This window comes from Rhinatrema bivittatum, chromosome 8, assembly GCF_901001135.1.
Source record: "Rhinatrema bivittatum chromosome 8, aRhiBiv1.1, whole genome shotgun sequence".
NCBI lineage: Eukaryota > Metazoa > Chordata > Amphibia > Gymnophiona > Rhinatrematidae > Rhinatrema > Rhinatrema bivittatum.
In genome coordinates, this window is record NC_042622.1 from 8,250,478 (window position 1) to 8,312,108 (window position 61,631).

Below are 61,631 nucleotides of genomic sequence, written 5' to 3' on the forward strand. Positions count from 1 at the left end.
CTCACAAATTAAGAAAGGTGGAAGGAAGGCAAAACGATTACCGTCATGGTTAAAAGGGGAGGTGAAAGAAGCTATTTTAGCCAAAAGATCTTCATTCAAAAATTGGAAGAAGGATCCAACAGAAGAAAATAGGATAATGCATAAACGTTGGCAAGTTAAATGTAAGACATTGATAAGACAGGCTAAGAGAGAATTTGAAAAGAAGTTGGCCGTAGAGGAAAAAACTCACATTAAAAGGTTTTAAAAATATAACCAAAGCAGAAAGCCTGTGAGGGAGTCAGTTGGACCGTTAGATGATCGAGGAGTTAAAGGGGCACTTAGAGAAGAAAGGCCATCGTGGAAAGATTAAATGATTTCTTTGCCTCACGCATATCCAGCATAGCCCTCTGCTTCAACAGCAGGGGAGCAAGTCTGATATTTCACTTCAATGCAATGCCAGCATACCCTCTGCTTCAACGGCAGGGAGGAAGTTTGACACTTCACGCATATCCAGCACAGTCCTCTGCTTCAACGGCAGGGAAGCAAGACTGATACTTCACTTTCAATACATAGCCAGCATGGCTCTCTGCTTCAACAACAGGGGAGAATGAAGAAAGGTTGATCTATATTCAGGCAACAATCAACAAGGACTGAATTACACAGTCTGAATAAACAGATAAGAATGGGTGTAGCTTGCTTATTGCGGTGGTTAATACCCCTAACTAAATTAAGCTATTTCACTTAGATGCAGTTCCAACACTGCTCTCTACATTAATGGTGGGGGTGGAAGGGAAATAGAATAAAAAAGGTTACTAAGAGCCAAGAGAAACAGATAAGTATGTGTGAGAAAAAAAAAAGTGCGAAAGCTTGCTGGGCAGACTGGATGGGCCGTTTGGTCTTCTTCTGCCGTCATTTCTATTTTTCTATGTTTCTATGTTTACTGAAGAGGATGTTGGGGAGGTACCGTACTGGAGAAGGTTTTCATGGGTAATGATTCAGATGGACTGAAGCAAATCACGGGGAACCTAGAAGATGTGGTAGACCTGATTGACAAACTGAAGAGTAGTAAATCACCTGGACTGGATGGTATACATCCCAGAGTTCTGAAGGAACTAAAAAATGAAATTTCAGACCTATTAATAAAAATTTGTAAACTATCATTAAAATCATACATTGTACCTGAAGACTGGAGGGTGGCTAATGTAACCCCAATATTTAAAAAGGGCTCCAGGGGCGATCCGGGAAACTACAGACCGGTTAGCCTGACTTCAGTGCCAGGAAAAACAGTGGAAAGTGTTCTAAACATCAAAATCACAGAACATATAGAAAGACATGGTTTAAAGGAACAAAGTCAGCATGGATTTACCCAAGGCAAGTCTTGCCTCACAAATCTGCTTCACTTTTTTGAAGGAGTTAATAAACATGTGGATAAAGGTGAACCGGTAGATGTAGTGTACTTGGATTTTCAGAAGGCGTTTGACAAAGTTCCTCATGAGAGGCTTCTAGGAAAAGTAAAAAGTCATGGGATAGGTGGCGATGTCCTTTCGTGGATTACAAACTGGCTAAAAGCAGGAAACAGAGAGTAGGATTAAATGGACAATTTTCTCAGTGGAAGGGAGTGGGCAGTGGAGTGCCTCAGGGATCTGTATTGGGACCCTTACTTTTCAATATATTTATAAATGATCTGGAAAGAAATACAACGAGTGAGATAATCAAACTTGCAGATGACACAAAATTGTTCAGAGTAGTTAAATCACAAGCAGATTGTGATAAATTGCAGGAAAACCTTGTGAGACTGGAAAATTGGGCATCAAAATGGCAGATGAAATTTAATGTGGATAAGTGCAAGGTGATGCATATAGGGAAAAATAACCCATGCTAGAGTTACACAATCTTAGGTTCCATATTAGGTGCTACCACCCAAGAAAGAGATCTAGGCGTCACAGTGGATAATACATTGAAATCGTCGGTTGAGTGTGCTGCGGCAGTCAAAAAAGCAAACAGAATATTGGGAATTATTAGAAAGGGAATGGTGAATAAAACGGAAAATGTCATAATGCCTCTATATCGCTCCATGGTGAGACCGCACCTTGAATACTGTGTACAATTCTGGTCGCCGCATCTCAAAAAAGATATAGTTGCGATGGAGAAGGTACAGAGAAGGGCAACCAAAATGATAAAGGGGATGGAACAGCTTCCCTATGAGGAAAGGCTGAAGAGGTTAGGGTTGTTCAGCTTGGAGAAAAGATGGCTGAAGGGGGATATGATAGAGGTCTTTAAGATCATGAGAGGTCTTGAACGAGTAGATGTGAATCGGTTATTTACACTTTTGAATAATAAAAGCACTAGGGGGCATTCCATGAAGTTAGCAAGTAGCACATTTAAGACTAATCGGAGAAAATTCTTTTTCACTCAACGCACAATAAAGCTCTGGAATTTGTTGCCAGAGGATGTGGTTAGTGCAGTTAGTGTAACTTGGTTCAAAAAAGGTTTGGATAAGTTCTTGGAGGAGAAGTCCATTAACGGCTATTAATCAAGTTTACTTAGGGGTAGATTTTCAGAGCCCTGCTCGCCTAAATCCGCCCAAAACCGGGCGGATTTAGGCGAGCAGGGCCCTGCGCGCCGGGAAGCCTATTTTACATAGGCCTCCCGGCGCGCGCAGAGCCCCGGAACTCGCGTAAGTCCCAGGGTTCTCGGAGGGGGGCGTGTCGGGGGCGGGCCCGGTCGTCGCGGCGTTCCGGGGGCGTGTCGGCAGCGTTTTGGGGGCGGGTACGGGGCGTGGCTACGGCCCGGGGGCGTGGCCGCGCCCTCCGTACCCGCCCCCAGGACGCGGCCCGGCGCGCAGCAGGCCCGCTGGCGCGCGGGGATTTACGTCTCCCTCCGGGAGGCGTAAATCCCCCGACAAAGGTAAGGGGGGGGGTGTAGACAGGGCCGGGCGGGTGGGTTAGGTAGGGGAAGGGAGGGGAAAGTGATGGGAGGGCAAAGGAAAGTTCCCTCCAAGGCCGCTCCGATTTCGGAGCGGCCTTGGAGGGAACGGGGGGAGGCAGCGCGGCTCGGCGCGCGCAGGCTATACAAAATCGATAGCCTTGCGCGCGCCGATCCAGGATTTTAGTGGATACGCGCGGCTCCGCGCGTATCTACTAAAATCCAGCGTACTTTTGCTTGAGTCTGATGCGCAAGCAAAAGTAGGCTGTTCGCGCGCCTCTTAAAATCTACCCCTTAGGGAATAGCCACTGCTATTAATTGCATCAGTAGCATGGGCTCTTCTTAGTGTTTGGGTAATTGCCAGGTTCTTGTGGCCTGGTTTGGCCTCTGTTGGAAACAGGATGCTGGGCTTGATGGACCCTTGGTCTGACCCAGCATGGCAATTTCTTATGTTCTTAAGCTGGCCTTTGAGGAGTGGCGTCCCTGGCTTGAGGGAGCCTAGCATCAGATCACGATGTATACAGACCATAAAAACCTCGAGTATTTACATCGAGCTCAATATCTGAATCATCACCAGGCCCGCTGGGCCCTCTACTTTACCCGTCCAGCCAACAAGAATTGCCAAGCAGATGCCCACTCCAGATCCTTTGTCCCGGAGGATGCTCCAGACTTTCCCCGGCATATAATAGACCCTGCTAAGGTCATTTTAACAGCCACCTTCCCGGTCCCGCCTGGGAAGATGGTGGTCCCACATCAGCTTCGCCAGAGTGTTCTTCGCTGGGCTCATGACTCCCTTACCGCAGGACACCCAGGTCAGTCCAGGACCTTAACCACTCCTCAACGGTTCTATTGGTGGCCTACCATGAAGAAAGATACACAGGCATACGTGGAGTCAAGTCCCACTTGTGCACACCATAAGCTTCCTGTGGGATGCCCGAGGGGCCTCTTGCAACCTCTGCCTGTTCCAAGTGAGCCATGGACACAGATCGCGTCGGATTTTCTTGTGGACCTCCCTCCTTCTGGAGGCAACAACACCATTTGGGTCTTCATTGACCGCTTCTCTAAAATGGCTCACTTTGTGGCCCTGCCTGGCCTCCCATCGGCTCCTCAGCTCGCACAACTATTCATTTGTCATGTGTTCCAACTCCACGGACTGCCCAAACACAAACTTTCGGACTGAGGAGTCCAATTCACTGCCCGATTCTGGAGATCCCTTTGCAAGAAGTTCATTGTCTCTCTAGATTTCACCTCCACTTATCACCCCCAAGCCAATGGGCAAACAGAGAGAACTAAAAGGACTCTTAAAACAGTTTCTTCGGGCCTATTTTAATCTTTGGCAAAATGATTGGTCTGTTCTACTTCCCTGGGCCGAGTTTGCCTTGAACTCTCATCCATCTTCTTCTACGGGCTCATCACCGTTTCAAATAGTCTATGGATGTCAGCCTCTTTCTCCTCTACCACTTCCGTTATCTGTTCCTTCACCAATGGCCCAGTCAACCACACAGGAATTGCACCAATTATGGAACAACACGAAGCAGTTGCTACAGAAAGCGGCCCACACAGCCAAAAGGTTCTTTGACACTCGTCACCATGAAGCTCCTCAGTTTAATCCACATGAAAAGATGTGGCTCAGTACTCTGTTCATCCGTCTCAAACTCCCTTCTTCCCGCTTCGTTCCCAGGTTCATCGGTCCTTTCCCGGTGGTCCGCTGTTTGGGTCCAGTCACTTACAAACTACGGCTCCCAGCCTCTCTTAAGATCCACAACGCCTTTCATGTATCTTTGCTAAAACCTTTGGTACTGTCAGGATTCTCGAAGAAGGCTCCGGACCCTCAACCTGTGTCCTCCGAAGTGGATGTGATTTACCAAGTTCAAGATGTTCTTGATGTACGTAACATGGAAAGAAATGGGAGTACCTCCTGTCTTAGGAGGGCTTCGGTCCAGAAGAAAATAGTTGGGAGCCTGCCACCAATATCCTGGATAAGGATCTCATCAAGCAATTTCATGCTACACAGCCTTTAAAACCCAAACCCCCGGGGGGGGGGTGTCTTAGAAGGGGGGGTACTGTTATGACTGTCGGCCACGGCCACCCCAACTCACATCCTGCCATGCCTGGCCCTCCAATCCAGGGGAACTCGCGGCTCTGGCCAGCCATTGTTGCTGCACTGTTCCTGGTCCTCCTTGCTCCACATGGCGGCTGGGATGCCGCCGGCCCACGATCCGACTCTTGGCCTTCCTAGGCGTGGCCACGTGCGCCATCGGTTCTCTATTTAAAGGACCATTGGCGGGAATCTCTGGGCCATCCCCAACTGAAGACATCATTACCTTGGGATATTTAAGCACCTCACTTGGCCCATGCAAACTGACTTGGCAACGAGTTTTCTTCGCCTCACTGGTGCTTTTTCCTGTCTCTTCGGACCCCTGGTTCCTGCTTAGGATCTCTACCAGCTGATCTGGACTCTGGCTCGGGTACCCGCTCCTCGGGGGCCTGCTTGCACTTCCTTCGGGAGACCTGGTCTCCATGCTTCCCTGCTCCTCAGGTTAGCTCCTGCGCTCCTCACCAGAGATCCTGCTGACTCATTTCTCTGCTCCTCGGGGTTGCCTCAGCACTGCCTTTCAGAGATCTCTTCTCTACACCTCCCCACTCCTCGGGGCAGTCTCTACCTTACTACACCGGAGACTTTGACACTACACTTCCCTGCTCCTCGGGGCAGCCTCTACGTCACTTCATCGGAGACTTTGACTCTCCACTTCCCCGCTCCTCGGGGCAGTTTCTACGTCATTATACCAGTGGCTTTACTCTATGCTTCCTGCTCCTCGGGGCAGCCGACGTCGTTACATCAGAGACTTGACTCTGCGCTGTCCCGTCCCTCAGGACAGTCTCCGTATTACTCCTTCAGAGATCCCGTCTCCGCTCCCCACTCCTTGGGGCCTGCCAGTGCACCTCTGCCTTGGAGCTTCCTTCTCTGATACATCATATCTTCAGTCCTGCCTAATTACTGTGACTCCTTTGAACTGTACCTCTACGTCCCGCTCCTCGGGGTGCCTCACAGTATATCTCAGTGCAGGTACCTGCGATCACATGGCAGTGATGCAGGACGTTCTCACTTTACTGAACTATAGTCGTGTCCCTGCTGCAGCTGACCTCGCCTCCCGAAGGTGAGGACCTGTGGGGCCTACCCCTCAGGTAGCATCAATCTCCACCTCAGGCCAAGGGTCCATGAAACCCACGAATCCTAACACTGTTGACATCCAAAAGCTTAAGCTCCCGCACATGAGGCGTGGAAGAATCCAAATCCGGAAAGGCCAGACGCTCAGAGAACTGAAAGCCAGAGCCTTGACCAAACATTCTTGAAGAAATTATAAAATCTGAGATACCGAAGACCATAAGGCCTGCACTCCTTTAGATATACACCAGACCTCAAAAACCTTCCATATGCAGACATACAACAGCGAAGTAGAAGTCTGTCTAGCCAGCAGAAGGGTAGCAATGCTCACCTCTGGTTACCCTCTGTGTCTGAAACGCCGCCACTCAAAAGCCAAACTGCTAGACAAAAGCGATCGGTCTGGTCTGAAAATATGGGGCCCCGACGAAGAAGGCTTGGAAGATGACTGAAGCGTAACAGCTCGTCCACTGCCATGTTGACCAGATCCGCGAACCATGGCCAACATGGCCACTCCGGGGCTATCAACACCACCTCGCCTGGGTGTCTCTCTATGTGACACAATGTCTTGTCTACCTGAGGCCAAGGAGGAAATACATAAAACAGAACCTCCTGAGGCCAGGGTAGAACCAGAGTGCCGACTCCCTCTGCCCTGTACTCTCGTCTTTGACTGTAAAATCGAGCCGCCTTCGCATAGAGACGAGTTGCCATTAGATCCACATGAGGACAGACCCACCTCTTTCAGATGAGCTGCATCGCTGTTTCGGACAACTTCCACTCCCCTGGATCTAGCAAATGGACTTAGAAAATCCGCTTAGATGTTTTCAACCCCTGCTATGTGTGACACCGCTATCTGGACCAAGTGCTGTTCCGCCCAAAGAATTAACTCCTGAGCCTCCTGGGCCACTGATTGACTCCTGGTTCCTCCCTGCTGATTTATGTATGCTACCATCGTCGCATTGTCCGAAAAGACCCTCACCGACCGGCTTCGAACTAAGGGCAGAAGAACAAATAATGCTAATCTCACTTCCCTGGTCTCTAAACGACTGATAGACCAAGAGGCTTCCTCCATGACCAAGTGCCCTGGGTCAACTTTCACTGACATACTGCTCCCCATCTAGAGAGACTGGCATCTGTAGTAAGAATTACCCAATCTGGGACCTTCAGATCAACACCATGAACTAGACTGGAAATTAGCAGCCACCAAGATGGACTGTCCCGCGCATAACCCTCAAGAGGCACGGGCAGATGAAACTCCTCTGATAAAGGAGTCCACTGTGCCAGCAGAGCCCTCTGCAGCGGTCTCATAGGCGCAAAGGCCCACGGTACCGACTCCAGCATTAAAGCCATCGAGCCCAGAACCTGCAAAAAATCCCAGGCTCCGGGCACTTGCAAAGTCAACAAGCGCTGGACCTGACCCTGTAACTTGCACACACTCTTTCCCACGTCAGAAACACCTTGCCTTTCAGTGTGTCGAACCGAGCCCCCAAACAGTCGAGAGTCTGAGAGGGAATCACCACCCAGCCTAGAGATTCCAGAGTATTTATCACCTTCTGCACCACAGTGCAACAATCATCCTCCGACTTTGCCCTGATTAGCCAGTCATCCAGGAACCAGTACTCCCTTGCACAGTAATGCCACCGCAACCACCACCATTACTTTGGTGAATGTGCGCGGCGCCGTGGCCAGCCCAAAAGGTAGAGCCTGAAACTGGGAATGCTGACCCAGCACCATAAATTTCAGGAAACGCAGGTGATCCGGGTGAATGGGGATATGTAGGTGCCTCCATCAGGTCCAAAGAAGCCAGAAACTGTCCCTTACACACCTCCACAATTACCGACTGCAGGGTCTTCATCCAGGACCTCGGGACCTTTAACACCACATTTACCCGCTTCAAGTCCAGAATCAGATGGAAAGTGTCTTCTATCTTTGGAACAATGAAGTAAATGGAATACCGACCTTTGCCCCTTTCGCCCTGAGGAACGGGAATCACTGCCCCTAACCTCCACAACCTGTCCAATGTCTCCGAACCGCTCAACATTTTTCCAACAACCTGCAGGGGGAAACTAGAAACAGGTCGCGAACGGGCCGAGCAAATTCTAACGCATAACCGTATCTTATTATGCTGAGGACTCACTGATCCTGAGTGATCTTGGCCCACGCCCTGTAAAATCGTGCTAGGACGGCCCCCTTTACAGGGAATGGCGGAGTGGACCGGTCTCGCCTCATCGTGAGGATTTAACTCCTGTAAAAGCCACCTCGAAAGGACTGCCCCCAGGACTGCCCTCGAGGAGTGAACTGCTTCTGCGAAGATGGGTCTCCTCTCGCAGGACGAGACCTCCAAACATCCTGGAAACGCGACCGAGACTGAAAGAACCCTCTGCCCTTAGCCTTCTCCTCCAGCAACTTGTGCACCTTATTCTCACCCAGATCCTTCATCAACTGCTCCAGGTCCTCACCAAACAAAAGGCGTCTCTTAAAAGGCAGAGACCCCAACCGGAACTCAGACGACACACCCGCCGACCACTTATGCAGCCATAACAACCTCCTAGCTGATACCGCAGAACCCATAACGTGAAACGAAGTCCTTACCAAGTCACACAAGACATCTGCAACGTAGGCCACCGCTGCCTCTAAGCGTTCAGCACTGTCTGCCTGTAAGCAGGTGCAGGGATGCAGGGATCTGTCTGCCTCAAGACACAATGCACACATACATAGGGAATCCAATAACATCAGTCTGTAAACTTTAATACATCACATAATCAATTTTACATCATTTTTCAAATAAATTTAAAACATGGATTAATGTAAGTACATACACATAACCTTCATGTATTAATATAAGCACATAACCTTGCATTATTAGTGCAAAGACACATTCCCACCCCACCATAGCACCACTAAACTAGCAACAATATCTTAAAACTCCCATTCCATACATACACATACATTCAACCACACACACACTCCCCACCCACTAAAACCACCAAAACTCTTAAAGTTGAAACTGTCTTCATCTGGGCTTAAAGAGCCCACTATTCATTTCACATGGGAGCTCTCCACCATGTCCCAACAAGGATCCTTGTTTCGCCGTAGCTACAAGACACTGCCAGCTGCCCTCTCACCTTACTTGCGATCCTGAGTCAGGAAAAAGATAATGTGTTCTCCTCAGAAATAGACGTATTTATCAGATTTGGCAGCACATAGCATTTAGAAAATAACAATTTCTTCCTCTAACATCCTGGCCACTGAGCACCAGTTTTTCCTATAGAAAATTCTGTATCATGCGTGGTAAGAAAACCGGCCATAAACCTTAGCCTGCTTCAGTCATTGTTACTCAGGGCTACCTTACTCATTCTGGGTTGCGGCTGGAGAGTGTGGGCAGGGGAGAGGCTTGGTGCTGGCAGAGCGAGCAGGCTGTCCAGGAAGGAGACTAGCTGCTGGCTCTCACCCTTCCTCCTCCATGAATCTGTGTCACTCTCCTCTCTCCGATCACCTGGCCACACCCGCTCTTCTCCCTTCTCAATAGCCGGGGAGGGCTGGGCTGCTTCTGGCTCCCCTTTGCTTTCAGGGATACCTCGGCACAGGCTCGCGCTCTCCGGGTTTTCTCCCAGAGTTTGTGCTCTCCTTCTCCCTCTTTTCTTCAGGGGGTCCCCCGCTTCAGCCTTCCTCCTTCTTCTTTCAGGGCTGCTCTCCCCCAGGGGGTCCGTTGCTTCTCTCTCTCCCAGGGTTTGCGCCTTTTTTCTTCTTCTTTGTCCCCGTCTTATTCTTTCCAGCTGATGAATATGCAGAGCCTCCTGGTGAATTGAGGGTCTTTTGCCGCTTTGCAGGTCTTTTTCCCCCCTCCCCATTACTTCGGGAGGGGTCCTGCCACGTTGTATGTCCTTTCCCCCCCTCTCATTCCTTCGGGGGGGAGGGGGAACTGCCACATCTGTGTGCCCGAATGTTTTCCTCAGTCTCAGGCTGCTCCCCCCCCCTCTAAGGGTGAGGGTCTTTCTGACCTTTGCTTGCCTGGCTGTCCCTGACACTTGCTTAGGATCTTAAGTCATTGCCTCTCTGCATTATATTTGCACAGGAACTGACAAACAGGCACATCTGATAAGGTAGCCTTCAGTGTATCAGGACACGACCTCTTCATCTTCCACAGAGACAAGGTTTTAAAGGTCACCTGGGCAAAGTTCCTTCTCTTGCTGTGACAGTGTCTGGGGCCTGTCAGAATTTGGCCTGTACATGGCTAATATAATTCATAATTCATATAATCCACGACTTATGGAAGGAGCTGGCGTCAGGAGCTTCCATCTCCTGATCCACCAGTTTCTTCACTGACTTGTGGTCGTAGGACCTCTAAGCCCATCCAGAAACGAGTCCATTCCTTCCATGTCCGAGCCTTCCTGAGGAATCTTCAGCCCAAGTTCCTCTACAGCCTGAGGAATCAAAGGCCCTAACTCCTCCCTCCGGAACAATCGGACCACCTTGGTGTCATCCCCCTCAGAACCCAGGGCTTCTTCCGGATCATCCCCCGGAACCAAGCCAGCTGCGTCCGGATCCCCATGGTCCTGTTCTAACAAAACCCCTGAATCTCCGGGAGCCCTCTCTGAAGTGACTGACTCATCCAAATCCTCTCCATCTGGTGTAGGACCCAGCAAGTGTTGAACCCCAGAAGGCCTCTGCTTCTGGGCCTGCCCTGGCCTAGGGCCTCCCCTCAGACCCACAGGAGGAGTGGGCTGAGGTCTCAGCCCTGACTGCTGAGCCAAATACACTTCGTCGAAGAGCAAAACAAAATCGGATGAAAAAGGCCTGGGAGTGGTAGGAACCTATTGTGAGGAGCCAGACACTGGTAGCTGAGGCAAAATCCTCATCTACCCTGCCTTGTTCCACCCCGGAGCTCACGAGGATTGGGGGAAGCCTTGGGGGAAATTCCCCCTCCTCTGTCTGCACGGGCAGCGCTGCATGGCAATCCAAAATGGCCACCGTTCCCGCACTGATGGAGGAGGCCTCGGCCTGCTCGGAACCCTGGCATGCGAGTAGAGAAGCCGCAGGAGAACCTGTACACTGTCGCAACCGTTTCACCTGCACTGACGGCCCTTCTCCACCCAACACACCGTGGGGCAGAGACCCAGGCGGTCGGCGCCGCGCACCATAACACTACGGCGGGAAACCCCCACTCTGACTGAAAAAAGGAACAGAGAGGCTAAGAAAGCCCTTCTCTTCTTACCGTCGCCTCCCTCAGCTCCTTGTTCCTTCACTGGTAAATTCTTTTTTTTTTTTTAAATTAACTTTATTAAACACCAAAAAACTGGAGAAGCATGGGAAACACCTGTCCAGCATGGCAAGAGATCAGCCAGATGTAAAAAGATGAGGCACACTGATAAAAACCAGCTACCCTGAGCCTAAAGCTGCTTGATAAGCCTCATGAGGGGAAGGATCTGGACCACCAGATTTACGGACCGAGCGTACAAAAGGATCACCGACCCCCAGCTCATCCACCTCCACCAGGACCCAAAAACCCCCCTGGGAGGAAGGCTCATAAAACTAGAAAACTCTCCAGACTGTAGAACTGCAGGTTTTGCACCTCCACCATCTGCTGGAGACAGAGAAATACTGAGGGACTGCAGGTGACACCAGGGATTATGAAGCGGTGTCCATGAAGCCAGGAGCCTGGACTGATCCTGTTCCGTACAGGAAAACTTAGATTGCAAGCCCTCTGGGGACAGGGAAATACCTGAGTGTAACTCACCTTCAGCTACAATGAAAAGGCCTGAGCTAAATATACTAAATAAATAATAAAGGGGATGGAACATTTCTACTATAATGAGGCTACATGGGCTAGGACTTGTCTGCTTGGAAAAAAAAAGCTGAGAGGGGAAATGATAGAAGTTTATAAGATCATGAGTTAAATAAAGAATGGTTATTTACCCTTTGAAATAATTGTAAAACAAGGGAACTAACAACCAGCAGATGGTAGAAAGTAATTTTTCACTCAGTGCACTGTATCAAGCTGTGGAATCTGTTGCCAGAAGACGTGGTGAAGGTGACGAACATAGCAGCGTTTAAAGGAGATTTGGGTAAGTTCCTGGAGGAAAAGTCCATAACACATTATTAGCCAGATAGCTTGCTTGGGCTCAATGGCCTTTGGTATGAGAAATAAAAACAGAAATGCGTTTTTTCCTGCACTATTATTATTTATTTGCTTTTCTATACCGACATTCGTTGGAACATCACATCGGTTTACAAGAAAGTATATAAAACACAATTATAAAAGAAAGTTAAAAATGTTACATCAAAAATATTAAAAAGCAGTTAATTAACATATACAATAAAAATCATAAAAGTGAGATTAAATGAAAGTAGATAAAACTGTAAGCTCTATAAAGGAGGCTCTGCTTTAAGGCTTAGAAATCAATATACGGGGCTGAGCGAAGTGCGAGTGGAAATTATGTGTAGGCTTGCTGGAACAGCCAAGTCTTTAAGTTTCTTTTAAAAATACGAGATACTAATATATCATAGATGCCCATTTCCCAAAACTAACAGAGAAAATCAAAGTCAACCCACACAAGAAGCAGGAAAAACTGTATAATCCCAGCAGAGAGGAGAAACAGCAACTGGAGCAGCAAAATATGTGGCACCCTGCCACAAGGCCAGACATACAATCTGACCAGGGCCAACAGGGCCCAGCACCACCCCTGGGAATTGTCCTGGTTACTGACTTTCCTATACCTTGCAACTTTATTTTCATGCTGTAATTGTTTCTGCCATGTTAATCACTTTGGGCCCGATGTTCAGATGCATTTGCATGCTTAAAAACTGGTTTTACATGAGTACATGCACTTCACCCATGTAAGCGGGCCTTTGAAAATTGCTACAATATATGTCATTGAATTGTCCATAGGATTTACCCGCATAAGGGCACTTTATGCGGATAAATGGCTTTCGAAAAACGGCCACAAGACTTGTAACTCCATTTGAAAATGATGCTTTACTTTGGCAACACGTGTGCCAGTGTCGTGCCAAGAAGGCCTTCTGAACCTGGCAGGAAGGCGGTGCGGAAGCTGCTGCCAGACGGGGCTCCAGGTGGCTTTACCCCAGGCATGGATGCAGCCGATCTCCTTAATGGCAGGACGTGTCGCCAAAGTGACAGCCAGAAAGATTGCAATAAAACGGCTGAAAGGTTCAAAATGGTAAGAAGCCAAAGAAAGCTGCAGGGACTTGGCCTCGTCAGCACCTCCTTGGCTGGGAGGCGTGGGCTGCATGCACGGGGTGGGGGCCCGGGTATTGCCGGAAGGGCGGTTTAGCAGAGACAAGCGGAGCCGGTCCTCCCCCCCCTCCATCACCTGCGTGCGCGCGGCTCTAACCGACCTCCGGACCCTGGAGGGTCCGCGACCGGGGCACGCCGGGACTTGTGGTCCGTGCCTGAAGTCCTGCGCCGGCCTACAGCTCCCAGAAGGTTCCGCGCGACGAGGCCCCGGCCCGAGCGAGCGGGCGCCGTGGAACTACAAATCCCGGCGTGCGCCGGGCGCCGTTGCCCTGGTGACGGAGCTTGGGCCGGTCGGCTGGGAGTCCCTGGCGAGCGGAGCGGGCGAGGCCGGGGCTGCAGAAACCGCCGCGCCGGAGGCAATGGCGAAGGAGGAGGAGGTGGTGCGCATCGCCAAGAAGCTCGACAAGATGGTGTCCAAGAAGAGCACCGTGAGTGGCGGCCGCCCCCCCCCCGTCCCGTTAGCCGGGGCCCCGGGGCAGTTGGGCCTTTTGCCCGGTGCTTGGGGCCCCTCGTGTAGCCCCTGAGCCTCCCCTCGCTGGGCAGTGGGCAGGCTGCATGCACCGCTCCGGTCTTCGCCGTGTCTCACGTTTCTCGGATGCATTTCTCCCAGCCCTCTAGCCCGTCCCATCCCATCCGTATGCACCGCGGGCACGGGGCACGTACCCTGGGACAGAACGGGTTTGGACACCTGCAAGCAGTTCTGTCAATTGCCGCCACTGCTCCAGGGGGATGAGGCTATCAAATCATCGCCGGTGCAAGTTCCGCTTCGCTCGAACGAGCCAAGCAGGGCTTGCTCCAGGAATGCAGCAGAGCTCTGCCCAGCACCTCATGGAATCACGGAAGAAATGTTCCCTCCCTCCCTCCTGGTCGGAAGCAAATTTATTGCAGAAGTTCAGCAAGAAGAGATGGGCCCAAAACACTGGCAAGGTCCACACTCTATAGCCTTGGTCCTTACAGTCTGTGCCGTGCAGCCCTCAGTGCCAGAGCATATCCCAGGACCCAGCAGTTCAGAGACGAATTTGTGACCCCAGGGCCCTCTGTATTCACAGAGGGCCCTGGGGTCGCTGACATAAAAGGCACACGCCAGCCCTCGTGGGATCAGGAGGAGACCTGGGGCAATCCCTGAAGACTAATGTGGAACCCATGTACCTGGACAATGTAGCCAACGATTCCAAGGCTGCCAGCAGCACGCAAGCATTTTCCAAACTTCTCAGTGGTTTGCTTATCCTGTGATGCAGAAGATGAACACAGCTGACCCAAGAATTTTGAAACTGCTTGCACAGTCTCTGGCCCTATTGTCCAGCAGAATGGGTGTTACTGGCCATCCTCACCTCATCCTCCTCTTTGGCAGTTGGACCTAGTCACACACTTCGTTTTCTTCTACATAAAAGGCACTGTGGTGTGATTCTGGAGTCTTCTCTCACATTTCTGGTCCCTACACTTGATGTGTATTCTGGGATTTATACTGCGTCATAACCTTTACAAATGTGCCATTTCATGGGGCTGTCAATCACATACTGCAGTCTGTCCCAGTACATATCCTGGGACTTGCCTCATAACCTAGTAAATGATGATAGAGAAGACCAAGTAACCCCCGCAGTCTGCCCAGTTGTCTTTCCCTGGTTCTCTCACCTTGGGTACATGAGCAGACTTAAACCATCACCAGTTTTCCCCATTCTCATGTCTTTTATCTGATCTTGCAGTCCTGTTCCTACCACGTCATATACTTGTCCCACACATGCTCATTGATGATAGGCTTCGAACTGTGGCTGCTCCTTTAAGTTACCTAAATCTTTTTGGAAGCCTGATGCAACTGTATTGCTGTTCTTGGAATTAGAGCCATGGCTGCTTTGTGGTGGTTACCCCATCCTCTTTGGAAGCCTAATGCAGTTGTACCGCTGATGTGAGAGTCATAACCTTTGGCTGCTTTGTACTGCTTTCCTCACCTTTTCTGGAAGCCTGATACAGTTATCCACCTTTCCCTGCCCATTGGCTTGTTTTCCCCCTTCATTGGCCGTCTAAACTTTCATATAATTACAAATATTCAAGCCCCTCCTTCATTTCTGTTATCTGTTACTCTCCCCACCTACCCTTACCACTCTGCTGCAAATCTGTTCCAAGCATGTTTACGTTCTTGTGAATTATATTAATCTTCCTCTAATATGGTGGACATCATCCAGAGCTGGAAATGTGAGGAAGGATGTTACATGGGTGAAACTGGCCAGAACTAAAGGCAAACATTAACATGCAAGACACACAATAACACACCTCCAAGAAGAAAGATATGTGGGAGAAGATTTTGGTAAACTGATCATTCTATTAGTTGCCTTATGGGGCGCTTCAAAACTGTCCAGCAGCATAAACATTTGAGCTTAGTGATCAGATACTTTGCCAGAATATTTTATTTTGATTTTTGCCCAAAAAAACCTAGTTGGAAACACTAACCTTAAGAGAGGCTCAGTATAGATGTTTGTGTTTTTTCACATTATCAGAGTTTTATTTATAAATGTTTATATTCTGCTTATTATTGGCATTAGTAGCATGGGATCTATTTTAATGTTTCGGATCCTGCCAAGTACTTGTGACCTAGATTGGCTACTGTTGGCTTGATGGACCCTTGGTCTGACCCAGTATGGCAAACCAATAAGTTTCAGAATTCTACACAAGTCCCTCACCATCATCCACAAAACCATCCACAACCAAGCTCCCCTTAACCTTCAATTCCCACTCGGACTACACACTTCGTCTAGACCTATCAGAGATGCCTGCAAAGGATCCCTGCACGCACCCCCAACCAAATCCACACATCATCTAGTCACCAGAAAACGGGCTTTCTGCACAGCAGGACCAACCATATGGAATACTATCCCCCCTGAACTCCGACAAGAACCTTGCCTGCTGACATTCAGAAAAAGGCTTAAGGCTTGGTTATTCAAACAAGCCTTTCCCCAAGTCCACTGATCCCCCATAGCTTTCATTACCGAACACTCAGCACACTGTAAATCATTGTTCTGCTCATTGAATCACCTTCTACTCTGTTTGCTTCCTCCCCCAGTTCTATCACCCCTGTTTCAATGTAACTTTTACTTCTCTTCACTATGTTAATGGTTAAGGTTGTTGTACCCCCGGTTCCTTGTAAACCGACATGATATGATTGTAAATGTTATTTACAATCATATCATGTAAATGTTATTTATTAACATTGTAAATGTTAATAAATAACATTAATAAATATAAATATAATTTAAAATATAAATTTATTTATATTTATAAATATAAATTAATAAATAACATTAATAAATAACATTAATAAATAAATGTTAATAAATAACATTAAATGTTAATAAATTAACATTGTAAATGTTATTTATTGCCTTTTTGTTCCCTATCTACTTGTTAATTGTAAACCGACATGATGCGATATTTATCGCGAATGCCGGCATAGAAAAACTTTAAATAAATAAATAAATAAATCATGAATGCCGGTATAAAAAAGCACTAAATAAATAAAATAAAATAAACTTATGTTCTTATGTCAAAAAAAATATTCTGAGTGAATTACAATTTAAAATCTTCCAACATCAAACTATAGAAAGGTACAAACAACTTTAAAGCATCTAACATAATGTTACAAGACTGATTTTCTTTATAATTGCAAAGTCGCCTTTATAATTCTTTATAATTGCAAAGTCGGGCGGCCATTAGGCACGTCAGGCCTTGTTTCATCCTTTCATTAAATATGTTCATGACTCACAATAAATGGATGGTACATATGTCCAATAATGTACTTCTGTATTCGGCTGCATGAAGAGATTCGAGCACTTAAAAGCTCGTCACAAATGACTGATTTAGAAGTGGTTTAGTGGCACTTTATTACATCAATGTATGATGCAACGGTTCACTGCCTTGTAGCACATGGCTGGTTGTTGCTCACATCCAGAGCCTTTGGGATTTACAACAGTGATCAGAGAGAAATAAAGGAGAGCGAGTCTAAATAACTTTATTTCGGCAATCACCGAGACCCCAGAAATCCAGTGGGGAAATAGAGCTGAGTGCTGCCTCCCACTGAGTCTGTTCTTCAAGCACTGTGCTTTCTCCACGTTTACTTTAGTTCTGGTTGATGCTGGTACCTTTCCACAAGCAAAGAACCAGTCAGCTCTGGTGCTCGTTCCTTGTGCTGTTTGTGCAGCCTCAGGCCCAGGGAGTGATGCTGGGATCTGGGTCTGTTCCAGCGACAGAATTGGAAACAGCAACATTGCAAGGAAGGGTGGAGGAGGAATCTAAAGCTTGAGTGTGTGTTGGTTCAGCAGGCGGCCTCCGTCCAGTTAGTACAGAGCCCAGAAAGGGAAGGGGCCTGGGTGGGTGGCCATTTACTGGGAATGTTGAAACTGTGCCCAGTTCATCTGCTTCTCTAAGAAAGGAGAATGAAAGCTCACTGGATGTCTTGGGAGTAGAGCTGGAACATTTCTATGGCTGAAGCCTTGAGGGATTGGTGCTACTGCTCATACGTTTCAAACTTGTACTGCTTCAACCCCTTTTTGTGTTTGGAAGTATTCCCAACATTTCCCATTTTTGCATGTTAGTGCATGGAAAAACCCATGCAATCCTTTATTTTTGGGTTTTTTCCCAGAGACTCATTTTGTCTCGGGAGGCAGGATTGTGTTCGGTTTGCTTGCTCTTTCTGTAAGAGCTCTGGAGACTGGAAGGAGATGGAACTTGTGCTCTAAAGAGCTTCCTGCTGTCTGTTTCTTTCATATTCAACAGTACAACAAATACAGGTCAAGGTTGAAAACAGTAAACTCAAACCAGGTGTGGCTGCACATCTCCTGCCTTTCCTGGAAGTAGCAGCTCATTCTCTTAAAGTTCCAGGAACGTTCGTACAGGCCAGAGCTGAACCATCTCCCTGTATGTACCTGGGTTTGTCTCCATCTGCTGGCAGGGAAGCAAAGCTTTACCAATGCTGCTATGTAACCTCGTTTGCCACCTGCAGTCCCTCAGTATTTCTCAGTCTCCAGCAGATGGTAGGTGGTATAAACCCTGCAGTCTGAAGAATAAAACAAACAAACAAAAGATTTCAATAAAAAGATTTCTGGATCCCCCCCCTCCCCTGTGTGAGTTGGATGTGCAAGGGATTGGTGACCCTTTTGTTTAGCTCGCTCCTAATTCATGGGGTGTTCATCTGGTGGTTCAGATCCCTCATCCCCTACGAGGTAGCCTTGGATTCTGCTGACAGCTCTCCAGCCTGGAGGAGCAGGGAAGTTCTCCTTTTTTTTTTTTTTACTTTAGCCGGGGCTGAATCTTTCAACTTTATGCTTAGTTTGTTGTTGACAAAAAGAAAAGTAAGATAGGAGAGTGCCTGGCGGTTCCGTGCGATCGGAGTGGGAGCAGTGCAGGACGCAGCTTAACTTTCTCCTTGTCAATGCGGTGTAGCGGTAACTTCCTCAAAGTGCGGCCCAGGAAGCCGCATGGTAATGGTGCACGGCAAGGCTTGACGCACGTGTGGAACATCGCGTTCACTGCTTAACAGGACTGGCCTGTGTTAGGGTTATACATTGGGAGGGCTGGAGGCTTCTGCTGCAACTTCTCAGCTGAGACAGGTGGTCAGGGCGTGATCAGTGCGGGGACAGTGGTCTGCATCAGCGCGGGAGGCAAGAGGATCTCCCCTGTCTTTGTCACCAGCGGAAGGATTGGGGAGACTCAATATGGGGATTACCCTCTGGATCAAGGTGATGGGGAGGATTTCCCCACTCAGTAGGGGTCTGACTCCCAGTCCTTTTCCGCTGTCTTACTAGTGCATGAGGCATGTCTGGCTAAGAGAGCAGTAGGATATCGCTTTAAGTCTCTTTCCCAGGCTTCCGGGGTTTATCCTGGCCAATGAAATCTCCCGTGCACGCAAAAAGGAAACGTTCAGAAGAGCATTCGCTGGACTCTGGGTCTTTCCTCTCGGACAGGTGACACTGGTGATAACACTGATAACCAGGAGGATCTGGGGGCGGCTGTGGGAGATATGCCCGATGCAGCAGATCCGGTCGTGGATGTGAATAGGCACGTGTGCACTTTTCTCCGCCTGGAGGTTTCTAGATGGGAGTACATATGTGCGGGTTCTTGTGTGCGTACGACCGTGACCTGGACTTGAGCATGTATTTTTGAAGCTGCTTGTGCGCCTGCAATCACGACCTAGCCTTATGTGTGTATTTCCGTGTGTCCTTGGAGTTGCATGAGCACACCCGGGTGGCAATGGTGTGTGTGCGGGCAGCCACCTAGAGCCAGGAGAACTAGGCACTGGGGGCAAACAAGTCTAACCGCCTTCCTATCTGTGAGGCTTGCCATCTGAAGAAAATCGAGACCTCGCTGTCTCTATGCCTTGAGCACTGTCTAGTTGCTCAAGGCGAGTTGGTTACTAGAAATTTTGCTGCTGTTAGGACTTCCCCATGGCCTATGGTGGCTCCGGCAAGGAATGATGTGTGAGACGAGGCAGTGCTCAGTTCTCCTTTCCTTTGTAAGATGGTAGAGGCCTCCCCAAGTGAAGGGTTGGGGAGCGCCAGGTTTGGACCTGTGGGCCTCGGGTTAGATCCCTCCTCCTCTTCCTGGGGGGACATTGTTCCAGGACCTGCAGACCTTTCTGCAGGGGTGCCAGGCTGAGCCAAAGCAATCTACTAAGTAGGGGTTGTGTGCTTGGGCTCCCCATTTGTTAGCCACTGCGGGCAAAGCCTCTCTGCAGTGTATCCCTGGATGTGGGTCATGATACGTCAGAGCTTTCCGATGGGGCATTGGTTTCTCACCTCTAGAAGAGGGAGGCATTGCATTGGATTGGGAGCTACTTCGGGCTCTACTCAAGTTGAGTTGTCGAGTCTGTTGGCTCAGACTCTGAAAATGCTTGGTGGCATCGGGGATGAAGTGATGGGCTTGCAATTGAAAGATACAATATTGGTCACTTTAAGTAAAGCGCCCTGTCTCTTTCCCCTCCTGTATCCAATTCAAGGGTCAATGGAGCATGAGAGGAATGCTCCTGAGGCAAGTTTAAAAAAAAAAGAGACGGAAACGGGGGACCCGCTTTGATGAGTTGGTGCTCCTTGGACCTGAAGGCAGGGAAACAGTTGCAGGTAGTTCTGTTGGTGTGCACGGTTATAAAGTGAGCCACCATCCAGGTGGAAGGAGGATCGAGGCTCTCCTTAAGCAGGCCTCTGAGACCATGGTGACTTTGGGTCTTTCTGGAGGCCATGGCAATAAACTTGCAGATTGCTTCTTGCTGCTGCCTGATGGCTCAGGCTGGTTTGCGTCTCTTTTAAGAGAAGCAAGGAGTGGGTTCCAATGGCTGTTTGCTGTTTTTTACGGGGAGCTGCATTATTAGCAGAGGTGACTATGGCTTGGTGCAGATGGCTGTCAGAGGGGTAGCTTCTTCTTCAACGGCAGTGGGAAAAGGGGGATTGGATTCAGACAGCAACCAAGAGGGCCCCCAACCTTTACAGTTTGGGGAACAAATAAACATGGGGGTCACTTGCTGAGGCAGCTTTTACTGCCCTTAATCTTTAAACCTGATACTTTTGAACCGGATCTATCGTTGCTCTCTGCTTCCACGGCAGGGGTTAGGGAAAATTGGATTCGGACAGCATGCGAGGGCCCTGATTTTTATAGTCTGGGAAACTGCTAAAGCACGAGGGTGACCTCACAGGGCAGCAGATACTGGCATAAGCTTGCTGGACAGACTGGGTGGAGCATTTGGTCCTTTTCTGTCGTTATTTCTGTGTTTCTATGATAACGGCTAGGCATCAGTTACAGATCCGCGATTGGCTGGCAGATTCTGTTTCCAAGTCCAATATCACAGGGTTCTCTTTTATTTGGGAGTAAATTGGAATAGAGGGTGAATACTTGGGCTGAAACCAAGGTTCCTCAATTGCCAGCGAACAGGAATGCGGGTTGCGTCCTTTTGGCGCAAAGGGCCACTCCAGAGTTTCCCAGCAGTGTCTTCATTACAGAGAAGCAACTACTCAAAAGTATTTTCACTTTGGAAATTTCAGTCCTTTCAGCCTAAGAAGCCTGTGTGGGCTTATCTTCTGGATCAGGAGATATGCAGGATCTATCTTGCTTTATCAAAGAGGGTCCAGATTACGACAGACCAATAGGTTCTGGAGTTGGTAGGAGATTGCCAGACTCTGCAATTTTCCGACTTCCTCTGGATGCATTTATGGTTTTTCCTTGCAACTCTCTACAGAAGAGAGTGGCAGTGGAGACTGCGTTAAGGAGGCGGTTGGATTTCAAAACCATATTCCTGTTTCTAGAACCCATGAAATTATGGCGCTATTCCATTTCTTTTCTTTCCAAAGGAGGATCCTTTTGGCCCTCCTGGATAAGACAGGGGTCTATCAACTTTTGCATGTGGCTCATTTCAGAAGGGAAATGACAGTATAAGCAGGGGAACTTCTTGTCTCTCGTCCTGGCAGAGGTTTGTCTATATTTTCCCATTTGCCTGGAACATCAATGTTTCCTGGGCCGTTATTTTTATTTTCAGGCCCTTTACTTCGGGCTGGCTACTGCGTCCAGGACCACCTTCAAGGTCACCGTAGCCGCGTCTCTGCACAAGACAGGCATTCTAGTCCATCTGACTGGTAGACAATTGATGCTAGTCTAAAGTGCCGAAGAAAGTCACTTGGCATCTGGTAAGGTTGTTTCCTTGTTTTAGGAGCTGGGTGTTGAACTTGGCTAAGAGCACTCTATAGCCATCTCAGGCACTAGAGAATCTTGGTATGAGTTTCGATATAGTGCAGGGCAGGGTGTTCCTCTTTGTGAGGATTTTTGTACCACCAGTTCCCGGGTCAACGTCGTCTCGGGATGGCTTCCACTCACCCAGAAGGGGCGGTTCCCAGGATGGTGCTCTGCCTGAGCCCTGCCTTTGAGATCCCGATGAGGCTTTATTCTGGTGGAACCTCTTATTGTCCCAAAAGCGAGCCTGAGTGGGGACAAGCTCTCCTGCCTTTTGGTTTGTCCTCTGGTAGCTTTGGACAGCGGAGACAGGGGGATAATCTGAGGAGGTTATTACCACCTCATTGTAGACGAGGCGACCTTCCAGGTCCATAGTATATGTGAAGTTTGGAGGATCTTCGGGTCCTGCTGTACCATTCATGGAGTGCAGCCTATTCAGGCTATGGTGTCCCATTTTTTGACTTTTCTACCGGAGGGTTTGGTCACAGGTCTGGCTTTTAACTCTCTGAGAGTGCAGATAGCGGTCTTGGGCTGTCTTTGGGGTACAGTGCAGGGGTATCTTCTGTTCACGCATGCATGTGTGTTGCGTTTTCTTTGGGAAATGAAGAATTGACTTCCTCTGGTGCAAAAGATCTGTCCATCTTGGAACCTTAACCTGGTGCTTAGACAAATGTGTGCAGCTCCGTTTGAACCACTGAGAAGAGCCACCTTGAAGGGCTTAACTCTTGAGGTGGCCAGGAGGATTTCAGAGCTTCAGGTATTGTATCGATATCCGTTTCTGAAGATTTCAGAATCGGGGGTGACGTTGAGTCGGTGCCCTCTTTTCTACCTAAGATGATTTCAGCATTCCCTCTTCATCAGAGTGTGGAACTTCCAGCCTTTCCAGATTTGGATTACTCCACACCTCGTGCAAGAGAGCTGAGGCGTTCATTGGAAAGTATCTGAATGTTACTAATAAGTTTCGTAGATCAGATCACCTCTTTGTTCTGTGGAATGGTCCAAAGAAGGGGTGTCAGCATTCTAAGGCTACCATTACACGTTGGCTTACGGTGATTAGTTCAATGCATATATTTATTTTATTTATAAAATTTATGGATCTTACAATAAGATCTTTCTTAGTGATGTACAACAAATGAATACATTACAGTAAAAATTAAAACAAAATAATAAAATACAAAATAAACAGTCTTAAGCCACTTTGTTGCCGGTCAAGATAAATTCATTCAAAAGTCTAAGACGATCAACCAGGTCTTTGAATTACGGTGAAACCATAGTAATTCGGTTTCCTCCCTCAAATGCACTGGGAGTTCATGCCACAGCATAGGCATAGACATAGAAAGATCTTTTTTGTATTTTCACGTGCCAAAACAGTTTTGGCACTGGAATCTGAAGCTGATGTCTATGCTGTGAATGTGAAGCCCTGGTTGAGCAGGAAAGGGGTGGGAAGCGGGGTCAGGGTAGCTGGGCAGGCAGGGAGGGGGTAGGGAGAGTCAAGCAGGGGAGAGGGAGCACAGGGAAGAGGATGAGACGTTACTTGGGTACTTGCCAGGTTCTTATGGCCTGGATTGGCCACTGTTGGAAACAGGATGCTGGGCTTGATGGACCCTTGGTCTGACCCAGTATGGCATTTTCTTATGTTCTTATGTTCTTATCTCCAACAAAGTTGAGAAGATATGAAGTGGGCCGTGTCCATGTAAATTCTTAAAAGTAAGTACCAAGAACTTAAATGTACATCTTAGTCTTACCGGGGCAGCTGACTTGAATCTAGATTGACCCATTATTATCCTTGCTGCCATATTCTGTACCATTTGCAGCTTTCTGATTAGACATCCTGGGAGACCCCCAATAAATTGCATTGCAATAATCTGACAGCAGTGACAAGCGCATATGTCACAGTTTTCAGTGCAGTAAAGGTTAAACATATTTTTAATTGTCTCACCAAAGGTATATCTAAAGATGGACTTGTTGTCAGGCGACCTCTTGGGCTGAGGCTCGGCAGGTATCTCTGTGGGGGATTTGCAGGGCAGTCACTTAGTGCCAGACACTATCGCTTGGATTCTGGCTCCAGTGGGCTTTGGTGAGAGTAGTCTGTGAGCGAGACTCTCCAGGTCCCACCCAGTTTAGGAGTCTGGACTGATCTGGATATGTACTGGAAAGGAGAATTGGTTCTTACCTGCTAATTTCCATTCCTGTAGTACCACCGATCAGTCCAGAGACCTGTCCATTGAGGGAGGGAGAGTTGACAGCTTGCTCTGATTTTGTATGTAATGTAGAGTTGTTAGTGGTTTTCCACGCTGTTTATTTTGTTTCCTGGGACAGACTTTCCAGTTGGTTACAGTGGAACCATCCTTCTGCCCATTGGGGTGTTTGCTGTTAATGTTTTTTTTAGTGTGAATATCATCTTGGCTTGGGTACAGGTCAATACTGAGCGACTGCAGGAGGCACACTGGGTTATATGCAGCGTCAGTGAAACTTTGTTCTCTCTCTTTATCTGCTGGCAGGGAGGCAAAACCCAAGAGTCTGGACTGATCTGTGGTAGCACAGGAATGAAAATTAACAGGTAAGAACCAATTTTCCTATCGCTGGTTACTAGTATTCTGCCTTGTAACGTTTTGTCACATCTCACAGACTGGCTGAGGTGCTGATGTGCTGCTGGCACTGGTTATTTGCATTTGACCTGTCTGTCGGAGCACCGGGATAGGTGACGACAATGACATGTTTTTGTTGTTTTCACTTCTAGGATGGTGCAATGGATTTATTGAAAGAGCTGAAAAGCATGCCCATAACTCTGGATTTACTGCAGGTAAAGAGTGATGATTTAGGTGCTCATTACATGTAGCACATGGACTATGGATTCTATGTGTGTTCTGATATGCAAGCCCTGGCACTCAGTATATCAGGTTGCTTGGTGTGTACTGGCACGTCCAGATCAGTCCAGATAGTAAGTGGTTGTAGAAAACGGATAATTTATAATTAATATGACTAGAACCCCGTAAAGAAGCACGAGTGAGAGAACTCCTGGAAGCAGATGTGTTTAAGGGAGTGAAAATAAATGTTCAAAAAGTGCTAAAAAGTCTGAGAAGGGAAGATTTCCCCAAATGTGCTCCTGCTGCCAGTGAGTCGGCAGGGATGGATGAAGCCAGTCCGGTGGATCATTCTCCTTTCGCTTCAGCCTCTGGGTTTGGAAGGCCTGACAGTTTTATTATTCACGTACATAGCCCCTGGCAGCTTACTTCAGTTCAGTCATTGCACTGACCGTGCTGGGTCCTAAATCTGGTCACTCTTTGTATTTTTCCAACGTTGCTGTTGCACATTAACAGAAACTACCAGTCGAGCAGGGGCAGGAAGGCCTGAGCCCAGAACCAAACCTGCAGGATGCTATTTTCCTTATTTGGATTGGTTTTTGGGCCCTCATTGGCTGCACTCCTAACTTTATATCTTCTGAGATGATTGAAGGGATGCATTCCTCTGCTGCCTACGATGTGCTTCTTTCATGATTGAAGGTTTACGTGTAAAACTTCTGTTTCTAGGTCAGTGACCTCTGCACTGATTGTATGGGATTATATGGAAACATTTCCCTAATGTAAATGCCATGTCAAGTAGTTTGTGACTCTTTCCTCCTCTATTTGCTGCATTGGTGAAGTTTAAGTGGCCCTTTTTTCTTGTTTAGATACACCAGACCAGCTTCATCTGTCCTATGGACCTGTTGGCTATAGGACTAAGAGTGAGGAAGGCTTCCATTTTGAGACTTTTTAGTACTTTTGGAATTTAAACCAAGCTTCCAGTTCTGAGAAGTGTATATGGATCTCATAACTGGCTACACAGATGTAGTGAAAAAGCCAATCTGCCCGTTTCCCATTAAACCTAAATTGCTTTCAATGGAGAATATGAAAGAAATGTTTAAAAGAATTTCAGCCTGAAAATCTTGCACAGCAGGAAAATCTGACAGCTGTCCCGAGTGTCAGTCTAAACAGAAGAAGTTTGCCTTAATTTCTGAGTTATATCAAGATTGAGTCATCAGCTATTCCTCTAAAGTCTGCAGGTAGTCTTCTGTAAGCGGAGGAATCCTCCATCACTGGATGGCTGGTTTCCATGCTGTATACGACATATCCAAGATACGGATTTGAAGAGTGGTAGTTGAATCACATGGGAAGGAGGTGTCTGAGATATCCAGGCTTGAATTGCATGCTCAGGTTGAGAATTGGTGCGCTGGATGAATGAAAGAGGGAGTAGATGGGGTGGCTAATTCGCATTCCAATGAAACATTTCCACTTTGGTCAAATCCTTGTTTAACGCTCTTCTTGGCTTTCAGTCCACCAGGATTGGGATGTCTGTCAATGCCCTAAGAAAGCAGAGTACAGACGAAGAAGTTATATCTCTTTCCAAGTCACTCATCAAATCCTGGAAAAAGCTCTTGGGTAAGAAACGAGCCATTTTCAGAACTAGTTTACTTGAGGAGGGGAGAGGAAAGGAAGCTTACTGTCTGGATGTGAACATTCATTTTTTAATTTATTAACTGAGGCTTATTATTTTCTGAAGATAGGAATGCCCACTAAGTGAGGTATATCATCTAAAAACACAGCAATGCAGGTCAACACAAGCATTTCATAAAGCGTACACATACAAAATACAAGGAAGCAAGTTGCGCAGGCAAGAATGCTTCCTCTTCATCCAGTCAGACCAGTCCAGATGCCTGGGTTTTGCCCACCAACCAGCAGGTGGCGACGGAGATTAAAAGGTTTGCTGATGTTGCCCCATATAGGCTCCTGTGCTGATCTCAAGCTGCCAGGATTCTCTGCTTCCAGCAGATGTCAGGCAAGCATCCTGTGCTGCCAGCAGAGCCCTGGTGAAGCCAGGTGAAGAGGAAACATTGAGAGCTTGCATGGGCAGCTCCAGAGGTGAAAGTTTTGTACTTCCTCCCTTAGTTGAGTACAGTCCTAGAGCAGGGGGCTTCCAGTCTTATGGATTAGAGCATCAGACATTTATATGGGTTTGCCCCCTGCCTTCTTCCCGTCTATTGGAGATATTGCCTTCCTGCTTCCTGTCTAAGCCTATCCCATGTTTGGCGAATAAAGTTTAAAAAAACAAGGGGGGCGGGGAAGAGGAGAGAAAACAGACTGGTCAGTAATGTTTGTTTTTTGAGCCGTGGCGAGTGAGAGATTTTACCTTCTCTGTTTTGGGCTCCGATCAGGAAGGGAGAGCTATGTGTACTCCCCTTTAGCATGGGAAGAAACCTGCCCTCTGCTCAGTATGTGGAACATGCTGGGGGACAGAGGAGTTTTTCTGCCGTGCTTGTGCAGAGGAGAGGACAAGAAGTGATTTAGTGGCTCTGGGGGAGATCGCATTGGGGAGGGTTGATGGCTGAACCAGTTTCCACTAGTGTGCGTGCTGCTTTGCCGGGAACAGCAGCCATTTCCCTGTACGTACCTGGATCAGTCCAGACAGTGGGTTATGTCCCCAATCCAGCAGATGGAGTCAGTCAAAGCTTTGAGGGGGCGTCACCATAAGTGCTACTACCCCCTCTGCAGGAGTTCAGTATCTTCTGACTCCAGCAGATGCGAGTAGGGAATACGGGTTGCTCCCGATTACCTCAGGCATCCCTTGTACTTCTTTATCTGATTTTCTTCTCTCTGCCTACTTCTTTTTGGATCAAGTTTTGTTAAAAAAAAAAAAAAAAAAAAAAGTGTAAAGTGAGTTAGAGGGCCCTAATTGGGAGGCGTGGCTTCCCTCTATGTTTGTCTGCTCTCTCCTTCTTCTTTCGTTGCGTGCGGGGTAAGTGCAGTGTTTGTTTTTGCTTCTTTCCCTGCAGTTTGCTTCGACGGACGGTCGCGGAGGCCAGTAGGACCGGCCTCTCCGCGTTCTCTCTCTTGCCTGCGGCCATTTTCGCGGCTCCTCGTGGGCTGCGGAGGCAGGCAGGGAGGTCGTCGTTGGCGGGTCGCGCGGCCAGGAAGGCCCCCCCGCGGTGCCGTTTTCGTCCTCGGCGGGTTGTGCAGGCCGTCCGGGCCCCCCCGCAGCGGCGCTCCCGTTCTCGGCCCCCCCCCGAGGCTCTGCCGGGTGGTTTTTTGATCTGCCGGGCCTGTTTCCTGCACAGCTCCGATGCCGCGGCCAGAGCGCTGCTCTGCTTGCGGCGAGCCGGGCTCGCGGATCTCGAGGGAGGGCATCTGTGCGAGGTGTCTCCCCGGGGGGGAAGGCACCTCGCGGCCCCGCATCGATTTCCCTCGTCTCACAGGCTTGCCCGGGCGGCGGGGGCCGGCCCCTCCCTCATTCCTGGCGGGAACGGCGGCCATCTTACACTCTGCACGCCCTGAGGGGGAACAGACAGCGCTGGGGGCCGGGGATGCTGGGGAATCCCCGCCACACTTACTCCCGGAATCGGACCCGGAGACAGTCCCGCAGGGGCCGGGTTCCCCGGGGCCCCCCCCCCTCGGAGCCCCCCTCGGGTAGACAGGGGTTTTCCCCAGAGTTTATCCTTTTGCTGCACACCGCATATCTGCAGAGCCTGGAGGCTCCCACGGGACCTCCTCCAAACAAGATGCCGCGGCCCTCGCTACCTTCACCGGCCCCCCCCGCTCCGGCGGGTGTGGGGGCCCCTCTGCCTCCCGCTCGTGCCCGGCTCCCGGGGAGCTCGGGGACTGCGGGCTCACGACCAGGTTCCCCTGGATCGGATCCGGCGGATCCGGGTCAAGGAGACTCCACTTCAGAGGGTGATGATCCGCACACGCTGCGTCTGTTCCAGCGGGAAGAGCTGGAGGACCTACTTCCACAGGTTATCAAGGAGTTGGACCTCGATCCACCGCCGGAGCCGCCCGCGCCCGTAGCGCCCGCTGTGGTCACTTCCTCAAAGAAGGGGGATCCGGTCCTGGCAGCCCGGAGACCGAGGGCTCGGGCTTTTCCCATTCATGATTCTTTCCTTCAGCTTCTCACCGGGGAGTGGGATGCCCCGGAAGCTTCCTTCAAGGGCAGCCGGACCATGGAGAGGCTCTACCCGCTGCCGGAAGATTTTCTCGATCTCATCAAGGTACCTAAAGTGGACTCCGCGGTGACAGCGGTCACGAAGAGGACAACCATCCCAGTGACAGGGGGAGCGGCCTTACGAGACGCGCAAGATCGCAAGTTGGAAGTCTTCCTCAAGCGGGTCTTCGAGGTCTCCGCGGTAGGTCTGCGGGCGGTGATGTGTAGCTCGCTGGTACAGCGGGCCAGCCTTCTCTGGGTTCAACAACTGCTCACATCTCAGGTCCTACCGGCCGGGGAGGCCGCCCAGGCGGATAGACTGGAAGCTGCGGTTGCGTATGGGGCTGACGCCTCCTATGACCTGTTTCGGGTCCTCGCCCGCTCCATGGCCTCGGTGGTAGCGGCACGGCGCCTCCTATGGCTCCGCAACTGGGCGGCGGACACATCCTCCAAGTCGAGCCTGGGCTCCCTGCCATTCAGGGGCAAGTTCCTGTTCGGGGAGGATTTGGATCAAATCATCAAGACGCTGGGGGAAAATGCGGTTCATCGCCTGCCGGAAGACAGGTATCGCTCCACCAGGGCGTTCTCGTCCTCGCGGACCAGAGCCAGGGCGCAACGGCGCTACCGGAACTACAGACCGGCGGCAGCCAGGCCCTCTGCCCCCAGGTCTCAGCCCTGGTCTCGCTCCTTTCGCGGGCGCCGCCCCGCGCGGCCCGCCCCCCGCAGCTGGACAACCCTCTCCCAAGTCCTCGCAATGATGTTCAGCTCGCCCACTCCGCCGTCCCCAGGATCGGGGGGCGACTGGCGTTCTTCTACGAGGAGTGGGCGCAAGTCACCTCGGATCAGTGGGTCTTGGACACCATCGGACAAGGTTACGCGTTGGAGTTTGTCCGCGCTCCAAAGGGACGGTTCATTTTCTCCCCTTGCGGCTCGGACACCAAGCGACAGGCGGTGCAGTTGACCCTGGACAGACTTTGGGAGATAGGCGCCATTGCGCCCGTGCCCTTCGGAGAGGTGGGCTCGGGCCATTATTCCATCTACTTCGTGGTGCCAAAGAAGGACGGATCCTACCGGCCCATTCTGGACTTGAAAGAAGTCAACAAATCGCTCCGGGTGGTTCGGTTCCGCATGGAAACGCTGCGGTCCGTGATCGCGGCGGTGCATCGCGGGGAATTCCTGGCCTCCTTGGACCTGACGGAGGCCTACCTCCACATCCCCATTCGCCGGGAGCATCATTGTCTTCTGCGGTTCAAGATCCTGGATCAACATTTCCAGTTTGTGGCTCTCCCGTTTGGGCTAGCAACGGCTCCGCGCACTTTCACCAAGATCATGGTGGTGGTGGCGGCTGCCTTGCGGAAGGAGGGGATTCTCGTTCATCCTTACCTGGACGATTGGCTCATCCGAGCGAAGTCTTTTCAGCATGGACAGGAGGCTGTGGCCAGAGTTATAGAGTTTCTGCAGTCCCTAGGATGGGTGGTGAACTTTTCCAAGAGCTCCCTGGTACCCTCGCAGCGCCTGGATTTCCTGGGGGCGACCTTCGACACCCGTCTGGGCGCGGTTTTTCTACGTCAGGACAAGGCGCGAGCCCTGCGGGATCACATACAACGGTTTTCTGCGTTATCGGTTCCCACCTCCTGGGACTATCTGCAGCTCCTAGGGGTGATGGGTTCCACCATCGACATGGTCCCTTGGGCATTTGCGTGCCTCAGGCCTCTACAGAGAGCGCTTCTATCACGTTGGAAGCCGCTTTCACAGGACTACCAGGTGCTCCTTCCTCTACCGCTGTTTGCCAGGAACAGTCTAACCTGGTGGATGAATCCGGAGAATTTGGCCCGCGGCATGTCTCTCGATCTACCAAATTGGGTCGTGGTAACCACCGACGCCAGTCTCGTAGGATGGGGAGCGGTCTGTGACCGCAGCGCCACGCAAGGGACGTGGTCCGCGGAGGAATCGAAGTGGTCCATCAATCTACTGGAGACCAGAGCGGTCAGATTAGCGCTCCAGCACTTCCTGCCACTCCTCCGGAACCGGGAGGTCAGGATCTTATCGGACAATGCGACGACGGTGGCCTATATCAACCGACAGGGCGGCACCCGCAGCCCGCAGGTCGCGCTCGAAGCAGAGATGCTGATGCAGTGGGCGGAGCGGCATCTGGCCCGCCTGGCGGCCTCGCACATCGCGGGCGTGGACAACGTACAGGCCGATTACCTCAGCCGTCAGCTCTTGGACCCCGGGGAATGGTCCCTCTCCGACGAGGCGATGCAGCTGCTCGTTCGACGGTGGGGACCCCCCCACCTCGATCTCATGGCATCCGCACGAAATACCAAGGCTCCCCGGTTCTTCAGCCGCCGGAGAGAGCGGGGAGCGGAGGGCGTGGACGCTCTCGTACTCCCGTGGCCGGCCAACCTGCTTCTTTACGCGTTCCCGCCGTGGCCGCTGGTGGGAAGACTACTCCGCCGCGTAGAGGTACACCAGGGACCGGTGATCTTCGTCGCTCCGGAGTGGCCAAGACGACCTTGGTTTGCGGACCTGCTCCAACTGGTGATCGACGGACCCATCCTTCTGGGAAATCTCCCCCGCCTCCTTCACCAAGGCCCGGTATTTTTCGACCAGGCAGAACTCTTCTGTCTTGCGGCCTGGCTTTTGAGAGGCACCGCCTCCGGCGCCGGGGCTACCAGGAGGCGGTAGTCTCAACACTGCTGCGTTCTCGAAAGACTTCGACGTCGGTAGCCTATGTGCGAGTCTGGAAGGTGTTCGAGCTGTGGTGTGCCGGACTGAACACGAGTCCCTCTGAGGCTTCGGTTCCTCAGATCCTTCAGTTTCTGCAAGCAGGGGTGGACAAGGGACTTGCCTACAACTCACTCCGGGTTCAGGTGGCCGCCCTTGGCTCGCTCCTGCGGGACGGGGGTTCCCTGCTACAACACCCGGATATTCTCCGTTTTCTCAAGGGTGTCAAGCACATGCGACCTCCGGTGCGGAATCCTTGTCCCTCCTGGAGTCTCAACCTGGTGCTACGGGCCATGTCGGGACCTCCGTTTGAACCACTGCGGAATGCGACGATCAAGGATCTCACTCTCAAGGCGGTGTTTCTGGTGGCTATCTGCTCCGCTCGGCGCATCTCGGAGCTGCAGGCCCTGTCGTGCAGAGAACCCTATCTCCGGTTCTCGGATTCCGGGGTTTCGATTCGTACTGTTCCCTCCTTCCTCCCGAAGGTGGTGTCCGCGTTCCATGTGAATCAGACGGTGGAGCTTCCTTCCTTCTCCGCTTCGGAGCCAAGGTCTCTCCGGCTTCTGGACGTCAAGCGCACCCTGCACCTCTATCTGGAGGCTACGAATGACTTCCGGACTTCTGACCATCTCTTCGTCCTCTGGTCCGGCCCTCGGAAGGGGGCTCAGGCCTCGAAGACGACCATTGCCAGATGGTTGAAGGCTGGCATTGCCGCTTCCTACATTGGGGTGGGGCGGACTCCCCCACCCGGTATTGTTGCGCATTCTACACGCTCTCAGGCGGCCTCTTGGGCGGAGACCCGCTCGGTCTCCTCTCAAGAAATCTGTAGAGCGGCCACCTGGAAATCGCTACACACGTTCTCCAGACACTATCGTCTTCACCTCGCTTCCTCGGTCTTTGGACACTTTGGTGAGCAGGTTCTACGAGCGGGTCTCGCAGGACCCCACCCGGTTTAGGGACGCTTGGGTACATCCCACTGTCTGGACTGATCCAGGTACGTACAGGGAAAAGAAAATTATTCCTTACCTGCTAATTTTCGTTCCTGTAGTACCATGGATCAGTCCAGACGCCCACCGCATTTGGGTCCTACTCCTGCTCGACGGGGTTTTTTCCTCTACGGGACGGTAGTATTTTCTGTCTTTCACGATTGCTCAGTTTTTTTTCACTGTTTGTCACAGTTCCGTTTTGGGGTTGACACGCTGACCTTTTGTCCTCCCACCCGTTGGTGGGGCGGGCACGGTTTTGTTGCTTAGGTTATACGGTTGATTGTTGCCGTTCCTTAAACTTGATCCAATTTGGGGGTTCTTGGTTTACTCGGGCTTGGATATACTCGATACTGAACTCCTGCAGAGGGGGGTAGTAGCACTTATGGTGACGCCCCCTCAAAGCTTTGACTGACTCCATCTGCTGGATTGGGGACATAACCCACTGTCTGGACTGATCCATGGTACTACAGGAACGAAAATTAGCAGGTAAGGAATAATTTTCTTTTTGGAGCTGCAGTGTATAGATTCTGACCCAGGGCATCCTCCTGGTTTCCTGCAGTGCAGAAACTCTTCTCAATCTTTCTGGGGCTGTGTTTTGCTGCCACATTTAATGGGACACCTACTTCGTTTTCAGACGGGATCCCTTCTGCCTAGGCTTCAGTTTCTGCAGAACATTTGAAATGCTCTTGGGCCTTTTGTTTGGAGCAGAGTGCACCTCCAAGTCTTTCTTCATTGATGCCTTCCCTCAGAGAATTGTTTCTGTGGGTAAGGGGCGCAAGAGGTCAAGAAAAGAGGCCCATAAGGACGCAGATCTGATGGCTCGTTGACCTTAAGGGCCTGCGAGTGAGTGACATTGAGGGGGAAGTGGTAGAGGGAGAATATCCCCAATGAGGAGGAAGCTGGTTAGCTATGGTTAGATTGTTTCATAAGGAGGAGTAATCTTCCTTAATTTCTCAGTCTCTGAAAATCCTAAAGATATCTGAAGAGAAGATGGAGGAGGATCCTATTATTGTTAGTTTATGAAAGTCCGCAAATCGTTTCCTTTGTACAGGTCGGTCAAGGATTTGAATGAATTAGAATAAGATTCTCCTGAAACTAATTTTAAAGATGGAAGGTCCTTGGCAAAGCTGTACCTTCTCTAAGGTGGATGCACTGGTTTGTATGGTCATGAAAAGGATTACTGTTTCAGTGGAGGGAGGTGCGACTCTCGAGGATGTGCAGGACAGAAAGATAGTGGGTGCTTAAGCTGGCTTTTGAGGCTTCTATTATGGCTTTTTAGGTGGCAGCCTGTAGCTATATTATTGCGAGAATAGGTTTGAGATTGTCAAAGTGCTTACAAGACACTTCACTGGAAGGCATAGGCTCTGTTCTGAATGAGGCAGCTCAGTTGGAGCCCAGGTTGGCCTTTTTGGCAGATGCATCCTTTGATTTAGTTTGCATGTCAGTGAGAAGCATGGCTTCTCTTGTAGCAGCCAGGCGCCTTTTATGACTTGGAACTGGTCGGCAGATTCAGTTTTGGAGAGTAATCTAGGATTTCCTTTAAGGGAAACTATTATTTGGAGAAGACCTTGAGAAGATGGTTAAGGCTTGGAGAAGTCTAAGGTTCCCAGACCTCCTGAAGACAAGCCTAAAGGGTCAACTCCGGTCCAGAAATAGTTTGAGACTTGCAGAGAAGTAAACTGGGGATATCTTCAATGGGTCAGAGATCTAGACCTTTTAGTAGGTTCCAGTCCCTTTCAGAAAAGGTGGCAAGGATGGGAATTCAGGGAACACAGGAACCTCCTGGAACTCCCAATGAGTGTTGGGACCTAGTCTCCAGTGTTCAGAATAGGAGGTTGATTATCCGAAATGGGTCCATGTCGTTTGGGATGGTTGAGCCTTGAAGTTTTCCCATCCTATTTCAGATGCATTTATGGTTTCTCTTTGCCATTCTGTTCAGTAGGAGATGGTAGTAAAAATATAATTCAATTGTCTTCTAGACATGAGGGCAGAAATTCCTGCTGATTCCTCAGTGGGGTCAGAACTGATATTCACTACATTTTGTGGTCCCCAAGAAGAAAGAGTCTTTTCAGTCTATTCTAGACCTAAAACAGGTCTCCAAAAAGAACTTGAGTCCCTTCCTTCAGGATGGAGACCCTAAGGTTGGTTATAGTGGTGTTGAGGTAAGGAGAATACCTAGGGGTCCATAGCCACTGTGTGGCTTGGCAAATTAGCCGGCTAACCTGGCTATTTTAAAGTTTATCCAGCTAACTTTAAGACAGCCCTGTGGCTCTACCAGAGTTAGATGGATAAGTTATCTGGCTAACTAGGCCCCGGAGTTATCCAGCTAAATATTTAGTCAGATGACATCTGACTAAGTAGTGTCTGTTGACCATAGCCAAATATTCAGCAGTGCCATTTAGCTGGATAAGTCTGACTTATCTGGCTAGTGATTTTTTATTTTTCAGTATCTGGCTCCTAATGTCTTTAGATCTGACAGAAGCAAATCTACACATCCGGATCAAGGAAAGTAATCAGACGTATTTTCATTTTGCACTATTCAGAGGACATTTTTAATTTTTGGGTGATTTTTTTCATGATGGCCACTGCCCCAAGGACCTTTTCCAAAATTGTGGTATTAGTGATGGTTCTGCTTCGAGAGAGGATTCTGGTTTATCCTTATCTAGATGAATGGTTAATTCATGCAGAGTTGCCTCAGGAAAGCGAGGCAGCAGCTACCAGTGTAGTCCAGAAGCTTCAGGAACTGGGTTAGGTAGTAAACTTTGTGAAGAGCAAACTGCAGCTTACTCAGTTCTTGGTATCTGGGGACTTGCTGGGCCACACCCTATTATTGCTACAGAAGGTCCAGTATATTCCTTGTTGGACACGAAGAGGCTCTTGGTGTGGAGTTATCTAGAATTCTTGGGTTCTGTGGTGGTGCATATGAAGCTCCTGCAGAAGACTTTGCTGTCCCACTGGGACCCTTGGTCACAGGATTATGTGAGAAGGTTTTCTGTGCCAAAACAGGTTTGGTTGAGCTTGGGTTGGTAGCTATTGACCAAGAACTTGCAGAAAGGAATAGACCCAGAGTATTCCTTTTGAATCAGGGTGACTATGGATGTTAGCCTCTTAGGTTGGAGAGCACATGGTCATGGTCTAGTGATTCAGCAGAAGAAGCCAGGTGATCTATCTAGAAACCAGAGTGATATGTTTGACTTTACTCCCATTTTGCAACAATTTTCAGGGAGCAAGCATTCAGAATTCTGTTGGACAATGTAACAGCAGAGGTATATGTAAACCACCAAGGAGGGTCAAAAAGCTGTCTGTCTGTCAGCAGAAGTAGGTCCTCTCTGGTCATAGAAACATGTAAGGATCATCTCAGCCTCACACAATATGGGAAAAGAGAATGTTCAGGCAGATTTTTTCAGCCACAACACACTGGACCCTGGGGAATGGGAGCTGTTACATTTGTTCAGATTGTGGCATTTTGGGAAAAGTTTGTCATGGACCTTATGATGATTGTCAAAAACACAAAAGTGGAAAGATTCTTCAGCAGAAGGAAAGAAAGGGGGTCATCCTGCTAGCATGCCTTGATCCAGACATGACTGGTAGAGGGTCTTCTATATGTATTTCCTGTTTGGTCACTTGTGGGCAGAAGATTTCAAAACATTAAGGACTCATTATCCTAATAGCTCCCAATTGGCTGAGACATCCTTGGTGAACAGATCTAGTCAGGTTATTGATCGGGGATCCCTTATAGATGCCTCAGGGCCGGAGTCTTCTGTTTCAGGGTCTTATGGCTTGGCCCCCAAGAGATCTTGTTTTAGGTGATGGATACTCTTACATTTTAGAAAGACTTCTATTTCCTTGGCTTATGTGAGGGTCTGGCGAATTTTTGGGGAGTAGAATGCTGCAAAGGAAATTTTGGCTAGAGGTAGTTTGGTACCATTTGCAAGAGGGTTTGGATAAAGGTTTGGCCTTGAATTCTTTGAAATTTCAGGTAGTGGCAATTGCCCATTATAAGGTCGTATTTTGGGTAGACTTTTATCCTCAACCAGATGTACTGCATTTCCTTAGAGGAATTAAACACATTAGACCTTCAGAAAGTCATGTCCTGGAATTTGAATTTGGTTTTGTCTTTCCTTGTGGGATCTTCCTTTGAACCTCTGAGGAGGTTTCAGTCAGATTGCTCACCCTTAAGGTCACATTCTTGGTGGTGATGTGTTAAGTCAGTCAAACATCCAAATTGCAGGCACTTTCATACAAAGAAATGTTTTAGTGTTTTCAAGCCAAATATTGAAGATTCGTATGTGTTTTCTCCGAAGGTGGTTTCACTTTTTTCAGTAGGGAGTCATGCAGAGTAGAGTATGCTTGACCATATCATTTAGATGTAAGGAGGATTTGAAAGGCATTAATAGTTTCTGGAAGTCTGATAACTTATTCATTCTTTTTGGTAGCCGTAAGGAGGGTGAAGTGGCTTGAGAGGCTTTGTAGTCATGCTGGATTAGAGCAGTGATTGGATTGACCTATGCAGAGCAGGACTGTGCCAATGCCCAAGTATGCGAGGGCACATTCCATGAGATTACAGGCTGCTTTGTGAGTGGAACTTCTCTTAGTGTACTGTTAGAGATTTGCAAAGAGGTGACTGGTCTTCCTTACGTTCCTGTTCAAAGCATTATCAGCTGGATGTTTGAGCTGCAGAGGAGGCTATCTTTGGCTTGGAGGTCTTCAGAGTGGGTTTGGCAGGATCCCTCGCATTAGAAAGGAAGCTTGGGTACATCCCAATCATCGGGATCTTCTGGCTGGAACAGGAAGGAAACATTTGTTCTTATCTGATTTCCTTTGAGTTCAGCCAAACCAGTCCAGGACTCTTTTTGCCAAATATATCCATATCTATGTTTATATATCTATATCCATTTTTTTCAGGTGTCTTATGTTCCAGGAAGACTTACTCATTTCACATTTATTTTGATGACCGGTAAACTTGAATTTCCTAGCGTATAGCCAGATGGACTCGGGACCAAAGGGTATTGTGCCCTTCTGCTAGCAGATGAGAGATGGAGTCAGATTTCAAAGCTGACATCACTCTAGATATACCCCTGCAGCAACCTCAGCTCTTCAGTATCTCTCCATCTCCTAGCAGATGCAGACACTAAGAATTACAGCAAAGAAGAAACCAAATTTACCTTAAGGAAGATCGAGCCCCGCTCTCCTGCGATGATATCTAAGGGTCCCTCCCCGACTCGAGAATTCCTGAGATTGATCTCAGATATCCCTCAGAGGTGTGCCTTGGTCCGGTACCCGGTTCCCAGTGTGGACTTAGCCCCCAGGGTGGCTGAAAGGCAGCGGTGAAGGTAATTCCCTCTCCCCCCACAGCTGGAGACTGTCTGACACACGATCAGTAAGCGCCGAGACCAGGTAAGAAAATCTTTAAATTCAGGTCTCCGGTCTCCAGAGCTCGGATTGCCGTTCTGAATCCATCCCCGGCGAGGTTAGACAGGAGCACCGATTGGGTTGAGCAGCCCTGGTTGAGCTAGGCCCTGATCCGGTGCAAGGGTCCACATACGTGGAGACCCTTGGGGGGCGCCATCTTATGCACGGGGCTTGTCAGCGCCATCTTCCCTTCTCGACCGGCGGTATGTGCGGGGCAGGCTGGACGGCCGATACCCTTAACTTGTGCGTGTCCAATACAGATGCGCGCACAGCTACGCACACAGCGGCGCGCACAAATACATGCGCGCAAACACATAGAGACAATGGCACTGGCACCCAAGAAGGCCAGAAGGCACTCTTTGCACAGCCTGCCACATAAGAGCAGTGCAGCCTGGAGTCCTGCCTGTGTCATTGCGAAGAAGCCCAGGGAGAACCAAAGCCTGGCCCCTTACTGTCTGGAGATGGTTCCGGAACCACTGACAATAGCCTATGCATCTCCGAGATGGCTTCCCCACAGGAGGGCACCTCTGGGGCCCCTACTCAGACTCCACCTGTGGTTAACATGGACCCAGGGACCTTCTCCTGGTTGGAATTTTTCCAAGGGCTGCAAGCCTTCATTCAGGCACAATCAGCCCCAGCTGCGCCCCAGGCTCAACCCCTGCCGGAAGCACGAGATCCTCCCGGCCCGGATGCCTCGAGACATGCCTCGCCTAACCAAGAACTTCACTAACAGGGACCCAAACACCTTAGATGATGAGAGTGTCTCTTGGAAGAAGGAGAAATCCCTCCAGGAATGGAACGATACTGAACCATGCTTCACTTTTTCCACAAGGACAAATTACCAGCCCTTGTTTCCCATACTCTGAAGACGCTGGGTATTCCTGGCACGGACCCTATGGCGGAACCAAAGAAGAACCCCATCTTGGTGTCCCTTTGTAAGGCCTCATGCTACTTTCCAATGATGGAAGCCATCCAGGAACTGATTGACCTGGAATGGGATGCCCCAGAGGCCAGCTTCAAAGGGGGTCGGGCCTTGGAAGCCCTATACCCTCTAGAACCAGCGACCAAGGAACGCCTACATTTCCCAAAAGTGGGTGCTATGGTCTGTGCCATCTCAAAGTGAACAACGATTCCTGTTGAGGAGGGGCTGCACTGAAGAACACTCAGGACAGACGATTGAAATCCATCCTTAAGCAGGCCTTCGATGCAACAGCAATGACACTGTAGATTGCTTCCTGTTGTGCACTGGTGGCACATTCCTGCTTGCTCCTCTCGAGAGAGGCAAATAACTCCAGAACGTATACCGGTGAGACGATGGAACCTGTAGCAGCCTTTCTCATGGACACAAGCTCAGACCTAGTGCGCACCTCAGCCAAGGGCGTTGCCTCAGTAGTGGCAGCCAGAAGACAACTATGGCTACGGAATTGGTCTGTGGACGTGACATCTAAAGCGAATCTCACAAGAATGCCCTTTAAAGAATCTCTCTTGTTCGGAAGCGAATTGGAGAAGTTAGCCAGTAAATGGAGCGAATCCCCAGTGGCTCTGCTACCGGAAGATAGGAGTAAAAGATCTCAGCGTCCCTCCCCCAGAAGAACCAAGGGCAGAGGATCACAGCGCTTTAGACCCTACAGGAACTCGCAGTTCCAGGCACCTCGTCCCTCCAGAAGGTCCCAGCCATTTCGGAACAGACAGACCAAGAGGGGAGCAGGCCCTGGGGGCAGGCTTCAGCAGTGCTGCACAATGAGAACGGGCCGACCCATCCACAGGATGGGGGTCGACTTGCCCTCTTCTACCAAAGATGGGTCGAGATAATGTCAGACAAATGGATTCTAAGCAACATTCGAGAAGGTTACTCTCTGGAGTTCCACAGCATCCCTTGAGACAAATTTATGATGTCGCCCTGCCACTCCCACTCCAAGAGACTGGCAGTAGAAACCATTCTAACAAAACTACTCAGTCTGAAGGCAATAACTCTCGTTCCCACACCCCAACAAAATACGGGGCGCTATTCCAACTATTTTATCATCCCAAGAAGGAAGCATCATTCCAGCCCATCTTGGATCTCAAGAACGTCAACAGTTATCTGAGGATTCTACACTTCTGCATGGAAACTCTATGCTCTGTAATAATGGCAGTACAACCAGGACAGTTTCTAACCTCCATGGACCTTTCCGAAGCCTACCTTCACATCCCAGTCCATCAGGATCACCAGCGCTTCCTGCGCTTTGCGATACTGGGTCACCATTACCAATTCCGCGCACTACCCTTCGGCCCTAGCAACCGCCCCCAGAACCTTCACCAAAATCATGGTGGTCGTGGCGGCAACACTGAGGAAGGAAGGGATCTTGGTACACCCTTACCTGGACGATTGGCTAATCAGGGCAAAGTCTTTGGAAGAGAGCCGGCAGGTGACCAGAGTCAAGAGCCTACTGCAGGAACTCGGTTGGGTCGTGAACACGGGCAAGAGCAGTCTGCAGCTCTCTCAATCGCTAGAGTACCTGGGGGCCCGTTTCACACCAAACAGAGCAAAGTCTTCCTCCCTCCTCCGAGGAGAAGGAAACTGATGGAACAATTACGACGATTGATGACCAATGCATGCCCCAAGCACGGTTACTCAAAGGCTGTGATTGATACCCTGCTCCGAGCATGCAAGTGCTCCACATCCCTGTTATACATACAGATCTGGAGAGTATTCGAAGCCTGGCATGAGGTCCGCAGGATTCTCCCGCAGACAGCCAAGATTCCCATGATTCTGGCATTCCTACAGGACAGTATGAAGAAAGGGTTGTCACTCAACTCCCTCAATGTCCAAGTAGCCGCACTGGCCTGCTTCAGAGCCGAAGTGGACGGTATCTGGCTATCAACCCACTGGATTTGTCCCGCTTTCTGAAAGGGGTTAAACAACTCCGACCACCCTAAAGTGGCCGGTGCCTCTATGGAATCTCAATCTAGTATTAGACTTCCTAGCTGGGGCTTCCTTCAGACCAACACGCGGTCTGTCTCTATGCCTCTTAACATTGAAGATGGCATTCCTGGTGGCAATATGTTCAGCTCGTCGCATCTCCGAACTACAGACACTATCCTGTCGGGAACCATTCCTTAAGTTCACACCTGGAACCATACAACTGCGCACTGTCCCCTCCTTCCTACCGAAAGTGGTTTCAGAGTTTCACTTGAACTAAACCATCTTGCTACCATCTCCGGATGAACATAAGGACACTGAAGACTCACGCCGCCTTCGCCATCTAAATGTCGGCAGACTCCTTGTGCGATACCTGGAAAGATCGGAACCAGTGCACAAAACGGATTGCTTGTTTGTTCACAGCGGGGAAGAAACAAGGAGAAGCAGCCTCGCGGGCGACCATAGCCCGCTGGATCAAAGAATTAATCAAGGCAGCCTACATAGAGGCAGGAAAACCCTTACCTCTACAGGTTTAAGCTCATTCTACGAGGGCCCAGGCAGTCTCTTGGGCAGAAACCAAGCTGCTGTCGTCCGCCGAGATCTGTTGGGCGGTGACGTGGTCCTCCATACACACCTTCTCCAGGTTCTACCGCCTGGATGTTCAGGCCCGAGAAAACACAGCCTTCACAAGGGCACTATTAAGTGGGCCAAGGGCAGCCTCCTGCCTTGTCTGGGTGTAGCTTTTGTACATCCCATTGGTCCTGAGTCCATCTGGCTACACGCTAGGAATTGGAGAAATTACTTACCTGATAAATTTGTTTTCCTTAGTGTAGACAGATGGACTCAGCATTCCGCCCACGGCTGCCCCAGAAAAGGAGAACCTCAGTTAGCAAACCTCAAGACTAAGCAAATATGGGTAAGCCGTGGCCTACCCCTAGTTCAAGACACCCACAGTTTGTCTGGTGTCGGCGTTAATTGGTTGAGTGCACTGGCGGTCTCCAGTTTGGAAATTGGTTGAACCAGTTCAAGTTTTACTCAAGTTTAATCAAGTTATTTAAGCAAAGATATATCCACAATGGCTTTTCGAAGAGAATACTGAAGAGCTGAGGTTACTGCAGGGGTATATCTAGAGTGATGTCAGCTTTGAAATCTGACTCCGTTTCCCATCTGCTAGCAGAAGAGCACAATACCCATTGGTCCTGAGTCAATCTGGCTACACTAAGGGAAATTAAATTATCAGGTAAGTAATTTCTCCAATTGAGGGTACTTGTGCTGTTTGGTTTCTCTCTTTTTGGAAGCCTCTTGGTTGGGGAGCGGGAGAGTGTGTTGTTTTTTATTAGCCTGTTAAAGAAGTTACTGGCAGGCTGAGGCCAGTATGGGAGCCTAAATGGGGTGACATCAAGCATTTTAGTCTTTATGTCCATCTGTTGGTTGGTGTGCATAAACCCATACGTTTGGACTGGTCTGGCTGGACTCAAGGAAAGGAAATTATTAGGTAAGAACACATTTCTCCTTCCATGTACAGGCTAAGAGCCTTCCATGTACAGTCTAAGAGCCTTAAGAGGGGGATCAGCTAGCAGGGCTGCTTGTGATGACTAAGGCTGAGTAGGATTATACACAACCAGATGGTCCTTCAGAAATCCTGTCCCCATGTCACAAAATGATTTAAAGGCTAAACAAGCCTCCTGGCGTGCAAACATAATTTAATGAGGAACCAGGGCAAGGTATACAAAATAGGAGATATCTTGTCCCTGTCAAAGGCCTTATGCTCTCCCCTAATCAAATTCTCTGGTCACTGAATCAAAGAAATTGATCAGCTTTGACTGACAAGATCTACGTCTGGTAAAACCCTGCTGCCTCAGATCATGCAATGCCATCGATTCCAGAACCTTGGAATAGTAATGGATCCAGAAATCAATCTAAAACAGCACATATCGCTAAAAGTAAAAGAAGGCTATGCAAAACTCATCACCCTCAGAAAACTAAAACCACTGCTAACACCAGCTGATTTCAGAACAGTGCTTCAGGCGCTGGTTTTCTCCAGCACTGACTACTGTAATGCTTTTTTACTAGGACTCCCAAATACAACACTAAGACCACTTCAGATACTACAAAACACAGCAGCGAGAATACTAACCGGAAAAAGGAGGGACCATATAACTGAAACACTAGCAGAACTGCATTGGCTACCTATTGAACACAGAATAAAATACAAAGCCCTATGTACCATCCATAAAACTAATCCATGATGAAAAATCAGACTGGCTAAACACCGCACTACGGGTACACGTCCCACACAGAAACCTTCGTTCAGCAAACAAAGCTCTCTTAACCATTCCCTCAGTAAAGACAGTGAGAGAAAGGGCCCTATCTTTAGCAGGCCCCGCGTTATGGGACACTCTGCCTCTAGAGATCAGACTACAGAGAGATCTCAAAACCTTTAAGAAAAGTTTTAAAAACATGGCTTTTCAAACGAGCATTTTCTAAAGAGACCGGAGAGTAGAAAACATACAGGAAAGGCAGAAGAGCACCAACACACAGAACCTACGTAATTATATAACACAGAGAATATGAATTTTTACCTGTAAATAGTACCTGACAGGTACACGTTACTAATAAATCGATTGTTTTTGTATTATGATATATTGTGCCCGAACCTTTTTGGCACCTGTTAGAATGTACCATAGTACCAATCACCAACCTTAATTTATGTGCCTACATGTAAACCGTTGCGATGCTATTTAACTTAGCGACGGTATAGAAACATTTTTAAATAAACGGCACTCTCCTCTGTTTTAGCAGTGATTTTATTACTTTGCTCACCATAGAGTTCCCAGCCTCCTCCTTACTTCCCCCTTTATGACCAGGAACCACATCCTCTCTTTTCCAGTCCTCCGGGTCTACACCAGACTCTAAGGAAGCACTGAACAGGTCACCAGCGGAGCTGCCAGGACATCTCTTAAGTTCCCTTCCTACCCTCGGATGTGTCCCCTCCAGCCCCAGCGTCTTATCTGCTTTAAGTTTAGTTACCCCTCACAGACACTGCTCTGAAAATCGATGGAGGTTTTCCTCACTTCCAGTCTTCTTTGTGTTTGTTTTATGTGCTCCTGCTCCAGGCCCTTCCACAGTGAGCACCGAACAGAAAGATTTGTTAAGCAGTTCTGCTTTTTCCTCCTCAGCTTCTACATATTCCTCCCCTCTTCCTCCTATCACTCCTATCACTAACGTATCTTAAAAAAAAAAAAGTCGTGCTCCTGTTTTACCGTATTGCTTTTTTTTTTCTGTTTGAATTTGTGCGTTCTGACTACTTTCCTAGCTTCTCTTAGTGTCGCCTGCCTTCCTCTTTCTGCAATCTCTGTACTTACTTTCCAGCTCCTTTTTTTTTTTTAGAAAACCACTGTGGCATCTTTTTTCCTCTTACCATTTTATTTACCTTCCTTATATCTCTCTTTAATTTTGTGCACTGCTCTTCTGCCTCCCGTCCTTGAGGCTTTTCCCCTGAAGTCTAGGGCTCTTAATACTGAATCCCATCAGCAAGAGAATAAAGCGTAGCAGGTAGAAGGGGCCAGCCTAGGGACTGGGGCTTTGCTTGTGGCTGTTCTCACCTTTTCTCTGTTGGCAGATGCTCCGGAAGAGAAAAATGATGAGCGGAAGAAGAGCTCCTGCTCTCCAACGTCTTCATTTAGTGAGAGCAGTGAGTGCAAGGAGCCCAGGTAAGGATCTGTGGGGAGAGCTGCAGAGGATGGCTACTGCTGCTTGCTGCTTTCTCCTCTGTGCTGCTTCAGGCTTTCTGATGCGCCTCCCTTGCTTGTCCTGTTACCGGATCCACCTTGACTCTGGCTTGTCCCTTGATGCACGTTTTTTCCTTGGTTTTATACACTTGGCCTTCGGCTGGCAGGGGGTTTGCTTTCTGCTCTGTGGTGTCCTATCGCTGTTCATCATCAATATAACAAGAATGCACTCTGCACGCTTGTCTTCGGGGATACGTTTTATTCTCCCGCACCCAGAAAAGGTTGGAATCACCTATGCTAAACTGGGTGAGAGCAGAGGTCTGTCTGGTCCAGCATCGGGTCTGAGCTCACCCTTGACCCCCTCTCCATCCAGCAGGGGTACAGGCTGAGCTCATAGCTGCTGAAGAGCTGAGGCCGCTGGCTGTAAGGTATTACTACTTATCTGCTAACACAAACTGGACTTTTTCTTTTCTCTTGTTTTCTCTTTCAGTAGAGGGTATTGCTAGGGGCTGCTAACAGATTGTCAGCCATGCAAACTGAAGTTTGACAGGATCCTGACTCCAAACCACTTTACCTTTATTTTTATTATTTTTTCTGGTTTTTTTTTTCAGCTCGCACAAAAAACAGGAGCAGCCCAAAACTCCAACAACACCGAAAATCACCACCTTCCCCCCGATCCCTGTCACCTCTGACACTGTGCGCAATAAATGCAGAGAGCTCCTGACAGCTGCCCTGCAGACAGACAGTAAGCCTGTGGTGGGGCGGAGGCGTGGCACTTGGTGAGGATACAGTTCCTGCCTCAGGTTGTGGACTTGGCCCATTTCCTTTCTCTCTCTTTATAGCCAGGGCTCGTTCTCGCCTTTCCTGTGTTCACTTTGCTTTCTAGAGTTTGGGGAAAATGGAGCTGGTCTCTTTTTAGTCCAAGCAAGTGGATGCTTTTCTCTGTAGGACCCCTGGCGGGCACTGTAGGGCTGCTGGTTTCATGCCGTTCCTGCTGCAGCTGCTTTCATGTCAGCAGGTGCTGCTAGGGGAAAATGGCCTTGGCTGAGTTTTCCCAACAGGTTCCCCGGAACATAAAACTGTCTACCAAAATAGTGCAGGATCCGTACCCAAAGCCATTCGAGATGATACTTAATGATCTAAATATGTATAACGGAAAGGAAAGGAGAGTTCCCTGTACGTAAGCAAAAAATGCTCTTGGACATGAGGCTGCAAGGGTTTAGACTCGGGAGCAACATCAAAAAATGTCTGTACTGAAAGGGTGGCGGATGCATGGAATGGACTCCCATGGCGGAGGCGAGGGAAACGCAAACGGTAACAGAATTCAGGAAAGCCTGCGTCGTCAGGTAGAGAGGATCTTTAGTGGAGGAGAAGTGCGGAGAAAGCCCGAGATCAGCCGGGGGGTGTGGCAGTGCAGCAGGAATAAGCCTGGGCTGGTGCTGCCTCTCCACTGTCAGGTTGTATGAAAGAGTTGGGAGGTTGTACCCTTCACTTCTTCGAGAGCCGAGGCCAGGTGAGAAATGGGGGCAGAGTAAAGAAGCACAGCTTAGTCCTACTGCAGGTCATGGGCTAGTGAGGTTGGTGCCAGCAGGTCAGTGGTGGCAGGTACTCTTCAGGAAGGCCATGGAGACCTCGTTGGTTGGTATTTGGGCAACAGCCTCATTAGTTTTGATAGCTTTTTAAATGATTGCAAAGCTTGTGAGTAGACATGGGTTTGGGGGGGGGGGTCTTGAGTATTCATCTTCCCAGGGTGATAGTCAGTGAGGAAGAACACAAGAACGGACTTGGATAAGGGGGATATCCTAGCAGTATGGACAAAACTAAGTCAGCAGAGTCGATGGACGGATTGGTCTTTTTTTTTTTTTTGCAGCAGGCAGGAATCCTCTGCTCCTGAGGCTTCTGCTGGGCGTTGGGTTTGGGGTTTGTGAGGGTTCTGCCAGGGAGTTGGATGCGAGTTGTGCTCCTGTCTCTTGTGCTGAGAGTATGGATATGAGGTGAAGGTCTAAGCATCCTTTAGCAGGAGCGTGCGTGGGAGCAGGATGGCTGTGGTCTAGGTCTGTGTACAGAGTGTGCTGGAGGGAGGGATGTCAAGGTACTGCATCCTCGTGTGTATATCTTTTTGTCTTTGGTACTTCACAGATGATTACATTGCAATTGGTACAGACTGTGAGCATCTTGCTGCCCAAATTGAAGAAAATATCCTTTCAAAGTTCTGACTGTGCTATGGCAAGAAATTGCATGACTGGGGTGGAATAATAGCAGACCCAATGTAGCTGCTAGCAGTGTAAAATGGCATGTTCCTGCAGATATCCAGCTCAGTCCACTGACACTGCACGTAACCCATGGGTGGGATAATGCTGGGTCCTGCAGCTGCTAGCAGTGTAGAGAGTGGCATGTTCCTGCAGATATCCAGCTCAGTCCACTGACACTGCACGTAACCCATGGGTGGGATAATGCTGGGTCCTGCAGCTGCTAGCAGTGTAGAGAGTGGCATGTTCCTGCAGATATCCAGCTCAGTCCACTGACACTGCACGTAACCCATGGGTGGGATAATGCTGGGTCCTGCAGCTGCTAGCAGTGTAGAGAGTGGCATGTTCCCGCAGATATCCAGCTCAGTCCACTGACACTGCACGTAACCCATGGGTGGGATAATGCTGGGTCCTGCAGCTGCTAGCAGTGTAGAGAGTGGCATGTCCCTGCAGATATCCAGCTCAGTCCACTGACACTGCACGTAACCCATGGGTGGGATAATGCTGGGTCCTGCAGCTGCTAGCAGTGAAGAGAGTGGCATGTTCCTGCAGATATCCAGCTCAGTCCACTGACACTGCACGTAACCCATGGGTGGGATAATGCTGGGTCCTGCAGCTGCTAGCAGTGTAGAGAGTGGCATGTCCCTGTAGATATCCAGCTCAGTCCACTGACACTGCACGTAACCCATGGGTGGGATAATGCTGGGTCCTGCAGGTGCTAGCAGTGTAGAGAGTGGCATGTTCCTGCAGATATCCAGCTCAGTCCACTGACACTGCACGTAACCCATGGGTGGGATAATGCTGGGTCCTGCAGCTGCTAGCAGTGTAGAGAGTGGCATGTCCCTGTAGATATCCAGCTCAGTCCACTGACACTGCACGTAACCCATGGGTGGGATAATGCTGGGTCCTGCAGGTGCTAGCAGTGTAGAGAGTGGCATGTCCCTGCAGATATCCAGCTCAGTTCAGAGACAGAGAGAGTCTCACTCACACTGTACATAACCCATGTGCCATCTGCAGCCCCTCAGTATTTCTGTCTCCAGCAGATGGTAGATGATGTAAAACCTGCAGTCTAGAGAGAAAATAAAAAAGATTAAAAGACATTTGTGGATCCTCCCAGGGGGTTGTGAGATCCTGGTGGGGCAATCCCCCCCAGGTTTGAGGTGGACAGGCTCCGTTGCAGCTGGTAGCTGTGTGGGAATCGGAAGATATTGGGTCCTGCTGTTGCTGCTAGCAGTGTTGGGTGAGCTACTATCAGGTCCTACTGCTGCTGCTGTTGGGTGGTAGGGTGGGATAATTCCAGTCCTTGCTGCGCTGGTAACATTGTGGGGTGGTAAGTTGTGCTGCTGCTAGTAGTGTGGGCTGGGATAATGCTGGTTCTCACGGGACAAGCAGGATGGTAGTCCTCACATATGGGTGACATCATCAGGATGGAGCCAGTCACGAAATACTTTTGTCAAAGTTTCTAGAACTTTGACTGGTACCTACTGGGCATGCCCAGCGTGGCACTAACCCTGCATCCAGCAGGGGTCTCCCTTCAGTCTCTTTTTTTTTTTTTTTCCGCGCAGCTATAGCCACGCAGAGTTTTGGAGCTCTTCACAGTTCCTGACAGGAATTTTTCCTCAGGAAATTTCTTTTCAAATCTTGCAAAAGTTTATACCCCCAGGGGTCTCCCTTCTCCGCCGTCAATTGCTGCGTCCGTACGGTAAGTTTGCCCTGTTTTTCAGTCTATTCCCAGCGGGGACCACTCGGGGCCTTGTCGGCACGATCCGCAACCGTCCTAAATTTCGACAGCCACGATGGCAACGGGTTTTCGTCTGTGCCCGGACTGTCCGAGGACTATGTCAATCACGGACCCCCATTTTGTTTGTGTATTATGTCTCGGACAGTCGCACGACATGGAGACATGTACCAAATGTGCCCAAATGACCCTGAAAGGCCGTCTGGCATGTTTGGAGAAGATGGTACTTTTATTTCAGCATCCGTCTCCACAGATGCCATTGACTCCGTCTCCGGTGAAGCCTGATCGGTGTCTCGATCTTCGACGTCTCCGTCATCGATACCAGAGTTGGGAAAACCTGACCACCGGGAGAAGCACCGGCATAAACATCGGAGACTGGGGCCTTCGACTTCCGGAGCACCGGTGGCGCCCTCATCGAGAGAGCCACCGAAGAAGAAGACACGCGCTGAGGAGCATGAATTGCCCTTGAAGCTGGATGCTCCGAGACGTCCCTTGCCTTCGGTGGGCGCGGCCACCAAGAATACACTGGGACCGGTGGATCCTCCTGCGCTGCCCGCCATACCTCCCACTCCGGACCTGGGCTCACCACCCCAGTACTCCGAGAGGAATTGCACCGGATGGTGCAAGAGGCAGTGGTCCAAGCTGTCCAAGGCCTTCCGAGACAACAGACACCAGCTCCAGTGCCCAAGCCGGAACCGGCACTGATGCTGCTTCCTCTTCTAGATAAGCTTGACTTGCTTATCTGTGCCCTGCCGGGGGCACCGAGGAAATCACCAATCCCCATGGCTCCATAGACGCCTATTCCGCTCTCATCAGAGGAAGAGGACACGTCGAGGCCGGAGTCCATTCTGGGGCCTTTGGGAGTACCCGCACAGAGGCCACCGGCGAAGTCCCCGATGCCATCAGTGCCACTTCGCCCGGCACCGATACCGGATCTCGATTTATCAATGCAGAGGCCAAGACCATCGATGCCGGCACCGATGCCTTCGATGCCAAGGCCCCCTCCGGCTGGAGGGATCCCATCTCTTCCATCAAGGCCGCCAATGGATGCAGGGGATCAGTCGTATGATCCGTGGACAGATGATACATCTGATTCCCAGGACTCCACTGAAGTTCCGTCGGAGCTGTCACTTCCAGAGGAAAGTCGCAAATCTCCGCCAGAAGACCTCTCCTTTATAAGCTTCATCAAGGAGATGGTGGAGTCTATTCCCTTCACACTGCAGACGGAAGAGGACTCCAGGCATAAAATGCTGGAGGTACTTCAGTTCCTGGATCCTCCAAAAGAAATTATGTCCGTCCCCGTCCATGAGTCTACAGGATTTGATGCAGCGGAACTGGGAAAATTCTGGATCGTTTCCCCCCCGTGAACTGCAAGATGGATGCAATCTATCTTGTGCAGCCATCTCCAAGCTTCCAGAAGACGCAATTGGTGCATCAGTAGGTAGTGGTGGAGTCTGCCCAGAAGACGGCCAAGCATCAGAAACCTCATTCCTCAGCACCACCTGGGAAGGAGCAGAAGTTTGACATGTTCAGTCGCAGTGTGTTTCACAGAGCAATGCTCATTTCACGTATTGCGGCGTATCAATTATATATGACGCAGTACAATCGGAACCTGTTTAAACAACTGCTGGACTTTGGTGAATCCCTCCCAGAGCAGCTTCAAGACCAGCTGAACTTTATCATTAAGAAAGGCTTTGACACTGGTAAACATGAGGTCAGATCGGCGTATGATGTCTTTGATACGGCCTCCCGGTTGTCAGCGGCCGGCATCAGCACTCACCGTTGGGCATGGCTGAAGTCCTCAGATCTTCACCTGAAGGTGGAAGATCGTCTGGCTGACCTCCCCTGCATAGGGGATAACCTCTTTGGTGAAAAAATCCAGGAGATGGCAGCCCAGCTGAAGGACCACAATGAATCACTCCGTCAGCTCTCGGCTGCTCATGCGGAATTCTCAGCTCCCTCCAAGCGCCCGTTTAGAAGGGAAGCTAAACGAACAGCATACAAAGCCCGGAAATATTATCCACCATCGGCACGGGCTCGTCCATCCCGCCCATTCCAAAAATCTGCGCCCCGCCAGCCAAGGGCTCAGAAAACTCAACCTCCTGCCCAGCCTAGTTCTGCTGCAGGGTTTTGACTTCTAATTCGGGAGCGAAGATCATCCCCTCTGCCATTTCTGCCTGTCAGCGGCCGACTATGCCACTTCACCACCAAGTGGCTAAACATCACTGCAGACCGGTGGGTACAGTCGGTCGTAACTCAAGGCTACCATCTAAACTTCCTCTCCATCCCATCGGACAATCCACCTCGGCTGGGGTGGACCTCCTCCAACCACTTCATCTGCAGAAGGAAGTAACTTCCATTCTTCAAGCGAATGCCATAGAACCGGTTCCTTGTTCACAGAGGGGGCTCGGGTTCTACTCCCGATACTTTTTAATTCCAAAAAAGACAGGAGGTATTTGCCCGATATTAGACCTTCGGGCTCTAAACAAACATCTTCGGAGAGAGAAGTTTCGGATGGTAACCTTGGGCTCCTTACGTCCACTTCTCCAACAGGGGGATTGGCTTTGCTCTCTGGACCTGAAAGACGCATACATGCACATCGCAATTATCCCATCTCACAGAAAGTATCTCCACTTCCTTGTCTGAGACCAACATTTCCAGTACAGAGTACTTCCCTTCGGCCTTGCATTGGCCCCTCGTGTCTTCACGAAATGCCTTGCAGTCGTAGCCGCATACTTAAAAGACTGGGCACTCACGTCTATCCTTACCTGGACGACTGGTTACTGAGAGCTCAGTCATCGGAAGGAGTTCTTCACTCCTTCCATCTTACGGTGCGGCTATTACTATCATTGGGATTTCTAATCAATTATCAGAAATCTCACCTGGTTCCGTCTCAGTTCATCTCCTTTATCAGAGCGGATCTTGACACGATCCAAGCAAGGGCTTTTCTTCCCAAGGACCGAGCTCACACGCCATCATCGCTGGCGCGTGCTATACAGTCTCACCAAACCACAATGGCTCGTCATGTACTCGTCTTTCTGGGGCATATGGCAACCTTGGTCCATGTTACCCTAATGGCTCATCTGGCCATGCAAGTAACGCAGTGGACATTAAAGTCCCAGTGGTCACAGGCACATCATCCAATGTCCGACATTGTCCACATCACCAGGCAGCTTTGTCTCTCACTGGCATGGTGGATCCAGGAGTCCCACCTGCTTCAAGGTCTACCATTTCAAGCTCCAGAACCTCACATAATCTTAACGACCGCCGCTTCCACTCTAGGTTGGGGAGCACATGTCGACCATCTGCAGACTCTGGGTACCTGGTCAACAGAGGAGTCTCAACATCAAATCAATTTTCTGGAGCTCCGAGTGATCAGATATGCTCTCTCTGCGATTCGAGATTGTTTGTCCAACAAGACAATCCTGATTCAAACGGACAACCAGGTAGCGATGTGGTACATCAACAAGCAGGGAGGCACCGGGTCCTACCTTCTCTGTCAAGAGGTGGCACAAATTTGGGCTTTTGCTCTATCTCAGGCCATGCTTCTGAGAGCGACCTATCTGGCAGGTGTGGACAAATGTGCTAGTGGACAATCTCAGTCAAGAGTTTCAGCCCCACGAGTGGTCTCTCAACCCTGTAGTGGCAGACTGAATATTTCGGAAGGGGGGGGGATATCCGAGTGTCGACCTATTTGCATCGTCTCACAATCACAAGGTGGACAACGTCTGCTCCCTACATCGCAGTCACCAAGTTCTGCCTCTGGATGCATTTGCCCTATCCTGGAAGAAGGGCCTCCTCTATGCCTACCCACCACTTCCTCTCATCAGCAAGACTCTCGTGAAGCTACGCACAAAGGTTTGATTCTCATTGCTCCCTACTGCCGCGACAGGCATGGTTTCCCATCCTTCAGGATCTCTCAGTATGTCTGCAGATTCCTCTGGGCATGGATCCGTCCCTGATCTTTCAGAGGAACGGTCAGTTGCGCCACCCCAACCTTCACGCTCTGTTACTGACAGCTTGGATGTTGAACGGTTGATTTTGCAACCGCTCAATCTATCGGACTCTGTATCCCAGGTTCTCATAGCTTCACGAAAGCCTTCTACTAGAAGATCTTATCATTCTAAATGGAAAAGATTTTCGTTGTGCTGCACTTCAGAGGAGTTAGATCCTTTTACCTGCCCCACAAATCAGTTTTTAGACTACCTCTGGCATCTCTCGGAGTCTGGTTTACAAACCTCCTCCATCAGGGTGCATGTCAGTGCGGTGGCCACCTTTCATAGGTGTACAGGGGATGTCTCTATCTCGACACAGCTCCTGGTGGTGTGCTTTATGAAGAGATTGCTTCACCTGAAGCCTCCTCTTCGTCCACCGGCCCCGAGTTGGGACATTAATGTGGTTTTAGCGCAGCTCATGAAACCTCCGTTTGAGCCTCTGCATTCCTGCGAGTTGCGGCATAACACTTGGAAGGTCCTTTTTCTTCTGGTGTTATCGTCTGCTCGCAGGATCAGTGAGCTACAGCCGCTGGTTACATACCCTCCTTACATGAAATTTCTTCATGATCGGGTGGTCCTTCGCACTCATCCTAAATTTCTACCAAAAGTGGTATCTGAGTTTCATTTAAATCAATCCATAGTGCTGCCTACTTTCTTTCCGAAGCTCCACTCACTTCCTGCTGAGCGGGCTCTCCATTCCTTGGACTGCAAACGTGCGCTTGCCTTTTATTTGGAACGCACTGCAAGCCATAGGAAATCCACCCAGCTCTTTGTTTCCTTTGATAAGCTTAAGCTGGGAATCCCGGTAGGAAAGCAGACCCTGTCCTCCTGGTTGGTGGACTGTATTTCCTTCTGCTATCAACAAGCAGGCCTTCCGCTTCAGGACAGAGTTAAAGTGCACTCCATTAGAGCAGTGGCAACGTCGGTTGCACACCTTCGCTCTGTACCTCTCATTGATATCTGCAAAGCTGCAACCTGGAGTTCTCTTCATATCTTTGCAGTACACTATTGCATAGACAAGGCTGGTGCACAAGATTCTATCTTTGGCCAGTCTGTTCTACGCAATCTATTCTCAGCGTAATATCCAACTTCCTTCTACACCCGCTGGGATATTCAGCCTGCCTGTATACCAAAACATCACCCCTGTTGTTGTGCCTGTTGCACATCTTTGGGTACATTTGGTGCATTGCTTGGGCATCTTCAGCTCGCTATTCACCCATATGTGAGGATTACCATCCTGCTTGTCCTGTGAGAAAGCAGAGTTGCTTACCTGTAACAGGTGTTCTCCCAGGACAGCAGGATGGTAGTCCTCACGAAACCCACCCGCCATCCCGCGGAGTTGAGTACGCTTGTGATTTATGATTTTATTTTTTGCACGCTCTTTTTGCTATACATAAGACTGAGGGGGGACCCCCGCTGGCTGCAGGGTCAGTGCATTGCTGAGCATGCCCAGTAGGTACCAGTCAAAGTTCCTGAAACTTTGACAGAAGTTTTCCATGATTGGCTCCATCCTGATGATGTCACCCATATGCGAGGACTAACATCCTGCTGTCCTGTGAGAACACCTGTTACAGGTAAGCAACTCTGCTGTCCTGCTGCTGATGCCAGTGTGAGTTGAGATACTGTGTCGTCCTGCTGCTAGCAGTGTGGGATGGGATAATGCTGGGTCCTCCTGCTGCTGGTAGCAGTGTGGGATGGGATAATGCTGGGTCCTCCTGCTGCTGGTAGCAGTGTGGGATGGGATAATGCTGGGTCCTCCTGCTGCTGGTAGCAGTGTGGGGTGGGATAATGCTGGGTCCTCCTGCTGCTGGTAGCAGTGTTGGATGGGATAATGCTGGGCCCTCCTGCTGCTGGTAGCAGTGTGGGATGGGATAATGCTGGGTCCTCCTGCTGCTGGTAGCAGTGTTGGATGGGATAATGCTGGATCCTCCTGCTAGCAGTGTTGGATGGGATAATGCTGGGTCCTCCTGCTGCTGGTAGCAGTGTGGGATGGGATAATGCTGGGTCCTCCTGCTGCTGGTAGCAGTGTTGGATGGGATAATGCTGGGTCCTCCTGCTAGCAGTGTTGGATGGGATAATGCTGGGTCCTCCTGCTGCTGGTAGCAGTGTTGGATGGGATAATGCTGGGTCCTCCTGCTAGCAGTGTTGGATGGGATAATGCTGGGTCCTCCTGCTGCTGGTAGCAGTGTGGGATGGGATAATGCTGGGTCCTCCTGCTGCTGGTAGCAGTGTTGGATGGGATAATGCTGGGTCCTCCTGCTAGCAGTGTTGGATGGGATAATGCTGGGTCCTCCTGCTGCTGGTAGCAGTGTTGGATGGGATAATGCTGGGTCCTCCTGCTGCTGGTAGCAGTGTTGGATGGGATAATGCTGGGTCCTCCTGCTGCTGGTAGCAGTGTGGGATGGGATAATGCTGGGTCCTCCTGCTGCTGGTAGCAGTGTGGGATGGGATAATGCTGGGTCCTCCTGCTGCTGGTAGCAGTGTGGGATGGGATAATGCTGGGTCCTCCTGCTGCTGGTAGCAGTGTTGGATGGGATAATGCTGGGTCCTCCTGCTGCTGGTAGCAGTGTTGGATGGGATAATGCTGGGTCCTCCTGCTGCTGGTAGCAGTGTTGGATGGGATAATGCTGGGTCCTCCTGCTGCTGGTAGCAGTGTTGGATGGGATAATGCTGGGTCCTCCTGCTAGCAGTGTTGGATGGGATAATGCTGGGTCCTGCTGCACCTCTATAGAAAGGGAATTGGGAGGAGGGGTAGGGGAGAGAAGGGGTAGGATGGGAGGGGCGAGCGAGATGTTGGTGACTTGCCATGGCCCCAGGAGTATTGGGACATGTCTTAGTGTCCTAATGCTCAAGAGCTGGGGATAACTTCTCTTCAAAGAACGTGGCTTACCTGAAGAATCCCAAGCCACATTATTTGGTTTGCAGAGTTTAGGGTATGGATGAGCCTCTGCATGCTGATCAGCTCATTTTAATCCATGTAGTGCTAGAAGCTAAATAATGTCAGGTGTGCCATTTCCCCCGTGCTGACTGCCCTAATGTGGTTTTGTGAATGAGATGCATTTTATAGAGCAGTGGGTGTGCGTTTCAGGGCGGATCCTGAGGCTTATAAATGCAGCTGCAGCCTGGACAAGCGATGCCTGGTGTGCTTGCTTCTTTGAAGCTCTGGTTGATGGTTTTATCATTTCCTTGACATGCCTCCCACTCGTGTACCAGGAAATCGGGAATACGGATATGAAATACAAGAACCGGGTGCGCAGCAGGATTGCAAACCTGAAGGACTCCAAGAATCCGGAACTGCGGAAGAAGGTTTTGTGTGGGGTCATCTCCCCTGAGAGTATAGCAGGCATGAGCTCCGAGGTGAGGTGAAAGCTGGTGCGGGCGTGGAACAGGTGGTGGGGCCAAAGGCAAGGCCGCTGACTGCTGGGGCCAGCTGAATTTGGCATTTTCCTTTCTAGGAAATGGCCAGCAACGAGCTGAAGGAGATGAGGAAAGCAATGACAAAGGAAGCCATTCGGGAGCATCAGATGGGAAAGACGGGAGGGACCCAGACGGATCTCTTCACCTGTGGAAAGTGTAAGAAAAAGAACTGCACGTACACACAGGTAAGTAGCAGGGAGCGTGCCCTTCCTCGTCCTCGGGCACTTGGAGACCTCTCTTACCCCTTGTGTTGCTTTCTGCAGGTGCAGACGCGCAGTGCAGATGAGCCCATGACTACTTTTGTTGTCTGTAACGAATGTGGGAACCGCTGGAAGGTGAGGTGAAGTGGTCCTTCCAGGACACGTTACATACTCTCCGCCCTGGAGAAATAGCGAGGGAGTGGGCTTTGTTGGAAGAGACAGCTTGGGTGAAGCAGTGGCTTGCATGGGGGTGAGGTGGGAGACTGTGGTATGAAAGGTATCGTGACCTCGCTCAGCTGGTGGAGCAGCAAGAAGGGAAGGTGCATTGTAGGATTTGAGCTGAGGCTTCTGCTCTTCATTCTGCCTGTGCTTCCCTGCTGGAGCTCTCCTCTCCGTTCCTGACGTTCCCGTTCTTACCTTCTTACAGTTCTGCTGAATGTCCGGGACATGCACAACCTCCAGCCCTGGGCCAGAAAGCTGCAGCCTCAGTGACCGCCGGTGCCGGAGCTGGGAATCCGAGGCGGGCCCATGCTTCATGAAAAGCCTTTCACCTCTTCTTTTGCCGTGAAAGCTCGCACTGCCATGTTTCTGTCATCAGAAGATTAACCTGTTTTGTTAATAAATTTTTTTGCCATTTTCTGTCCTCCTTTTACTTGCTGCCTGCGGTGTTTTCCTTTCGGTGTGCCTGGGCTTTGAGAGGATGAAAGGCGGTGGATTTTTGTAGGCATAGGTGCCATGGCTTGTGTACCTAAGGGTGCACAGCGAGCAGCAGATGCACCCCTGCATGTGCAGGCTTGACATGCATAGAGTGTGACACATGGAACTTGTACTGCACAATCGGGAGGTTTGGTGTTTTTTAATACTGCATGACAAAAAAGTGGACATTTTATGAAATGTATGATTGCTGAATTAAAAAACAAAAAGCGCATTCATTAAGCACGATAGTGCTGTGCCAAAAGAAGTTTTTAAATATCCTGTACAGGAAGCAGAGCTGTGATGGTCACAGGCCCAAAGCCGTAGGAGCCTGCCTCTCAAGATCATTTGTGATCTGAGTGATTTCTCCTGCCTCCTTCAGCAGGTGAAAAGCTCAGGATCTGACCTTATCACTCCTCTGAATGGGACCCTCGAGACCAGCATCCGATCTCCGGCAGTGCCAATCCAGATCACAAGTTACCTGGCAGATCCCAAAGCGTAAATCCAGTTCTTTGTTGCTCATTCACAGGGCTAAGTGAGAAAAGAGAATTGGATTCAGACAGCAACCAACGAGAGCCCTGATTTTTATGGTTTGGGGAACAAATAAACAAGGGGCTAACTAACTGATGCGGCACTTACTACCCTTAATCACTAAGCCTGATACTTTTGATGCAGCTCCAACATTGCTCTCTGCTTCCACGGCAATGGTTAAGGGAAATTGGATTCAAACAGCACCCGAGGGCCCTGATTTTTTACAGTCTGGGAAACTGATAAGCCAGGGGGGGGGGGTAACCTGCACAGTGCAGCTGATAGAGGCATAAGCTTGCTGTGTAGACGGCATGGATCATTTGTTCCTTTTCTGCCGTCATTTCTATAGTTAAGTGGTGAATCTTCCATGAGTCCACCTGGGTATTGATTTATTTATTTAAAATGCTTTATATCCTGCACCCTCAAATTACAACCATTGTAAAATCAAAGAGAAATGCATCACAACAAAGAAATACCAGCAAAAAAATAAGTAAAACTTATTGATGAGAGTCGGCTTGCAACAGCATTACCAAGTCATGCATACATAGAACTATTTGGGAAGATTGCATGCACTCCAGATCAAGAATGTCTTCGAAGCTTTTTTAAAGGCTTGCACATCGAAGAAAGTCTAAAGGGGAGCAGGCAAGGCATTCCAGGTGCTTGGCCCAGCCAAAAAGCTCTTTCACTAGTTTGGACTAAATGAAAATAATTCTTAAAATCAAATTTCCTAGTGTGTAAACAGATGGACTCAGGACCAGTGGTTTTATGCTCCCCTGCCAACAGATGGAGACTGAGCAAGCTGACGTCACAGTATATATAGCCCTGCAGTGACCCCAGCCTGCCAGTATTCTCCGTCTCCAGCAGATGGTGGATGTGCATCTCCCTATGGGGATTGCTTCGAGCTTTTTGGAAGGAGAAATTTGAAATTCAGAAAAGGAAGCCCTGCTCTCCTGCGGTGATACCTAAAGGTCCCTCCCCCAGTTGAAAATTTCTGAGATGATTTCCATAGTCCCTTAGAGGTGTGCCTTGGTCCAGTAGCTGGGTTTCCCAGCATGGACTTAGCTACTAGTTCCACTGAAAGGCAGTGGATGCTGGAGGCTGAGCGTGGCAGTGACTGCAGATGCCCTCTCATCCCACAGGCGGAGACTGTCTCAGCCAGTAGGTGCTGAGCTCAGGTAAGGTTAAAAAAAAAAATAGTTTTCACCTGAATCAGAGACAGAGGGTTTTCAGGACTTCCTCTGGTCTCCGTTTTCGGCGTGCCACACCGACGTTTGTTCCCGCTTCCGTTGGGTTGGGGAACTGGGCGGCTGGGTGGGTTGAGCGGCCCCCGGTGGGCTAGGCCATGCATTTAGGCTTTGTTCTTGCATGCGGCTTGGTAGGCAGAGGGGGTCGTTTTCACGTGCTTGTGTGTGCTACTGCCCACTATAGGCCGTCGGTATGTGCAGTGCATCTGCTCTGTGCACGCATTGGTGCGGTTTACATTTTGAAGCACATTTTTCATGCGCACAAGCTTTTTACGTGCTTCACTAGGCACACAAGTGCGCGCGCTTGCCACGTTTTCTTCTTGGTGCTTAATTTTTGGGCGCACTTTTTTTAAGCATGAACTGTGGCGATGCACGCGTACCGCCACTGTGGCACCAGAAAGCAAGAAGTCTAAGCGTCTTCCTATTTGTGTTGTCTGTCATATTAGGGCTTCTAACCTGTGTCAGCGCTGCTCAGATGCTCGGGGGGCATGGTCTTCCTTGGATTTTGTTAAGCCTGGCTCTTCCCATTCTGATGATGGGTTGGGCATGGCCTTGACTGGGGGGGGGGGGGACGCTAGATCTTGGGGTCTCCCTTGAGGCTCCTCTGCTGGCGAGGGCAGTTCTGTGGGACCAGCTCCAGTTCCTTCTTGGCCTGTTTTGGACCCGGCTGCTTTTTCTTGGATGGAATTTTTTCAAGGCTTACAGGCCTTTCTTCAGGTGCAGGCCTCCGCTTCCCCCATTTCTGTCCGGTCGGACCCTCAGCCGGTGGCTCCTCCCTCTTCCAGTCCTTATGCTTAAGTGCCAGGGCTCACCTCTGCTCCCTGCAGGTGTTCCTGACAGGAATCCAGATGGCACTGATGATGAGGTTGATGCTGATTCCCTGGAAGATGGGGAAATTCCTCCAGAGCGGTTCTTTCATAGAGATGAAGTGCTGGCCCTGATTTCCCGGACCTTGAAACATCTAGGTGTTCCTGGTTCAGATGCTATGTCTCAGCTGAAGAAGAATCCCATTTGTTTTCCTTATATAAAGCCTTTTGTTTTTTCTCTGTGATGGATGCCATTCAGGAATTGATTGATCTGGAATGGGATGCTCCAGAGGCAAATCTAAAAGGGGTCGGACATATGAAGGTTGGTAACCCCTGGATCAATCTGTGAGAGAGCATTTTTACATTTTCCCAAAGTGGATGCTCTGGTTTGTGCTGTGTGTAAGCTGACGACTATCCCCGTAGAAGGAGGAGCGGTCTTGAAGGGTGTACATGATAGAAGGATTGAGGCTATTTCTTAAGCAAGCCTTTGAGGCAGTGGCAAATTATTTACAGATTGCCTCCTGTTGTGCCCTAGTGGTGAGATCTTGTCTGCTTCTCTCTCGGGAGGTTAATGAGACTGGAGGGAATTCCAGAACGGTTATAGAGCCTGCTGCCATCTTTTTAGCAGGCGCAGGCCATGATTGGGTCCGGACCTTGGCCAGAAGAGTAGCTTCGGATAGCGGCCACACGTCAACTTTGGTTGCAAAATTGGTTGGCTGATACAGCCTCCAAAGCCACTCTTACCAAGATGCCCTTTAAAGGCTCTCTCTTATTTGGGAGCAAGTTGGAGAAACTGGCCAGTAAGTGGGGCGAGTCTCTGGTTCCTCAGTTGCCGGAGGATAAGAAGCATTTTACGGCTCCCCTTGGTATGAGGGGTCGTTTCCGGGGTTCCAAACATTTTTGACCCTATAGAGGAACAACTTTTCAGCGGACTCGGCCTTTCGGTAGGTCTTAGTCCTTTTGTCCCTGACAGCCCAAGAGAGGAGCGGGCTTGGGTGGTGGACCCTCCCAAGCTTCCCAATGAAGGTTTGCCGACCCACCTTCCGGAGCAGGAAATAGGGGGATGTCTCTCTCTCTTTTATTGGAGGTGGGTCGAGATCACATTGGACCAGTGGGTCCCAGAGAACATAACAAAAGAACATGATTGCCATGTTGCTGCTAGAATATTGACAGGAAAAAAGAAGAGACCATATAACAGGAACACTTGCAGAACTACACTGGCTACCTATCGAACAAAGAATACAATGTAAAGCACTGTGTATAATTCATAAATTAATCTATGATGAAATGGCCGACTGGCTAAACACAGCACTTCGTGTACATGTACCACACAGAAATGTGAGATCAGCTAATAAGGCGCTAGTGACTGTTCCATCTGTTAAATCAGCACGTCTCACTCAAGTAAGGGAGCGAGCCCTGTCTCTGGCTGGACCCGTACTATGGAATTCAATGCCACTGGAAATAAGACTGCAGAGAAGTTTGAATATTTAAAATAAGTCTAAAAACCTGGCTTTTTATAAAGAGAATGAAGAAAACAAATGAAAGCAAAGTAAGCTCCAAGTAATCAGTTTCTTAATATCTTCTTTACTATCTCCAAATACATATTAGAGTATTAACCTTAGATATGGTTCTATGTAGTTTTTATTTTATTTGATATTTTATAATTACTGATTAAGGACATTTTATTATGTTTTAATGTAAGAGTGATGATTATATGTTAATGAATGCTGAATTTTTTAATCATGTAAACCGACATGAAATCAATATGAATGTCTGTATATAAATTGACTAAATAAAATAAAATAAATAAATATGAACTGATAGTTTTCCAACCAACATATAAGCTAAAATCAACACATAGTTCTTTTATCAAAAATATGTTACCGTTCAATGATGGCACATCGATAATATATTATCTATACCAATTAACTTTTATTTCTTTTTTGTGCCTTTCTGTAAACCGTTGTGATGGTGAACTAACTTAACGTCGGTATAGAAGAGCTTTTAAATACATACATACATACATACAT

General features: G+C 49.4%; 1 protein-coding gene across 2 annotated transcripts; it reads left to right on the plus strand.

Moving 5' to 3' along the window:
- Positions 1–13,119: 13,119 nt before the first annotated feature.
- TCEA2 (transcription elongation factor A2) lies at positions 13,120–56,982 on the plus strand. 2 transcript variants are annotated; one of them, XM_029612192.1, is made up of 10 exons: positions 13,120–13,245; positions 24,763–24,825; positions 26,335–26,440; positions 44,623–44,713; positions 45,343–45,476; positions 46,871–46,927; positions 55,916–56,070; positions 56,169–56,315; positions 56,394–56,465; positions 56,758–56,982. In XM_029612192.1, exons 1-10 carry the CDS (start codon positions 13,156–13,158, stop codon positions 56,764–56,766), a joined length of 924 nt encoding a protein of 307 aa, XP_029468052.1. In that variant the 5' UTR covers positions 13,120–13,155; the 3' UTR covers positions 56,767–56,982. The 2 variants fall into 2 exon arrangements, with proteins under 2 accessions (XP_029468052.1, XP_029468051.1); XM_029612191.1 differs by lacking the exon at positions 13,120–13,245 and adding an exon at positions 13,501–13,750.
- The last annotated feature ends 4,649 nt before the right edge of the window (positions 56,983–61,631 follow it).

Excerpts from the sequence above, each read along its gene's own strand:
- TCEA2 (XM_029612192.1), top strand. The coding sequence starts at position 13,156 with ATGGATGCAGCCGATCTCCTTAATGGCAGGACGTGTCGCCAAAGTGAC. Across the intron at positions 45,477-46,870 it reads AGCTGCCCTGCAGACAGACA|ATGATTACATTGCAATTGGT; the intron begins GTAAGCCTGTGG and ends GGTACTTCACAG. Across the intron at positions 46,928-55,915 it reads TGCTGCCCAAATTGAAGAAA|TCGTGTACCAGGAAATCGGG; the intron begins ATATCCTTTCAA and ends CATGCCTCCCAC.